Source organism: Rutidosis leptorrhynchoides, chromosome 5 (genome assembly GCF_046630445.1).
Source record: "Rutidosis leptorrhynchoides isolate AG116_Rl617_1_P2 chromosome 5, CSIRO_AGI_Rlap_v1, whole genome shotgun sequence".
NCBI classification, from domain to species: domain Eukaryota; kingdom Viridiplantae; phylum Streptophyta; class Magnoliopsida; order Asterales; family Asteraceae; genus Rutidosis; species Rutidosis leptorrhynchoides.
The window spans coordinates 196,866,938-196,939,026 of NC_092337.1; the positions used below are offsets into that span (position 1 = coordinate 196,866,938).

The 72,089-nt window shown below is 33.1% G+C and overlaps 4 protein-coding genes and 1 non-coding gene across 5 annotated transcripts; 4 read left to right on the forward strand and 1 right to left on the reverse strand.

Annotated features, from left to right (window-relative positions):
• The first annotated feature begins 20,183 nt into the window (after positions 1-20,183).
• On the forward strand, positions 20,184-24,706 carry LOC139850554 (alpha-mannosidase-like). The gene is made up of 14 exons (XM_071840120.1): positions 20,184-20,742; positions 20,864-20,947; positions 21,544-21,632; positions 21,729-21,903; positions 22,484-22,687; positions 22,789-22,860; positions 22,935-23,048; positions 23,183-23,283; positions 23,500-23,593; positions 23,729-23,896; positions 24,005-24,091; positions 24,217-24,279; positions 24,357-24,413; positions 24,493-24,706. The coding sequence occupies exons 1-14, from the start codon at positions 20,530-20,532 to the stop codon at positions 24,568-24,570; spliced, it is 1,599 nt and encodes a 532-aa protein (XP_071696221.1). The 5' UTR covers positions 20,184-20,529; the 3' UTR covers positions 24,571-24,706.
• A 14,026-nt stretch (positions 24,707-38,732) lies between these two features.
• LOC139850555 (alpha-mannosidase-like) lies at positions 38,733-43,585 on the forward strand. Its single transcript, XM_071840121.1, has 10 exons — positions 38,733-38,841; positions 38,946-39,065; positions 39,153-39,218; positions 39,436-39,548; positions 39,648-39,732; positions 39,847-39,957; positions 42,714-42,809; positions 42,879-42,926; positions 43,125-43,193; positions 43,274-43,585. The coding sequence occupies exons 4-10, from the start codon at positions 39,448-39,450 to the stop codon at positions 43,439-43,441; spliced, it is 678 nt and encodes a 225-aa protein (XP_071696222.1). The 5' UTR covers positions 38,733-38,841; positions 38,946-39,065; positions 39,153-39,218; positions 39,436-39,447; the 3' UTR covers positions 43,442-43,585.
• Positions 43,586-46,318: 2,733 nt separating this feature from the next.
• On the forward strand, positions 46,319-53,486 carry LOC139849216 (histidine kinase 1-like). The gene is made up of 13 exons (XM_071838878.1): positions 46,319-46,468; positions 46,597-46,839; positions 46,943-47,734; positions 48,293-48,540; positions 48,644-48,803; positions 48,896-49,022; positions 49,322-49,411; positions 49,493-49,675; positions 49,982-50,051; positions 50,134-50,176; positions 50,258-50,398; positions 50,757-51,695; positions 53,268-53,486. The coding sequence occupies exons 1-13, from the start codon at positions 46,319-46,321 to the stop codon at positions 53,484-53,486; spliced, it is 3,405 nt and encodes a 1,134-aa protein (XP_071694979.1).
• A 1,016-nt stretch (positions 53,487-54,502) lies between these two features.
• Positions 54,503-56,968, forward strand: LOC139847357 (proteasome subunit alpha type-7-like). The gene is made up of 3 exons (XM_071837020.1): positions 54,503-54,770; positions 55,418-55,832; positions 56,645-56,968. The coding sequence occupies exons 1-3, from the start codon at positions 54,598-54,600 to the stop codon at positions 56,801-56,803; spliced, it is 747 nt and encodes a 248-aa protein (XP_071693121.1). The 5' UTR covers positions 54,503-54,597; the 3' UTR covers positions 56,804-56,968.
• Positions 56,969-57,691: 723 nt separating this feature from the next.
• On the reverse strand, positions 57,692-57,766 carry TRNAI-AAU (transfer RNA isoleucine (anticodon AAU)). Its single transcript has one exon. It is a non-coding gene; the product is annotated as a tRNA-Ile (tRNA).
• Between the last annotated feature and the right edge of the window lie 14,323 nt (positions 57,767-72,089).

A 72,089-nucleotide genomic window follows, 5' to 3' on the forward strand; every position in this document is an offset into this window, starting at 1 on the left:
AAGGTGAGTTTCATTACTCCCTTTTTATATATATTTTTGGGCTGAGAATACATGCATTGTTTTATAAATGTTTTACGAAATAGGCACAAGTACTAAAACTAATTCTATGTGGGTTTAAACGAGAAATATACCCTTAGCTTGGTAACATTAAACTACCTGTCTATGTACGGTAGGCGCGAATCCTAAAGATAGATCTATTGGGCCTGACAACCCTATCCTGACTATGGGATGCTTTAGTACTTCGAGGTTTATATAACACACCTGATTCGGTGTACTTTCAGAGGGTAAAACATGAACGTTAAGGCTTGTTACCGGGTGCCTACAACTTATAGAATGCTTTTATACACTTGCTAGTGTACGGATATTCATGAAACTGAAATCTTGTGGCCTATTATTATAACGAAAATGATTGATTTTGATAAACTAATGAACTCACCAACCTTTTTGGTTGACACTTTAAGCATGTTTTGTCTCAGGTGACGAATAAGATGATTGCCATGATTGCTACCTGATGAATTGAATGCTGCTACGTGGAGTCTTCATTTCATTACATTTACTTTGCATTAAGACTATTATTATTATTTCAGTTTAAATTTGATGTAAAACTTTTAATGCTTCCGCTATTTTATTAATAAATGTTTTATTCAAAACGTCTCATATAGAGTCGTTCTCGTATATACAACTGTGATTTGATATAATTAGTCACAAATACCCTAGGCCCTATTTTGGGGTGTGACAGATTGGTATCAGAGCAGGTTGTTGTAGAGAACCAGGATTGCATTTTATGTGTGCCTTATACAATTAGGTACCTTAGCAATGTAGGACTACAACTTTCCTTGACCATAGTGCCTTTAATTGTTGCCTTTAATTGATAAATGCTACACTATACCTTAGAAACTATACTTAAATCTTAAGATTATAACATACACGATAATGTGAAATTACTCGAACGTCAACGCTACTTAAGGCCTAGGGTGATCCTTGGTACCACTATGGGACGCTTGTGGATTTCGAATGCCAAACTTAGATTTTGGTCGAGAATTCCTCGGCCAACCGGTAACAATTGATCATTCAAGTGACTCAGCGGTGGCATAGATGTTTGGGTATGGTGCACAATATCAAACCTGACTATAGTGATCATACAACACTTAGTCACTTACGCACTTAATAAGTGGTGAACTTATTAAGAACAACTCACTTAGTCATCTATCCTGGTTTTGTGTATTACATATGTATTACATGAAATATTATCCAAGATTTTTGAAACTCCTATAATTCATACTCAAACTTATATAACTCCCTGTTATATCACGTACCTATATGCCTTATGCCTTTATGCATCAGTTTGCGAACCGGGAAATGTCATTGGGTTATCACAGTATACGAATTGAAAGTCTTTAATCGAAAGATTATTAGATTACATACTTATCATTTTATAATCTCGACACGTCATACTGCCATTATTGGAGTATAGACAAATCATATCTTAGCATATTTATTCCCAATAGACCTTGTCTAACACTTTTCCTAAATTTCCTCCGTAAATTACAGAAATCTTTCTGCTATATATACGTATTCAAGGAGACGAATATATCATTCAATATTCAACACCCATTTCATATCAAACCCTATTCCAAACACATAATATGGATTTCTCACCTGATTCCTCAAGTTCTTCTAGCTCCAAAGATAGCGTGACAGGAGCACACCCACCGATCAATTACCGTGATTCTTTAGAAAATGGGAATGGGTTCGCGAAATACTCACCCTATGGAGAAATGAAGAAGGTACTCCTTATCACGAGCCAAACTTACCACCAAACGTCGGAGTACTCGATCCACTTACCGGCGAACTTGTTCGCAATACCGTTTTCACTCTTTTCGCAAGGATTTTCCATCTCGAAGGTCGACTCGATGTAACCAATGACAATATTCGTCCTCTACTCCCGAATTCTAACCAGAAAGGGTTATTAGAAGAAGTTAGAAGACTTCGAACTAAATATCAAGAATTGACAAACCTTACAGAGGAATGGGTAGAACAAATCCATAGACTCGAGCGTAAAGTAGAAACCCTGGAGGAAATAGTGCGCGATTTGGTAGCTAGGCTCACACTTACTAACCAAGTACCACAAGCAGCACTAACAGCAGCACCAGCACCACCAGTACTATCAGCATCACCACCAACAGCATCAGCTTCACCAACGACAACATCAGCATCCCACGTCTCAACATCATAATCGGTACCTCAAACATCGACATCATACACCCATAGATACTAAGGAATATTAGTAATAATGAGTTAAGATGTATTGACTCATTCTTCCTGAAGAATTATATATGTATACTTTATATATATATATGGTTTGGAACAATAATAAATCTTTTCGTACTAAACTATTACGTGTGAATCTTAACTAGTATGTACTACTTGGTTAATTCATATCACTAATACGCTATGATGTACATCCTTCGTTAATGACTTAACAATCATTAATCACTGCTTCAATACAATAAACTCCATTTCATAATAAACTAAGGGTATTATTCAAATGCATGTGTGATTTTACACTCCTATTTTTGATGTACTCGAAAATTTCTCGAAAACATCATTTGTGCCTTATGAATTTCACAAGAAATCCACGAGCATCAACATCATATACTGAGGTATATTAATAACAATGAACGATGAAGTATTGATTCATAACTTCATTAAAGAAATATTCCGCGACGATTATGTAATCTCTAAAGTTTTGGAGATTATTTATTCTCGTTTCAACCGTAAATCAAATGAGTTTAATATTATATTAACTTATTAAATCCATAATTACATCTGAAGAAAATATATATGTATGTATATTTTCATAAAGATTGTATTTAAAAATTCTTTTGTACAAACTGTTGATTGTGAAAATATTTTAACGGGTAGGTAATACCCAAGAAATATCTAACATTCACATTAATATATTACATTGTACATTCTTCAAAATCCTTGAAAACATATCGGATTGATAATCAATGATTCAGATCAGTTAACCTTGAGAATGCTGATGAAGCAGCAAAAGCTGTAGATGGCCTTAATGATCAGAAGCTTGATAATAAAGAATTGTGTGTTGGAAAAGCTCAAAAGAAAATCTGGTATTGAAAGATGGATTGAGCAAAACATGAAGGAGACCAAGGATAAATCCCAAGGACTAAACCTATAACCAAAGAATCTAGATGATTCGATTTCTGAAGGAAATCACAGAAGATCTTTTTACGCATTCTAAATCCTTACAGAAGAATTTCTTCATTATCCATCGATTTTAGAAATTCTAAAATATCATCGTATCTTTCGTTATAAATATCCTTGATATTTCTAAAGATATCTTCATAACGATTCTTGTCCGCAATTAATTATCTCTTTGCAATATCTTTATTACATCATAAAGGAAAACTGTTTAAGTTTCTATATTCCGTAAAATTTAAATTCAAATTTTGAATGATTTGAAGTAGTGTTGAGAATTGAAGTATGAGTTAGTATAATATAATGACGTCAGGCCAACGTGATTATATTACAGTAAGTCATGCTAAATTTTTAATGGAAGATGATGATTCATAGACTTTATAATCATCATTTGCCATGTTACACGACTCTTACATTCTACTTAATCTCTGAACATATCAAGAAAATATATTTTTGATAGTTCTATCCTCAGTATTTCTGGTAATTTACCAAATCAAATCGTGATATTACGCTTAGAACAGTAGGTCCATTCGAAACTTCATACCTACAAATTCTGGACCATTACTCGCTTTACTTAGAGTCGATAGGAGAATAAAAAGGCAAAGAGCTCCGACATATAAGGGAAAATATATAGCCCGATAACGATACCGAAATTACAAACCTTGTATATCAATACGTATTGCAACGTAAAGACATGGGAGAATTAAAAACACTATAACCCCTAGGTAATAGTAGAAGAAAACAAATTCCTCTGGTGGTAAATGAAAAAGAAGAATGACTGAAATGATAGTCAGAAAAATATCCAGGATAAGAACTGGATGGAGCATTCTCACAATCTTTGGAAGTATGAATTGAGGAAGACATTATAGAAGTGGTGAAGATAATGAAACGGAAGAAGCTAATTTATAGCAAAATTCCAAACACAGCAATTGAAGCAATTCACCTCATTTAATCAAAGAAAATTTCAAATTCCTTAATTACCAGAGAATCAAATCTTATGGATTACGAAGATTTCCTTTAATCCCTTGAATTTCGGAAATCAATCGTGACTACGTCAAAAGTTAAGGCGAACATTTAATTTCTCATTCACTCTTTTACAATAGCTTCGTTTATACGCTTCCTATAATCAAATCGTTTTATCCATATTATTCAGTAGTGATAAAACTTTATTTTTTTTCAACTTATATTCATCATTACAATATTCTTGTTGTAAACAATGATGATCTCTATCAAACTTCATGACTATAATTTTCATGAACTACTCTCTGTTTTTTTTTCTACCCTAATATTATGACATAAACACTCAAAGTTTTAAATAAGCTCAATACTATTCATAACACATTTTATGTGTACAGTTTACTAAAATGCTCGTATAACACCATCATCCCTTTTGAGGATAACCTAGTCAAATGACACTCTTATTAATCCTTTAGATAACCTCCTCATTAATGATAAAATGCACTTTATAGAAGAACCTGTAAGAAATTAGGGTTCGTATTATTTAAATGCATGAAACAGAACAATATTCTATCCGTTGGAATTCACGAAAGGCCCCGAACCTACCTGGGAACGTGAAGACCAGATAAAACGTAAATATCCTCGTCTAGGTACGAACAACGCCGATTGATGGCAAAAACTAAATTTCGGGACAAAATTTCTTTTAACGGGTAGGTACTATAACAACCCTCACTTTTCGATTTCCGATTTTACTAAAATACCTAGAGTTGTTATATACGAATAAATTTAACGTTGACCGAATAAACGTACGCTTAAAATAAATAATATAATTATAAATATTATAAATAAGATTATGATATATAATATAACATAATTACATCAATGAATATATATATAATATTTATATTACTTTTGTTATTTAGTTAATAGAATATATAATTAACTAAATAATAAATAATATTATAACATTTATAAAACTAATAAAAACTATAAATTAATAATCATAAATTTTAATTTTTATAAAAACTAAATATAATAATAATTTTTATATAAAATTCGTATTTAATAATTAAACAAATATAGAAATAAAATGTTTAGAAATATATTAAACAATTTTTTTTTTTAGAATTTTATACAAAATAAAAATAAAAACTATATCTACTTTTAATAAATAAATACAAACTACTTTTTCTTTTAAGATTTACTTTTAATAAAAATACAAACTACTTTTCTTTTAAGATTTACTTTTAATAAAAATACAAACTACTTTTTTTTATTTTAACTTTTAAGATTTACTTTTAATAAAAATACAAACTACTTTTTCTTATTTTAACTTTTAAGATTTACTTTTAATAAAAATACAAACTACTTTTTCTTATTTTAACTTTTAAGATTTACTTTTAATAAAAATACAAACTACTTTTTCTTATTTTAACTTTTAAGATTTTACTTTTAATAAAAATACAAACTAATTTTTCTTATTTTAACTTTTAAGATTTACTTTTACTAAAAATACAAAATACTTTTTCTTATTTTAACTTTTAAGATTTTACTTTTAATAAAAATACAAACTACTTTTTCTTATTTTAACTTTTAAGATTTTACTTTTAATAAAAATATATACTACTTTTTCTTATTTTAACTTTTAAGATTTACTTTTAATAAAAATACAAACTACTTTTTCTTATTTTAACTTTTAAGATTTTACTTTTAATAAAAATACAAACTACTTTTTCTTATTTTAACTTTTAAGATTTTACTTTTAATAAAAATACAAACTACTTTTTCTTATTTTAACTTTTAAGATTTACTTTTAATAAAAATACAAAATATTTTTTCTTATTTTAACTTTTAAGATTTTACTTTTAATAAAAATACAAACTACTTTTTCTTATTTTAACTTTTAAGATTTTACTTTTAATAAAAATACAAACTACTTTTTCCTATTTTAACTTTTAAGATTTACTTTTAATAAAAATACAAAATACTTTTTCTTATTTTAACTTTTAAGATTTACTTATTTTATTTTAATTTTTTTTTTACCTAACATTTTCAACTATAAATACCACATACATTTCTCATTTCAAACTTACACCTTAATCTCTCATTTCTCTCTTAAGAACTACTTCTAGTTGATATCTCGATCACTTACTTGCTTTACTTTCCTTTCTTGCGTGGAATACTTCAACTGCTATTTAAGGTGAGTTTCATTACTCCCTTTTTATATATATTTTTGGGCAGAGAATACATGCGTTGTTTTATAAATGTTTTACGAAATAGGCACAAGTACTAAAACTAATTCTATGTGGGTTTAAACCAGAAATATACCCTTAGCTTGGTAACATTAAACTACCTGTCTATGTACGGTAGGCGCGAATCCTAAAGATAGATCTATTGGGCCTGACAACCCTATCCTGACTATGGGATGCTTTAGTACTTCGAGATTTATATAACACACCTGATTCGGTGTACTTTCAGAGGGTAAAACATGAACGTTAAGGCTTGTTACCGGGTGCCTACAACTTATAGAATGCTTTTATACACTTGCTAGTGTACGGATATTCATGAAACTGAAATCTTGTGGCCTATTATTATAACGAAAATGATTGATTTTGATAAACTAATGAACTCACCAACCTTTTTGGTTGACACTTTAAGCATGTTTTGTCTCAGGTGACGAATAAGATGATTGCCATGATTGCTACCTGATGAATTGAATGCTGCTACGTGGAGTCTTCATTTCATTACATTTACTTTGCATTAAGACTATTATTATTATTTCAGTTTAAATTTGATGTAAAACTTTTAATGCTTCCGCTATTTTATTAATAAATGTTTTATTCAAAATGTCTCATATAGAGTCGTTCTCGTATATACAACTGTGATTTGATATAATTAGTCACAAATACCCTAGGCCCTATTTTGGGGTGTGACATAAACCCTGACAAAAATGGTGCGTGATTTACAAGCTATACTTATTACACCAACATCATCACCAACCTCAGCACCAACAGCACTTGTACCACATACAGCAACATCCACATCACCAACCTCTACATCACCATCTGTACCGTGAGCGTAATCTTCGTTCTACCTATCGTTCCATCTACTTTATCTTATTCTACATATCAATCTACATCGATTATCTTCGTTCTACATGACGATTATGTAATCTCTAAAGTCTTAAAGATTATATATTCTCGTTCTAACGGTAAATCAAATAAGATTAATATCTTATTGACTCATTAAATTCATTATTACATCTGGAGAAAATATATATGCATATATATTTTCAAAAAGATTGTAATTAAAAATTCTTTTGTACAAACTGTTAATGGTGAAAATATTTTAACGGGTAGGTAATACCCGAGGAATATTTAGATTTCACATTAATAAGTACACTGTACATTCTTTCAAATCTAATTCAACAGTCATTTACTATCCTATTTACAACCACCGATATACGTATCCGTTCACCGCAGAATAACCATTTTCATTCAATTTCATATTTGGATTTTGACTTATCAGAATCCAACAAGTGGCATAATGAAGAAAACATTGGACAAAATAAAAATTGTTAGAAACAAACAAATTAACTATGAGAATTTTGTTAAGAATCCACGCTAACTGTTCCTAGCAAACTGATTACATTTTATTTATCGCAATTTATTTATCGTCATTTAATTTTTGTTATTTATTTTACGCACTTTAAATATCGGGACACGTATACAATGTTTTGACATATCATATCGACGCATCTATATATATTATTTGGAATAACCATAGACACTCTATATGCAGTAATGATAGAGTTAGCTATACAGGGTTAAGGTTGATTCTATAATAATATATATACTTTGAGTTGTGATCGAGTCTGAGACATGTACACGGGTCACGATACGTATTAATTAATTCGAATATTATATATTAAACAATATATGAATTATTAAACTGCTAACTGTGAACTATCAACTATGGATATCAATATTGGACAATTAAAATGAATTAAAATGTTGATTATAACATATAAAACTAAACAATTCTTCAAGTTGCCACTTGATTTCATCTTAAACCTCTTTTGTATCTTGACGATTCCAATCTGCGTACAAACCTTTCATGATTTTTGAAAAATACCTCAATCGAGAGGATGAACCAACCGCACTTCATCTATGGAAGAAAAGACTGATGCATATAGTTATGCACCTGAAAAACTCTCAGAACCTGAGTAAACGTTTAACACGTATCTGTGCTATCTCCTTTGGCGTTGTTATTACCGAAAATAACATTGCATATTCTTTTCCAAATTAGCCAATTTTGTCACAGCTCCAACAAATCAACATCGACTTTCATTCGGATTAGTCTTATTATAACCTTGATATATAAGTTTACCTTTCGTCAACGTTACCGGAGAACCGTTTATATTCCACCGCATTAGCAGTAAACTTACCAGCAACTTCTTTGATCATTGGTTTTCTGAAAAACCATTATATTTATCGAAATCCTATCATATATATTCATCCGTATCTTGTAACGAGAATTGCCATACCAATTACCAGGAATTAGCAATCAGTATTTTGAAATCTCGCAGCATGTCTACATCAACAATTGTATGTATACATATAACATTTATCTCTTAGAATTATGATCTTTCATTCTGAAATTCTGAAAAGCACCCAGTCTACAAATCAATACTCCAAATTCTGAAGAAAAAAAAAAGCTGAATACAGCAGCACAAAAAAAAAACTGTACACGACTTTAACAGTCGGAAGTTTGATGATAAAGAATAGTATGTTGGCAAAGCTCAGAAAATTTGGTACTGAAAAAAAAACAGATTGAGCAAACCATAAAGGAGACCAAGGCCAAATACAAGGACCAAACCCTATATTCAAAGGATACAGGTAATTCTGGATCCGATGAAATCTTTAGAGAATATCTCGCTCCGAGGTCATGTTAAAATCTTGCGGAAAATTTTTGTTCATCAACCTTCGAACTTAGAAATTCCAAAATATCATCATAAATATCTTCGATATTTCTGAGGATATTTTCATAAATATTCTCGTCCGAAATTATTTATCTCTTCGTGCTATCTATATTATATCATAAAGGAAACTACTTTAGTTTCTAAATTTCTGGAAAATTCGAAATTGAATTATGAATGATTTTGAAGTAGTGTTGGAAATTGATGCATGAGTTAGTATAATATAATGACACTTGATCAACGTGATTATATTATAGTAAGTCATGCTGAGTTTCTAATAAAACGTGATGATTCACAGACCATAACGCCATCATGTGCCATGTTACACGACTCTTACATTCTATCTAATCTATAAACATATCAATAACATATTTTCCTGATAGTTCTATCTTTTCTCTTGAATTCTGGTAATTTAACCAAGCAAGATCGTGCTATTACCATCTCTCTCTTAGAACATTAGTCATGTTCATTCGAAACTTCATACCTACGAATTCTGGACCATTATTCGGTTGACTTAAAGTCGAGAAGAGAAAACAAAAAGATGAAACTCCATAATATAAAGGAAATAAAGAGGGTGGATTTATAGTGAAATATCTGACAGTTCAATCAAAACAGATTATCGCATTTAACCAAAGATGATCCTAATTTCCGTAACTATCGAAGAACCAAATCTTATTATGAAGATTTTCTCTAAATCCCTGGAATTCCGAAAATTCACCGTGACTACGTCAAAAGTCAAATCCTATCTCAACCTTTTGTGATAGCTTAACTTATACTCTTCGCGTACTCGAATTGTTTTATCCATATTACTCAATGATGATAAAACTCTAATTTTCAACTCATAAAAGTCATGCAAACATTCTTATTGTTATCCATGACGACCTCGATCAAATTTTGGGGACGAAATTTCTTTAACGGGTAGGTACTGTGACAACCCAGAAATTTCTGACCAAATTTAAACTTAATCTATAAATATTTTTGACACGATAAGCACAGTCTGTAAGATTGAGTCTCAAAAAGTTTGAACTGTTTCATATATTCATTTACTTTGACTATTCCCGACGATTCACGAACAATTGTTTGTAAATAATTATATATATATATATATATATAATTATAATAATTTGAAGCTAGAATATATAATTTAAACATTTGAATTAAATATGTAAAATAAGGTACAAAATAATGAATCTATATAAATATATATGACTTCTATGTAAAATCATTATTATATGTATATTGTAATTTATATATAATATATATAATAATAAATATTCAATAAGAATTATTACATATTAAGACTATTGAATATTACAAGCTAAAAATATAACTGTTATAGTTACTTTTAATATTACTATAAATATTAATATCAATATTAGCATTATTAATAGTATTGTTATTATTATTAATGATATAATTATAGGTAAAAGATTATGATCATGAAATAAAAATGTTAACTATAACTATTATTAAGACTAGAATTTTTTATTAATATTAATCCTATTATTGTTATTAATAGTATTAATATTTTTATTACCAATATTATTATTATTATTAACATCACTATGAACAATATTATTAATAATTATTATTATCAGTATTATTATTATTTATTTGTTATTATTATTATTAATTATTATAAGCTTTATTAGAATTAATATTAATATATTATTTAATTATTCATATTATTGGAATATAATCCTTAAAAACAGAAAATTCGTGCAATTTGGTATACATCTCAATCGACCTATATATCCCTGTCTCTAATTTGGATAACACAACAGATTTACGATCCATAACAGATACAAAAAAGTCAATTTCCAATCTATAGAAGCAGCCAAATTCAGTTTGATGTCACGAATCACTTTTTATTTCTTAATTATATTTTTTTCTGAATTATTCTTGCTGTCAAAGATTTTGAATATAAAACTCGATTAATTTAGTTGTAATAGAAACCAAAATGAGTCACAATATCAATCATTAATCACAAACTCCTTTAACAGCTCTCATTTATTCGAATTAAACCCAAAAAATGGAAGAACACAGGTTATTACCTCTGTTCTTGACTTCTTTTACCAATAGCTCGATTTAGAAATTAATTGAAAAATCTATAATTGCAGATGTATTAGGAATCTCACGCTTAAACTATCTGCAAAAGATTATTTTCCAATTCTCCCTGGTTACTCTGAATTTTCAAGTCAATGTTTATAAATAAAAAGTCAACGGATTTGTTCATCCTAAAATTCAAAGTCATGTTTATGTTTTGGATTAAATTGAGGGTCCAGAGAGTTTATAGAATCGATTTAGGATCCTTTTCATGTTTTAAGCATAGGCTAAAACATCCAAAAATTTCGAAATTGATTTAGAGTTCATACGAACTCATCAGAACCTGTTTCCCACTTCTATTTTCTTTCTTTATTGTTTTAAATGATTTCAGAAGTCATGAAAAGTTTCTGTTTAGTTTATGAATACAAAAATCCAACACATTTGGTTATGGTTATAGTTGATTGGGTTTCTGGTCGATTAAGTTAAAGAAGAAGAAGAAACAGTTAGAGAAATTGGGTATATTTTCTATTCTGTGAGATAAATCAGAAAGAAACACATAGAGCGATGGTTTGAGGGGCTGCTGGGTTAATGAAGGGTCGAGGGTTCGATCCTAGGCCGTGGCATTTTTTGTGTTAAAGGTAGTCCTTTCTTATTAATATTATTGACATTTTTATTATTATTATTATCATATCATTATTATTATTATTATTATTATTATTATTATTATTATTATTATTATTATTATTATTATTATTATTATTATTATTATTATTATTATTATTATTATTGTTATTAATATTATTATTGATATAAGTATTATTATTATTATGATTATGATTATTATAATTAGTGTTATTATGAAAATAAAACAAGTTATTATTAGTGTTATTATCGATTTTAATGAACATAAGTTTTATTACTAATATTATCATTATTATTATAAAAATGATTATCATTATTAGTATTATCATCATTAATGTTAATATTGAGATTATTATTAATCTTACCACTAATATAATTATAAGTATTATCATGAATATTACTATTATGTAACTACTAATATCATTTTCATAACTATTATTAACAGTAAAATTAATACTTTTATAGTTATTATCATTAATATCATTATTAGTATTATCACTAATAGAAATATTAACATTATTACCTTTATTAGAAAAACTTAAGTATTATAATTATTATAATTTTACCATATTTAATATTATTTTAGTATTATTATAATTATTATTTTTCAAACAAATGATATATAAATATATATATATACATATAACATAATAAAATTTATATTTTTATATACAAAATGAAAATATGAAGACATATACATATTATTAATATAAATATGACATAACTAATAAATTCATATATATACAATTGTTCGATTTCAAATATGTGTATTAATATATACAAATGATATAGGTTCGTGAATCCGAGGCCAACACTACATTGTTTAATGTCGTAATATGTATTTTTACTACAACATACAGTAGGTATGAAAGAAATCTTCCGCTGTGCATTTGCTCATTTTAGAGATATTACTTGGAGTCATTCATGACATATTTCAAAAGACGTTGCATTCGAGTCGTTGAGTTCATCAAGATTATTATTAAGTCAATTATAGTTGGATATATTATGGAATGGTATGCATGCCGTCAACTTTCGATGAAATGAAAGTTTGTCTTTTAAAAACAAATGCAATGTTTGTAAAATGTATCATATAGAGGTCAAGTACCTCGCGATGTAACCAAATGTAATGTATTCGTCCTGATGGATTAGGACGGGTCATTAAAAATACTCTCAAGACGACCTTTATGGCGAAACCTCGTTTTTTCCCGGAGTATATTGGGAACGATCGGATGTTGATGGAAGATTTCTATCGAACTTTGAATGATGATTTGCAGGGCAAAATTAGCGTTGGTCAAGTGAACTCGTTTGCAGAGTTATTCAACATGGCTAGGGGTTTCGAATCATATTCGCGATCGAAGGTTAGTGAGCCTTCAAGTAAGAGAAGGGTTGATTTGTATGGTGCTCCAAGTAAGAAAACTAAGGGTGCAAGTGCGAGTATGGGTAATATAGAGAAAGGCATGACGAGTTCTCGTGCGCCTAGATGTTTCAATTGTGGTGTTAGGGGCCACAAGTTATGGGAGTGCACAATGCCGAGAAGTGATGATGGAATGTGCTACTATTGTCATAAAGAGGGACATCGCAAGCCGGATTGTCCCGAGTTGGCGAAGGCGAATGCCGCAAGGAGACGTTAAGGTACGTTTCATTTTAATAAATATGTCATTGGATATTTATTATGTGTCGTTGTGTATGAGTTTGTTGAAAGCATTTATGTTGTGCATATTCTGTTATGGGTGACATTCCTAATGGAATTACCCTACGGTGACGTTTTGATTAATGGGCGAAGGGCGTAAGACTTGGTGCAACCAAGCATTCCTTAGTGTTGGGAAATGTTTCTACCAAGCCTTGGGAATGGGCTTTGGTGTTTGGTCGTTAAGCGCATGCTTGCTTTCGTATTGAAGTTGAGGAACCATGAGGTTCGACGGGTGGATAAAACCCTAAAGATCCAGTGTTTGATCTCGATGTATGTTGGTAATGGAGTCTACGCGACGCGGTGTTAGGTGCCTCGTTCATATCTATTAGCGTGGTATTCGACTCTGATGATGTTGCGGTTACATTGTACTTAGGGTACTGGAGAGAAACCCTTAGGTACATGAGTGACTAGGTGGAAAATTGACAAGCTAGAGCAATCGGAGGATTGTAAGATTAAAGTTTGTGTAATTGTGGTGAACTCTTCACTCGAAGTGTTTAAGGATTGGTTAAATTCCTACGTGTGCTCAAGGTTGGAGCAAGGTATCGTGATGTGGTTATGGAATGGAGTTCTAAGTGGGGGAGTTTGAACTCTCAAACGAAGACGTTCTAGTGTATTGATATTGGACGATGCTCGTATGGATTCGGAGCTAGCGTTGAGACCTACGTTGGTCGATTGTAGTAAAAGTACGATTTGGAATAAATTGTACTCATGGTTTTGGATTTAAATTATCACCGAGGCGGTAATGTGATGAATCTCAATTAGAGATAATGGACGTGTTTGACGAGCAAGTGAGATCCCTCGGTTAAGGGATGTGCGTGTCGGATTCTCTTCTAGAGAATTTTTGTTTTGTGCCTATGTGCGGTATGGGCGGTTCTTGCTTGATTGTGGTGGCGTTGTGTAAGAATACGTATGATGCGTGTACGTGTATGATGGATTTTACTTGGGTGGGTTAGTCGCGGTATTAAGACACCACCTGGGAGTTAGTGTTACGCGGTGTTAAGTACACTAATGGATATTCGTTCGGGGTGATGGTTAGTGAATCTCCGTTAGGATTCACTATAGTGTAGCAGTGCGCGATGTTACACTACTCGATGTTTGAGGCCAAAAGAGCGTGTGATGATGGTTAGTGGTATCCGTTAGGATTCACTGTGGTGTAGCAGTGCGTGATGTTACACTACTCGTGGTATGAGGCCTAAAGAGCGTGTGTGATTAGTGGGTTATGGCCATTGACTCGGTCCACTAACTTCGCCATGGGAGTAGAGTTATATCGGTATGGTATAACATTATCGGGAAATGAAAGTACCGATGGGGAATGGGAGTACCATTCCTGTGTTGAGATTTGGGAAGTGGATCACGTGTGGATGTGGATTCATGGTGACGCGTGTAGTTCGGTCATCTTATTGTGGAAGTGAGTCTCGTGTAGTTCGGATTCACAATGACACGTGTGGATGCGCTCATTATATTGAGGAAGTGAGTCTCGCGTAGTTCGGATTCACAATGACACGTGTGGATGCGGTCATTCTTTTGGGATAGTGATTCTCGTGTAGTTCGAATTCACTGGGGCGCGTGTAGTTCGGCCAACCCCGATTGTTGTGCGGTGGAGGTAGTGAGTCGCGTGTGGTACGGATTCACTAAGGCGCGTGTAGTTTTCGGCCAGCCTTCATGTGGTTGTGTTGTGAACTATTGGTTGTTTATACACCAGTGGTGGGGTCGTGAGGACCATGTTGTGTGATTAGTGATGCGACAGCCGTGTTTCGCTCACATGTTGTTGCGGGTGTGACAATAGTCGATTTTGTACACCTTGAGATTTGCGTTGCCATAGTCATTTGGGGCGCTAGCAGATTTAGTCGTTTGCTTACGACTTTATGATAATTGCGTATTGGTCGTGTTGCGCACTACAAGTGATGTTTAGTGTTAAGTGTTATTCGTAAGGATTCTTGTTGATTCGGTCTTCATCGTTCGGGTTGTTGACCTTAGGTTGAGACTTGGTTGCTTTTAGCATTGTCCTTGGTAAGGGTACGCTAAGGGATTAATATCTCGGTAAGAGATTGGTTGAGTTTTTCCCGATGTGAGGGATTGGGCAAGTTTTAGTGCTCGAATTTGCGGATTTAATAAATCGCGGATGAAGATTTAGTGTTAAAGGCGATTCATTGAGGAGAATTGCCTAGAGAAGTTGGAAGGAATCATGACGGTTCCGCGCATGTCAAGCGATCGTGGTAGTTTTCGGATGTTGTGTGCATTGCATGTCCCGAAATGCGTGCACGTATGTAATTGGTAAATGGATTAATCTTCGGGTTTATGATAATTGTGGTAGAAGTCGGTTTGGAACGTATATTCGAGGACCATTGAGTGTGGGTCCGTTTGGTTACGTGACGAGGATCACGAGGACGTGATCGATTCTAAGTGGGGGAGAGTTGTAAGACCCTAATATTTATTGTACATAGAGTATTATTGGTGTACATCAAGTGTGTGAAGCGTGGAACAATTTGTAAACTGGCAGGCTGTTCTGACCACTGTGCGCGCCGCGCAAGGTCAAGGGTGCGCGACGCGCACCCCATCTGGGACAGTTTTCATGTTTCGTTTTAATTAGAGTTTAATGAGGGGCTTTTTGGTCTTTTCACTTGAGGACGGATCTGAGAGCTTATCAGCTGGTTTGGATCCAATTTTGGATCACTTTCACATCCATTCAACACTCTCATCCATTCTTAGAGAGAGAGAGTTCTAGAGAGAGAATTAGGGTTTTGGAGAAGAAGAAGCTCGAATTGATCAAAAGCTCGAGTGTTAAAGTTGTTCACCTCGTTCCTAGCTATGTTTTGGTTGATGTGGTAAGTTCTAACTCCGAATTTCAATGTTTGATTTGATATTCAAAGTTAGGGTTTGAACTTGAATTGTAGAGAAACCCATTTAAACTCTTGAAGTGAGTTCATTGATGCTAGTAATCGGGTTTATTGTTGTTGTTGGTGAGTTTTGGGTTGAAAACCGGCTTGGCCATGATTTAGGACTTGGAATTGGGTTTAATCACTAGGTTTGGTGATTATGGAAGTGTTGGAACCCATTTTAGTGTATTTGAAAGACTAATTTTGAATTGAGTCAAAATTAGGGTTTATGGGTGATTTTGAGAATGATAAGTGTTTAACACTTGTGTTTGAGTTTAATAGGCGTATTAGGACCATTTTCACTTGTGTTAGTGATTATTGGTTAGTTTGGGCGAGTTTTGTGCTTGAAAGTGCAATTGGTCGAAATTGCACTAAGTGTCGTTTTGAGTTGGTTTGTAAATCCACTCTAAGTGTGTTACTTGTATTGTGATATTGGAATAGGTACATTCCATCGACGAGTTGCGGATTATTCGGTAGCATTCATCAAGACGACAAGGTGAGTGTTAATATCCTATGTGCATATGTATGTGTAGGATGGGTGCGGGTCGAGTGAAGTGATTCTCGGCTATAGAGCTCACTTCACATATAGGTGGATTTGATGGACTTGTATATAGGTCCAATTGACACGGTTGTGCGTTTTGGTTGACCACCTTTGGCGAGGTGCACACTTTGTGTGTACGTTATCACATATGCTTGTGATGTGGATTATACAACCCCAATGGCGAAGGGTTGGTATTGAGTTGTGATTGGAGAAGTGGATCACGTGTGGATGCGGATTCACGATGACGCGTGTAGTTTCGGTCATCTTATTGAGGTAGTGATCTCGTGTGGTTGCGGATTCACTAAGGCTCGTGTAGTTCGGCCAACCTCGATGTTGTTGTGGTAATGAAGATAGTAGTCTCGTGTGGATGCGGATTTACTATGGCTCGTGTAGTTCGGCCAATCTTCATTGTGGTAATTGACTTTTGGTATTGGGTTAAGGGGTTAACCTTGGTCGTTGTACGCTTTATTGTTATATATATCGTTGTATCGTTGTGATGTAGCTAACCCTCCGGGTATAGCTTGTTGGAGTGGTTCATATCGTCGTTGGGGAACTTACTTGTTGATTATTAGCTTGTTATATAGCGGTTGAATGGTATGCTTAGTTTGCCTTATACGTGGATGCTCCGGTATGTGTTATTTGATTATTTGTGTGGCGTGTCCATTTTATGCATATATATATGTATGTAGTATATTCTCACTCACTAAGCGTTAGCTTACCCTCTCGTTGTTTACATTTTCTTATAGATTTGCATGGAGGCGGTGGCTCGGGTAAGCGTGGGAACTAGTGGACTCGCATAGTTTGCTTTAGAAGACTTTCTTTTGGATTTGATTAGGATTTGGTAGCGTATCCCCAATCGCCATGCTCGGCTTTTATGTTGTGTTAAAAACATGTAGTCGAAAATTGTATTTCGTACTTAATTCATAAAACGGGACGATGTGGGCCCGGCGTCGTAAAACTTGTTTTATTATAAAAACGTGTGAGTTTTACCTATTATAATGTGTTGCGAAAACCGTTTAGTCTAAAAGCGTCGGGAAGCGATTGATCTTTAACGCAAAAATGTAAAATCCGAACAGAAGCTGAATGGCCTTGTGCGCGCCGCGCACAAGGTGGGTTGCGCGCCGCGCACCCTACTGTTATAAAAAAATAAAAAATTTCTTCCTGCGTTTTCGGTTGGATAACGGTTTGGGTCGTTACACCTTAACAGACAGAAAATCCGATCCCCGGCAACGGCGCCAAAAACTTTGTATTGCTTTATATTGTTTTTCTATTATTTCTCGCAACTTTGTCTCAAACAATTATATCCTCGCTTCCGCTGGTGTGGGTGCGTCAGACAAGTTTTCATAACAGTGCCGTTCGGCACAATAAATGAGGTTGAGAGAAAAAGGGTCCCTCTCCACTAATATATACTGTATTCTCGAGTTCTTTTTTCAGCTTAAAGAAGTAGAAAAGAAAGGGGATGAGAGTGTTTTATTATCCTTCCTAATCCGTCTAAATATGGGCGGAGAGTATTGTTAACAAAATATAACTATACTATCATTTCTAATCCTCTACTCTCTTCTCTTTTGCACTTAAAATAAAAACTCGAAAATCACTGTTATTTTTTAATATGTATGTTTCCTTTCCTTTCCATTAAAAGAAAAACTCGAGAATTCAGCGATAGTGTATTTAGAGTTGTAATCTCTTAAATTCAATAATTTGCTTGAAATCTGACGGACCAATCAGAGCGCGACATGTAGCACGACAATCACATGTGATTGAAAAAAAAAAAATTTGAATTTTTTTTTTTTTTTTCTAAATTTAGCATATCAAATCCAATCAAATGTGATTGTAAAACTCAATCACATGTGATTCTGCATATCAAATTCAATCACATGTGATTGAAAAAAAATCTAAATTTTTTTTTTTTTAAAATTTCCACCGAAAACAGAGTTTAATTCGATGACTTGATCAGGTTTGTTAGCGTTTCGTGATCATATCTTCAAAATTTCAGACTTTAATTCGGTGATTTGATCAAGTTTTGATCAAAAACTTGGTGTTTGAATGTTTTAGCACAAACTTACTGAAATTCGTCATTATCCGTCATTTTACTGAAAAAAAATTTTCCAATCACATGTGATTGGATTTGAAATACAGAATCACATGTGATTGAGTTTTACAATCACATGTGATTGACATGCAGAATTACATGTGATTTACTGTATGTCAAATCTAATCACATGTGATTGAAAAAAAAATTTGGAAATTTTTTTTTTGAAAAAGAATATTTTTTTTCAATTTTTTTTTCCAATCACATGTGATTATCGCGTTACATGTCGCACTCTAATTGGTCCTTTGAATCTCAACTTAAAAATTAGTTTCATGTTAATATTCCTCGGTGTATTTAATTGCAAAATATTTTTATACTCCGCAATGAACAAGGTAAATAGGTATGAATTAGGGATGGCAATAGATCGGATATGGATCGGGTGGTGCCGTATCCATATCCATATCCATTTAGTTTTTGTTCATCCATATCCATATCCATTTAATTTCAGTTCATCCATCCATATCCATATCCACTGGATTAAGCGGGTTAATGGATATCCGTTGGATATTCAAAAACTGTTATAATATTTCCGAATATCTACAAAAAAGTGTACTTTTTGTCGAAAATAGAACACAATTTGTTGAATTTACCATCAAACATAGATTATGACAAATTAAATGTGTAATTTGTATGTTTATCTTGTTAGATATAGGTGTTTTATTATAAAATATCATAGTTAATATATTATATGGTTGCAAGCAAAATGTATGTGTAACAGTAAATGCATTTTTAATATTAGACGTGTATACATATATCTATATTTATGTATTAATATATGTATTTCGGGTTTTAATAGATATATCCATGGATGATACTTTTTCATTCATATCCATATCCATATCTATTTAGGTTCATCCATATCCGTATCCATATCCATTTAAGTTCATCCATATCTATTAAAATCGGGTAGATCGGGTGAATATCCACTGGATCGGGTGATTATTGTCATCCCTAGTATGAATGTTAGGCCTAATTGTATAGGAACTTTTGAAATAAAAAAGGAGCAACAAAGCTTGCTTACCCAAGGATTATTAGGGATTATCGGAGTACTTCTTTTCCTTTAATAACTGAAACTCAAACTCTGCCACTTATAGAAGTTGGTACACAACGTCCCATGAAAAAGCACATGTTATTCCATGTATTTCATACTTCATTCTTCACACATACGCTGACACAATCACCGACCACATGTTACTGTAAATCTTGAAAAGATAAATATTTTTGGATAGGGGTCAAACAATATAAGGACCCACTAAAAGTTTAATATTATCCTAAAATTGTTGTTCCATTCAAAGTTGGAGTAATCAGCCGGCCGAGGGAAAACCAAAGTTTTGATTTTGTTGGTACCCCACTAATTTAATGACAAAATGGCCTTTCAATATAGCATTACTTTATACATATTGCATTATATATGTGTCGGTAGAAGATAAAACAAGTGGAATTGGGTAGATAATATATGAATGGTATTAGGGTTCTTTAATTTTGGGGATGAAGATGGTTAATTTGTTAAAAAGTTTTGACCTTTTATGGTTATTTGTAGCCTGTGTTGTTTTCTCTTGTAAAGTGATTTGTGGGTATGAAACTGGAAGTGGAATTGTTGAGGGGAAATTGAATGTGCATTTGGTTCCACATTCACATGATGATGTGGGTTGGTTAAAGACAGTTGATCAGTACTTTATTGGATCCAATAATAGTATACAGGTTTAAGATGTTCTAAATTAAAGTTGAAGTTTGTTGTGCATTTAAATTGATTTTTATAATTATAATGAGGTCAAATGTGTGATCTGACTTTTGAATGTGTTCTTGATGTATTGATTTTTAGGGTGCTTGTGTTGAAAATGTATTGGATTCGGTTGTCATGTCACTGGTTCGTGACCCGAATAGGAAATTCATATTTGCAGAGATGGTATGAACCTCAATTGATCAGATATATATATATATATTTCAAATTTTATACAAAAATTGATTGAAATCTAGTGTTGAAGATATAGATATTCTAATTAAGCTTGCGTAAACTGACGATTATATTGATAGTCCATGTAATACTTAATTATGTTTATGATTAATTTTTCATGATATGTGTATCCTGTAAGAAATTGGTATGATAAGAGATGCTGATTGAGATAAAAGTAAATTTGTTTACACAAGAAGAAGATAACAGTTAAAAACGGATTTCTGTATGTAATCGTTGCACCTTTGAACGAGTGATCCATGTAAAACTGACCTTCGTTGGATGTTTTAGGGCCTTGGTTGACGTTTTGGCGCCGTTTTAGGGTCAGGTTGTTAGGGGAGTTTCATTTGTTGTTTTATGAGTTTGTTTTCAGTTGGTGTGTATTTGTGCAATGTATTGTGTTGTAACTGGGTTTAGCCTCAATAGTTGAGTCAATTAAATCTTAGGATCTTTCAATCAGACGCTATTGGATCAGAATCAATAGTGCCACTTTTTAGATCTAATTTTAATTAATTTCTGTTTTTTCGCCAAAAAAAAAAAATGTAAAACAGGCCTTTTTCAAAAGATGGTGGCTAGTGCAAAGTGGGGATATCCAGGCAGAGGTGAAAAAGCTGGTTACTGCAGGCCGACTAGAATTCGTGTATGAATGTATATTGTAAAATTGATAATATTTTTTGTTACTTTCCCAATTTGTCTGTTTGTCAGAAACTGATGTCTGAAACAATTGTGGAATCAGAAATGGAGGGTGGTGTATGCATGATGAAGCAGCTACACATTACATAGACATGATTGATCAAACTACTTTGGGTCATAGTTTAATAAAGTCTAATTTTAATGTAACTCCTCGAGTTGGTTGGCAGATAGATCCCTTTGGGCATTCTGCTGTTCAGGCCTATCTTTTAGGAGCCGAGGTAAATCTAGATCTTTGGTTATCTTTGATCGAATAAGTTCGGTTGCAAAATGGGTGGGTTGGGTAATAGTTCAAAACAGGTTTGGTTTAAAATGGGTATTTTTAGTACGGGTTAGGTCGGGTCGGGTCAACCCAAAGATTTCGTTGTCCACTGTAAAAGACATATCTTTCTTACCATTGATCGAATTAGTTCAGTGGCAAAATGGGTGGGTTGGGTAATAGTTTCAAACAGGTTTGGATCAAAATGGGTATTTTCAGTACGGGTTGGGTCGGGTCAACCCAAAATATCTTATAGTCCACATTAAAAGACATTATAGATATATAGTATGTTAAAAATAATTACTAATGCTAAAAGTTTAACAAAATTATTTTTTTTTTTTATAAAATTTTCGAGGACGTTTTATGCTTAAAATACACTATGACCAACTTTTGGCCAGTTTGATTCGTTTGACTTGTTTCTTAGCTATGTTTGTTCTACCCATTTGACCCATTAGGGATTAACCAATATCAAAATCCACTAAATGGGTTAAAATTGACACCTGCTATATTTTGCTAAATGAATGGTTATGTTGTTCATACAGCTCGGGTTTGAATCCTTGCATTTTGCACGGATTGACTACCAAGATAGAGCAAAGCGAAAGGTTGATAAAAGTCTTGAAGTCATATGGCATGGGTCCAAAACATTTGGTTCATCGTCTCAAATATTTACCAATGCATTTCCTAGACACTACAGTGCACCTGATGGTTTTGATTTTGAAGTTAGCGAACAATTTGAGCCCGTTCAGGTTCTGTTACTGTTAACAAAGTGAACTTCCATTAAGTAGTAGTAAATATTTTGTGTTCTCGTTCCAATAACGTCTCATTTTTCATGATGGTGACATCACAGGACAACCCTCTTCTCTTTGACATGAACGTTCAGAAACGAGTTAACGATTTTGTTGATGCTGCATTGACTCAAGTAAGCATTTATCTATTTATTTATTTTCCTATTGAATATTTGATTGATGATATTTTAGAATATGCATCGAATAGGCAAATGTTACAAGGACGAATCATATTATGTGGACAATGGGAGATGATTTTCGATACCAATATGCAGAGTCGTGGTTCAAGGAAATGGACAAGCTAATTCACTATGTTAACATGGTACGTTTTCATTTTTTTTTTTTTTTTCTTTTTGTTTTAAAGGCAGGTACGTTTTCAGTTTTATATTGTAGGTTTATTTATTTATATAAATGTAACTCTACTTGAAGCATTTATAAATCTGCTTACAATTGCAGGATGGTCGAGTGAATGCGTTATATTCCACACCATCTTTATACACCGATGCAAAACTTGCTTCAAATGTGACTTGGCCGCTCAAAACCGATGACTATTTCCCGTGAGCTTTTTTTTCAATTATTTAAAGCTAGGAATAAAGTCATTGAAGTTTTTACCTTTCATGATGATATATCCACTCATGTTTATATAATCCACACTACTATGCAATAAGTACTTGTACCGTACAAGTACTCAATGCATGAAAAAGGTAGATTTATCAAAAACATGAGTGGATATATCACTAGCCTTTCATTAACATGGTTGTTTCTGACGGCAGATATGCGGATGGCAAAGATTCTTACTGGACCGGTTACTTTACAAGTCGTCCTGCTCTCAAAGGATACATACGTTCATTAAGCGGATACTATTTGGTAAATTAAGTATATGGATTTTCAATATCACCATTATTGATCAACATTTTCTGTCGAGTTGTACAATGTTTTTGTATTTTTTCTACAAAAACGTATCCCAACAATTATTCAGAAACTTTTTTGGTTACAAATTAGGCAGCAAGACAACTTGAGTATCTAGCAGGAAGACGAACTGTAGGTCCCACTACTTATAGTCTCGGAGATGCATTAGGAATCACACAACATCATGATGCAGTTACTGGTACCGCTAAACAACATACAACAAATGATTATGAAAAACGGTTAGCAATTGGAGCTCTCGAGGTACAACTTTGATTCATCTTTCAAAAACTACAATTTCCATGCAATTATATATTATATTATGTATCTATTAATTTCTTATAATTATTTGTATTAATTCTTTATCAAAAGGCCGAGAGCGTTGTTAGTTCTGCTTTATCATGCCTAACATCAACTTCCAGTAATTGCAGTACTATATCCACATCCACATTTACTCAGGTGACACTTCGAACTTATCTAACATTTTTAAAAATTCCAATACGTACAAATTTGTTCTTCTGATTTGTGCAAAGATTCATGTGTTGCGTATAATCGAAACTTGACAATTCTTACTTTTGTCGCAGTGTCCGCTACTAAATATCAGCTATTGCCCACCAACAGAAAACATTCCTTCCGGGAAGAGTTTGGTAATACGCCTCCAAAATTTCCACTATTAATAATTAAATATTTATAATAAATTCACTTTATTATTTCCGTTAATTAGGTTGTCGTCGCTTATAACCCTCTTGGATGGAATCGAAAAGATGTCATCAAGATACCTGTGAGTATATAAGTGGCATGAACAAATAGTAGTATTAACATTTTGTGTACTTCTGAAACCTTTTTGTTTGACTTTATAGGTCAAAGATGCTAATGTTGTTGTACAAGACAACGAGGGTAACACATTGAAGCACAATTCATTGAATTCAATAACGTAACGGGCGATTTAAGAAGCTTCTACACTGAGGCTTATTTGGGAATTTCACCCCAAGACGTTCCAAAATATTGGCTTTTGTTTCAAGCAACGGTCCCACCGTTGGGTTGGAACACTTACTTTATAACTGAAACACCTGGAAAAGGTACTTTTATGAGGTTAAACATGAAAGTTGGGAGAAAGTTGAAAGGGAAAAAAAAAAAACCAAACACCCCCTCAACTTTCTCCCAACTTTCAAATCCAACCCCTCTTTCAGGGGTTAAACATGAAACTTAATATTTTAATTAAAAATCTTAATTAAACTTCACCCATTTTTTCAACGGGACATATATTTCCGCTCGCCTCGCGTTAAATTTTTTCGAACACACCGTTCAACTCAAAAAAACCTTATGAACACAACGGGACTAACTATACGCGAAACGGACACTTCTAAAAAAACCGCTAAATATCTCGGATATATTTAATACATATTCACACCTAGGTACTATCTATTCTGTAAATACATAACGCTCCGTTAACTATGAATGCGCAACCCAGAAGCCCCGCAGCATCGCGCGGGCCCATTTTACTAGTATTCTACTATTGGAAGCATGATGAATAGTACTTTTTATTATTTAATTAATCTTTCTTTTATATAATACTAACTTTTTTTTATAATTGACTAAATTACACTCGATATTAGATTATATAGGTAATTTAACACAAATATTAGATTATATAGGTAATTTAACACAATGCCCTCTTACGAAACTTTAAAAGCCCAGTTTTCGATGAATTAAATGATCTATGGTCCAATATTTCAAATCCAACCCCTCTTTCAGGGGTTAAACATGAAACTTAATATTTTAATTAAAAATCTTAATTAAACTTCACCCATTTTTTCAACGGGACATATATTTCCGCTCGCCTCGCGTTAAATTTTTTCGAACACACCGTTCAACTCAAAAAAACCTTATGAACACAACGGGACTAACTATACGCGAAACGGACACTTCTAAAAAAACCGCTAAATATCTCGGATATATTTAATACATACACACACCTAGGTACTATCTATTCTGTAAATACATAACGCTCCGTTAACTATGAATGCGCAACCCAGAAGCCCCGCAGCATCGCGCGGGCCCATTTTACTAGTATTCTACTATTGGAAGCATGATGAATAGTACTTTTTATTATTTAATTAATCTTTCTTTTATATAATACTAACTTTTTTTTATAATTGACTAAATTACACTCGATATTAGATTATATAGGTAATTTAACACAAATATTAGATTATATAGGTAATTTAACACAATGCCCTCTTACGAAACTTTAAAAGCCCAGTTTTCGATGAATTAAATGATCTATGGTCCAATACAATGGTTCATAATTTTTTTTTGTAATTTTATTTTTTGTCCTTTTTACGCAATAATATATAAATGTAGTTTTTGTATCACAAAATTGGCGGTATAAATCTTTTAAATGAAAAGGCAAATATATACTTGATTCATAGAGATATATCGTTGGATTCATAGAGATATACCGATGTCATTCGTATTTTTGTGTTTACCAAATTTATAATTCTACCTCAAGAATCGTTTATCCCTTCATTTTTTTTTATTTATACTCAAAATGTAAAATATTTTAATAGAAAACATATAGTTTTATACTAATAAAATTATCTCCCGCAGCAACGCTGAAAGGACCCGTTCATATACATTATAAACGATTCACAATAGTTGATTACATTGCGAGGTATTTGATCTCTATATGATACATTTTACAAACATTGCATTCGTTTTTAAAAGACAAACTTTCTTTACATCGAAAATTGACAGGCATGCATACCATTTCATAATATCCACTATCCAACTATAAATTGATTTAATAATAATCTTTGATGAACTCAATGACTCGAATGCAACGTTCTTCGAAATATGCTATGAAAGACTCCAAGTAATATCTTTAAAATGAGCAAATGCACAGCGGAAGATTTCTTTAACACCTGAGAATAAACATGCTTTAAAGTGTCAACCAAAAGGTTGGTGAGTTCATTAGTTTATCATAATCATTTATTTCCATCATTTTAATAGACCACAAGAATTTCATTTTCAGTTCTCATAAATATACGTCCCATGCATAGAGACAAAAATAATCATTCATATGGTGAACACCTGGTAACCGACATTAACTAGATACATATAAGAATATCCCCTATCATTCCGGGATCCTCCTTCGGACATGATATAAATTTCGAAGTACTAAAGCATCCGGTACTTTGGATGGGGTTTGTTAGGCCCAATAGATCTATCTTTAGGATTCGCGTCAATTAGGGTGTCTGTTCCCTAATTCTTAGATTACCAGACTTAATAAAAAGGGGCATATTCGATTTCGATAATTCAACCATAGAATGTAGTTTCACGTACTTGTGTCTATTTCGTAAAACATTTATAAAAGTTGCGCATGTATTCTCAGCCCAAAAATATAAAGGGTAAAAAGGCAAATGAAACTCACCATGCTGTATTTCGTAGTAAAAATACATATAACGTCATTGAACAAGTGCGAGGTTGGCCTCGGATTCACGAACCTAAATTAATTATATATATTTATATGTTGGTCAATATTTGTCTAACAAATTAGGTCAAGTCATAGTGTACCACAATCCTAATGCTCGAGACTAATATGCAAAAGTCAACAAAAGTAAATTTGACTCAAAATAATTTCCAAAAATCTATACATGATTAATATATAGTTTAAATATCGTCGTTTTATATTTTTAAATATTTTTAAAAGATTTATTAGAGTAAATAATATAATTTATTTATTAATAAATAAAATTTTATATTAAATTTATATAATAAAATATACTTTTATATATATTAAGTAATAAAATTTATAGGGTTCATTTAATATCATAAAGATAATATGATAGGTATTATTAAAGTAAGTTATTACACGTAGTAAAATATGTTTGTATTACATATTTATTTGATAAAATAATATCTATAATGATAGTAAATAAAAGTTGTATTATTTTGTAATAATAATTATTATTATAAAAATATCAATATTTATAATTACTAAGATGACATTATGATAAAACGATAATTCTAATTATGATAACTTTAATATTTACGATAATTTTTAATATTATCTTTAAAATAATAATTCTATTTAAAATAATAATAATAATGATATTTTATAGTAACAATGACATTTCTATTAAAATGATAATTTTTGTTAAAATGATAGTTTTAAAACTAACGATACTTTTAATAATAATAGTAATGATAAAAATAATAAGAACGATAATTTTATCTAAATTAATATCTTATAATATTTTAATTTCATCATGATACTCTTACTCATTATTTCCTAATCGTTTCGTTTAATAGCTTTTAATCGTCTTTTATATCGTGTTCATAATAATGATAATAATAGTAATCAAAATATTTAGGTGTTACAATTATTTGTTTTAATTACACTAATATTAATAATGATAGTTACTATAATATTATTAACGATAATACTAATAATTATCTTAATGATAATATAGTAATAATAATAATAATAACAATAACAATAACTATTTTTAAATAATGATATATATATATATATATATATTAATAATGATAATAATAATAATAATACTAATAATAATAATGATAATTGGATAATAATAATAATAATAATACTAATTATAACTTTAACGATAATAACGATAGTAATAAAAAAAAACAATTTTTAATGATAAATTCCTTTTATTGATAAAGATAATAATAATGATAATAATAAGATAAAACTAGAACGACGATAAAAACGACGATAATAATAATCATTTTTAATAAAAATATCGAAAATTCAATTGATTATAACTTCTAATCCGTTCATCGAAACCATTCGATATCTAAAGGAAAAGTTCTTAATTTTTCGCTAGCTTTCCAAGAACATGCATATCTTATACCTTATCTCAACCGCAAGTGTAACTAATTCAAGATTCAACCTAACCTGTCTAAGGGCAATATCAAAAGTACAAGCATGCATAATCCTAAATACTCGAGCACTAGTCAGGGATACACTATTAGTATGTAAAAGTTAAATTATGAGTACTCACGTATCAATATTGAGATTCAATATTGCAGGAAAGGTACGTAGACGCAACGGAAATGATAAACACTATATTGACCTCACGAGCATACCCATGAACCATACTCAATCACCTCCATAGCTATAACCCATAATTTCCTTAATCCTATCCTACTCGAAAAACAATTTCGAAATCACTCGGACAACACTCCGTCGTAATATTTTATGTATACTAATAATATCTTGAAATAATACGGAGTAAATATATATATGTAAATCGATTGAGAGAGTTTAGAGAAAAATATTTTCAAGTTTCTATGAAATAATGAAACCTATTGAATTCTATTTATAATAGATTTTTGAATTATTAAAGTGAATTATTAAAGTATGAATTATTAAAGTGAATTATTAAAGTATGAATTATTAAAGTGAATTATTAAAGTATGAATTATTAAAGTGAATTATTAAAGTATAAATTATTAAAGTATGAATTATTAAAGTGAATTATTAAAGTTAAAGTAAAGTAAAAATAAAGTAAAGGTAAAGTTTAAGTATAGTAAAAGTATAAAACTATGTACGTATTATACGCGTATAAATATATATAATATTAATTTAAATCGTTATATATATTTAATAAAATAAAATATAAATATCGTTATCTTTATCATACTAGTTAAGTAATGAGTTGTCAAAAGTGGTTCTAGATATTTATAAAAGTTATATACGTTTTAATAATAAAGTTCTTTTTAAACTGAAAACGTTTTTGTACGTTTGAAACTAAATAGATCAATCGAGTCTTTATGAGATTCAATCTTCCACTATCCTTTGTCTAGTTCTCAATGATTGACAATTTGTTCTTATTTATAAATTACTTTACCATTTTCCGAATATTGTTAAAATGGAAAGATTTCTCAAATCAATGTGGGCCTTTCAACAGAGACTTGTAATCATAATTTAATATATCTGATAATTCAATCATTTGATCTTATCTTCTAATTCCATTGATAAACATTTTGAAACAGATACAATCATATAAAGTATTTAATTTAATATTTTGTTTACGTTTCAAGTTATAATATATATACACATATACATATATAATCATATTCGTTTAATGGTTCGTGAATCGTTGGAACTTGGTCGAGGTTGAATGAATGTATGAACATAGTTTAAAATTCTTGAAATTTAACTTAACAAATATAGCTTATTGTGTCGGAAACATATAAAGATTAAAGTTTAAATTTGGTTGGAAATTTCCGGGTTGTCACAGTACCTACCTGTTAAAGAAATTTCGTCCCGAAATTTAAGTGGAAAGGTCGTGAATGATAATAAGTATGTTTTCATGATACATACGGGCTGAAAATTAGAGTTTTATCATCAGCGAATAATTTGGATAAACAATCCATTTATATGAAGAGTACGAATGAAGCTAACATAGAAGAGTGAAATGAGTAAGTGTAGATTCATCTTATCATTTGACGTAGATATGATTGATTCCCAGATTTCAAGGGATTTGAAGAAAATCTTCTTAATAAGATTTAACTCTCCGGTAATCAAGGAAATTAGGATCCGCTTTAAATGCGATCGTCCATTTTAATTATTCTGTCGGAGATTTTCTTATAAATTCACCTCCTTCGTTTCCTTACAACTCACACCTTATGTTGATGCATTTTATGCAAGTCCCTAGACATCTACCCACGTCCATTGCAGGTACAACAGTTTACAGGCCACCATGATTGCTCATTATTATCCTGTGTTTGTATGTGGTTACAGGAACTGCAGGAACGAGATTTAGATGTTTGACTATGTTAGACTTAGTCAGACGTACGAGTGAAGCCTCACTAGTACGGCTGACAGGCTCATACGCACGGTTGATGCTGAGCTAAGTCACAATTACAACCTAAATGAGAAGACACGAGTGAGTGATCACTCGTACGGCTGATGAAGCCAACTCGTACGTGTGATGAATGAATCGTATGGGTGAGTCAACAGCAGGGGTATATAAAGTCTTATGTTCTTCATTTTAGGTTAAGCCTCTTATTTGTTACACACACTCAGATCTAGTGAGCTCCTCCGATTCTCTCTCAGTCCAAATCACCCATGTGGTGAATAATAGCTCTAGGTGTTGATCTAATCACACTTGATTTAGTTGTGGTTTGACTAAATTAATCAAAAAAAAAAAAAATTAACCTATTCACTAGAGGGTTTGATTCACTTATTCTACCATTGTGTGAGTTAAATCTGTTGATTTCTAAGTTCCTAGTCATGTTTCATCACCTTCTATTCTTTCCCTCTCAACTCATATTTTAAAGTATTCATCAATATGCTCCATCCAGCTCTGATTCTCGATATACTTCTAACTTTCATATCGGTCATTCTTCTTTTTCATCTACCGCCGGAAGAATCTATTTACTTCTACTATACTCTTGGGTTTATAGTGTTTCTAGTTCTCCCGTGTCTTTATATTGCTATATGCATCGATATATGGTTTATAATTTCTGGTTTGTCGTTGGGCTTTATATGTTCCCTTATATTTCAAAGTCTCTGCTTCTGTCTTCTATAATCATTATCATTCACAGTTAATGCTCTCTTTTATTTGATGCAATTTATACCCCAATTTCTATTTCGGAGTTTTGTCCTTTCGTTTCTTCTTCTTGCGATTAAGCACCGCTTGTAATGGTCCAGAATTCACATATATGAATTTTAGAATGAACATTGTTAATGTTCTAGGAAGGAAATTGTGATGGCACGATCTTGACTTGTCAAATTACTAGAATACCTTGGAAAAGGCCGAATCATCAAGAAATATTTTCTTGATATTTTAGAGGTTAAATAGAATACAAGAGTCGTATAACATGGCACATGATGATGTTATGATCTGTGAATCATCATGTTCCATTTAGAAACTCAGCATGACTTACTGTAATATAATCACATTGATCAAGTGTCATTATATTATACTAATTCATGCTTCAGTTCTCAACACTACTTCAAAATATTCCTATTTTAAACTTGAATCTTTCAGAATTTAGAAACTAAAATAGTTTCTTTTATGATGTAATACAGATAGCGCGAAGAGGTAAATGATTTCAAATAAGAAAAATTAAGAAAATATCTTCAGAAATATGGAGGATATTTATAATGAAAGATATGATGATATTTTAGAATTTCTAATATCAGAGGATGATGAAGAATATTGTCCGCAGGGGTTTAGAGTCAGGAGCAAGGTATTCGTTAATGACTTCAGCAGGTACTGAATCATTTGGATCCTTTAAAGTCAGGTTCAGTCTTTGTAATTTGTCCACAGCCTCCTTCCTACTTTGCTCAATCCGTTTTCCAGTTCCAAAACTTCTCTTTTTCTGCACTTTGCCAGCACACTTCATCATTATCATCCAGCTTTTACCATTTAAAGTCGTTTATAGTTTTTGCTGCTTCATCAGCATTTTTTCCATTTTCGGAGAACCAATTCGTAGTTCGGAGTGTTTTTCAGAAACTTCACATTCAAATTAAGTCCAGAAGATAGACGTTATATATACACATATAACTGTTGGCGCAGACATGCTGCAAGATTTCAAAATACTGATTGCTAATTTCCAATGATTCGTATGGAAATTCTCATTACAAGATGCGAATGAGTAAATGATGGGGTTTCAATGAATAATTATGATGACTTTTTGGAGAGGCTAAAGTCAAAGGGTAATGAAGTTGTTGGTACATCTGCTAATAATATGGTGGAATGTAAAAGGTTCCCTGGTAACGATGGTGTATATCTCAAGGTTATAATAAGGTTAGTCTGACTGAAAAGTCGAAGTTGACTTGCTGGAGCTGTGACAAAACTGACTACTTTGAATAGGAGTCGCAAAGTTATTTTTGCTAATAAATGCCAAAGATTCTGACGCGGATACGTTGTTTAAACTTTTACTTTGGTTTCAAGAGTTTTTCGGGTACATAACTGTGGGTAACATGTGGTTGGATCATCATCTCGATTGCTCATCATTCGAAGTGTCTTCAGAAATTTTCGAAGGGTTTGAACACAGATTGTAATCGTTAACATACATTTGATGTTCTAACACAGTTTTGAAGTTAAAATATAGCTTGTGAAAGATGTAAGGATCTAAGAGTGATGATTTTGGTCATATCTCAAGTTAAATTTTGAGATTTCAAAATCAGAATATGTAATTAAATTTTGAATGAGTATGGTTGTTTTGATTTCTATAAAAGAATGTATATTGTTGTGAAAGTAGGGAGTATAATGGATGATTTGCTGAATCAGATTCGAAGAATGTAACATATTAATTGTGAATTTATATATCTCTCGGGTATTACCTACCCGTTAAAAAAAAATTTCACAATTAATATTTTGTACAAAAGAATTTTATTACAGTCTTTATGAAAATATATATATGTATATTTTCTTCAGATGTAACATATATTTAATGAGTTAATGTTAAATTAAACTCATTTGATTTACGGTTGAAACTAGAATTGAATAATCCCTAAAGGCTTTAAAAAGTACATAACTTTTACGCAGTATTTCTTTAATGACATTGAAATTATGAATCAATACTTCGTTATTTGTTGATGTATGGTGTTCGGTTCGTGGAATTCTTGTGAATTTCGCAAAGTAAGAATGATGTTATCTGAAAAGTTTCGGGTACATTGATGATGAAAGTGTAAAATCAAATATATACTTGATTTATTATGAATTGGAATTTGTTGAATTGCGACAGAGATTGTAGTTAACGCTGGTTAAGTTGCGGCCGAAGGACGTACATTATTGCATATTTGTAATATGAATTAACCGAGTAGTTAAGATTCACACACAATAGCTTAGCACTGAAAGATTTATTTCAATATATATATATATATATATATATATATAATATACATATAATTTCTTCAGAGGAAATGAGTTAATTCTTCATAACTCGTTGATACAATATAAACGTTATTGATCCGTAATGATGTCCACAGTGATTCTTGAACTGACGGAGTTTGTGATGTTATCGGTGTTGTTGATTCGGATGTTGACTGTACTGACGATGCTGGTAACGCTGATGGTACTATTGATGTTGTTGGTATAGCAAGTTTAGCTTGTTAATCACACACCATTTTTGTCAGGGTTTCTACTCTTCCTTCCATTATTTTGGTTCGCTTAACTGATTTATGGTTAGGGCTAGATTAGATAATCTCTAAGACTTTAGAGATTACATAATCGCCGCGAAATGTTTCTCCAATGAAGTTATGAATTAATACTTCGTCAGTTATTGTTGTTGGTACTCCTTGGTATCTATGGTGCGTATGACGTTGATGCTCGTGGGACAGATTGTGAAGTTGAGGTTTACGACGCGGTTGTGGTTGGAGGTGGTAATGGTACTGTTGGCGTTGATGATGGTGGTACTGGTTATGCTGCTGATGCTGCTGCTGGTGTTTGTAATCTCTGCACCATATTCTCCAAAGCCACTACCCGAGCGCGAAGCTCGTTGACTTCTTCTATTACACCGGGGTGATTGTTGGTTCGGACGAGCGGATAAATAAAATCTAAAATTTGATGTAATATATAATCGTGACGAGATACTCTGGAAATGAGCGAGAAAATGGTGTTTCGGACAGGTTCGCCGGTAAGTGCTTCAGGTTCTTCATCAAGAGGGCAATGTGGTGGATGGAAGGGATCACCTTCTTCTTGTCTCCAATAATTGAGGAGGCTACGAACCCATCCCCAATTCATCCAGAATAGGTGATGACTGATTGGTTGATCTATTCCGGTCACACTGCTTTCGGAGCTTGAATGGGATTCCATTTCGGAATCTAAGTGACTTGAACTGATGACGAATTCCATTTCGTACGATTGGATAAAGGATTTTTTTTTTCGATATGAAATGATTTTGGCTAACGGATGATATTCTAATTACATAGAATATATATATATATATAGATCAAAAGATTTCGTAGATTACGGAGGACTTTGCGGGATATGTCAGGCAAAGTTTAAAGTAACAGATACAATAAGATATGATTTAGCAGATATGCTAAGATATGAATTTTTGTCTATACACTATTCATGCAATCAATACAGCAAGACGTGTCTTAGACTAAAAATGATAAGCAGGTAATTTCCTGAGGATGATAAGTAGTTAATTTTCGACACAAAATGATAAGCAAAACTTTTGACATGCAGATACGGTCGAAGTCCAGACTCACTAATGCATCCTATCGACTTATCAGTTAGACACACTAATGCAGACCTGGTTCGCTAAGACCACCGCTCTGATACCAACTGAAAGGACCCGTTCATATACATTATAAACGATTCACAATAGTTGATTACATTGCGAGGTATTTGATCTCTATATGATACATTTTACAAACATTGCATTCGTTTTTAAAAGACAAACTTTCTTTACATCGAAAATTGACAGGCATGCATACCATTTCATAATATCCACTATCCAACTATAAATTGATTTAATAATAATCTTTGATGAACTCAATGACTCGAATGCAACGTTCTTCGAAATATGCTATGAAAGACTCCAAGTAATATCTTTAAAATGAGCAAATGCACAGCGGAAGATTTCTTTAACACCTGAGAATAAACATGCTTTAAAGTGTCAACCAAAAGGTTGGTGAGTTCATTAGTTTATCATAATCATTTATTTCCATCATTTTAATAGACCACAAGAATTTCATTTTCAGTTCTCATAAATATACGTCCCATGCATAGAGACAAAAATAATCATTCATATGGTGAACACCTGGTAACCGACATTAACTAGATACATATAAGAATATCCCCTATCATTCCGGGATCCTCCTTCGGACATGATATAAATTTCGAAGTACTAAAGCATCCGGTACTTTGGATGGGGTTTGTTAGGCCTAATAGATCTATCTTTAGGATTCGCGTCAATTAGGGTGTCTGTTCCCTAATTCTTAGATTACCAGACTTAATAAAAAGGGGCATATTCGATTTCGATAATTCAACCATAGAATGTAGTTTCACGTACTTGTGTCTATTTCGTAAAACATTTATAAAAGTTGCGCATGTATTCTCAGCCCAAAAATATAAAGGGTAAAAAGGCAAATGAAACTCACCATACTGTATTTCGTAGTAAAAATACATATAACGTCATTGAACAAGTGCAAGGTTGGCCTCGGATTTACGAACCTAAATTAATTATATATATTTATATGTTAGTCAATATTTGTCTAACAAATTAGGTCAAGTCATAGTGTACCACAATCCTAATGCTCGAGACTAATATGCAAAAGTCAACAAAAGTAAATTTGACTCAAAATAATTTCCAAAAATCTATACATGATTAATATATAGTTTAAATATCGTCGTTTTATATTTTTAAAAGATTTATTAGAGTAAATAATATAATTTATTTATTAATAAATAAAATTTTATATTAAATTTATATAATAAAATATACTTTTATATATATTAAGTAATAAAATTTATAGGGTTCATTTAATATCATAAAGATAATATGATAGGTATTATTAAAGTAAGTTATTACACGTAGTAAAATATGTTTGTATCACATATTTATTTGATAAAATAATATCTATAATGATAGTAAGTAAAAGTTGTATTATTTTGTAATAATAATTATTATTATAAAAATATCAATATTTATAATTACTAAGATGACATTATGATAAAACGATAATTCTAATTATGATAACTTTAATATTTACGATAATTTTTAATATTATCTTTAAAATAATAATTCTATTTAAAATAATAATAATAATGATATTTTATAGTAACAATGACATTTCTATTAAAATGATAATTTTTGTTAAAATGATAGTTTTAAAACTAACGATACTTTTAATAATAATAGTAATGATAAAAATAATAAGAACGATAATTTTATCTAAATTAATATCTTATAATATTTTAATTTCATCATGATACTCTTACTCATTATTTTCTAATCGTTTCGTTTAATAGCTTTTAATCGTCTTTTATATCGTGTTCATAATAATGATAATAATAGTAATCAAAATATTTAGGTGTTACAATTATTTGTTTTAATTACACTAATATTAATAATGATAGTTACTATAATATTATTAACGATAATACTAATAATTATCTTAATGATAATATAGTAATAATAATAATAATAATAACAATAACAATAACCATTTTTAAATACTGATATATATATATATTAATAATGATAATAATAATAATAATACTAATAATAATAATGATAATTGGATAATAATAATAATAATAATAATACTAATTATAACTTTAACGATAATAACGATAGTAAAAAAAAACAATTTTTAATGATAAATCCCTTTTATTGATAAAGATAATAATAATGATAATAATAAGATAAAACTAGAACGACGATAAAAACGACGATAATAATAATCATTTTTAATAAAAATATCGAAAATTCAATTGATTATAACTTCTAATCCGTTCATCGAAACCATTCGATATCTAAAGGAAAAGTTCTTAATTTTTCGCTAGCTTTCCCAGAACATGCATATCTTATACCTTATCTCAACCGCAAGTGTAACTAATTCAAGATTCAACCTAACCTGTCTAAGGGCAATATCAAAAGTACAAGCATGCATAATCCTAAATACTCGAACACTAGTCAGGGATACACTATTAGTATGTAAAAGTTAAATTATGAGTACTCACGTATCAATATTGAGATTCAATATTGCAGGAAAGGTACGTAGACGCAACGGAAATGATAAACACTATATTGACCTCACGAGCATACCCATGAACCATACTCAATCACCTCCATAGCTATAACCCATAATTTCCTTAATCCTATCCTACTCGAAAAACAATTTCGAAATCACTCGGACAACACTCCGTCGTAATATTTTATGTATACTAATAATATCTTGAAATAATACGGAGTAAATATATATATGTAAATCGATTGAGAGAGTTTAGAGAAAAATATTTTTAAGTTTCTATGAAATAATGAAACCTATTGAATTCTATTTATAATAGATTTTTGAATTATTAAAGTGAATTATTAAAGTATGAATTATTAAAGTGAATTATTAAAGTATGAATTATTAAAGTGAATTATTAAAGTATGAATTATTAAAGTGAATTATTAAAGTATAAATTATTAAAGTATGAATTATTAAAGTGAATTATTAAAGTTAAAGTAAAGTAAAAATAAAGTAAAGGTAAAGTTTAAGTATAGTAAAAGTATAAAACTATGTACGTATTATACGCGTATAAATATATATAATATTAATTTAAATCGTTATATATATTTAATAAAATAAAATATAAATATCGTTATCTTTATCATACTAGTTAAGTAATGAGTTGTCAAAAGTGGTTCTAGATATTTATAAAAGTTATATACGTTTTAATAATAAAGTTCTTTTTAAACTGAAAACGTTTTTGTACGTTTGAAACTAAATAGATCAATCGAGTCTTTATGAGATTCAATCTTCCACTATCCTTTGTCTAGTTCTCAATGATTGACAATTTGTTCTTATTTATAAATTACTTTACCATTTTCCGAATATTGTTAAAATGGAAAGATTTCTCAAATCAATGTGGGCCTTTCAACAGAGAATTGTAATCATAATTTAATATATCTGATAATTCAATCATTTGATCTTATCTTCTAATTCCATTGATAAACATTTTGAAACAGATACAATCATATAAAGTATTTAATCTAATATTTTGTTTACGTTTCAAGTTATAATATATATACACATATACATATATAATCATATTCGTTTAATGGTTCGTGAATCGTTGGAACTTGGTCGAGGTTGAATGAATGTATGAACATAGTTTAAAATTCTTGAAATTTAACTTAACAAATATTGCTTATTGTGTCGGAAACATATAAAGATTAAAGTTTAAATTTGGTTGGAAATTTCCGGGTTGTCACAAACGCGTGGGTCTTATCCCCCCTCGTTTGATATAATAATTATACATTTGAGAATTCATTGAATAGGAAGTGAATTAGTTCAACCAACCCCTTACCCCTATCAAAAATACCTGTTTTGACATGTTACCCAACGCTTGTTTTGCAACCTCTAATATGTCCGTATCGATCTAAAAAAAAAACTACTTCAGACAAGTTCTCTAAAATATGACCCAGGTTTTTAATTTTCATTTTTTCAGGTGACTAGAGTTTACAAAGATAAAGAACATGCCGAATTTGAGTTCATAGTAAGTACATCTACAGTTCTTGTTTCATAAAAAAGTTCATTTAATCTATTGGCATGTACAAACACATAGAACACTAAACTCTAAAAAATCAATTTGATATTTAGATTGGTCCGATTCCTACGGATGATGGTGTTGGAAAAGAAGTCATTACAAGAGTTACAGCCGATATAGCCACCGACAAGGTCTTTTATACCGATTCTAACGGACGGGACTTTCTCAAAAGGGTAATATCCCGTTACACGCTAATCTAAATGCTCAACAACTATTCTCGCTAATATTTTAAGAATGATGTAATTTTGATTTATTTTCAGGTACGAGATTATAGAGAAGACTGGCCTCTTCAAGTCACACAACCTGTAGCCGGAAATTATTATCCCGTAAATCTCTCAACCTTTAATATAAATTCATGGTTCTATTATTTTCATAGTCCTAATTAATGACAAGTTAACCTTCACTTGCGTTGCACATCCCATCTTTAACGGACTTTTTTAACGGAAATTAGAAGGAAGGATCACCTACACAACATTTGTAAAATGAAGGGATCACCGTAGCTAAAAAAAAACTCAGGAACGGTTTATAATTTTTTATTTTCAGCTCAATCTTGGAATGTTCACAACTGACAATAAAACTGAATTGTCAATTCTTGTTGACCGTGCTACTGGTGGAGCTAGCATTAAAGATGGTCAAATGGAGATTATGTTTCATCGGTACTCACTCGTTTTCTACAATACGCGGTCTTACGTCTACTTTTTCATGTAGTATTTTTCCATTTAATTAATTTTTATTAATATTATTTTCTTTATAAGGCGGATGTTGTATGATGATAGTAGAGGAGTAGGTGAAGCTTTGGATGAAACTGTGTGTAATAAGACTACTTGTCAAGGACTTGCGGTATGGTACTATCGACATGTATATATCTTTTGTTAGCTGATCTGTGGGTCCCATATAGGTGATTGTGGGACCCAAGAATGAGACTAAGGTTATTGATACAATATATGGTTTCAGATTAAAGGAAATTATTATATAAGTGTGGACAACATTGGTAGCGGATCACGCTGGCGCCGAACAACGGGTCAAGAGATTTATTCACCCCTCCTCTTAGCTTTTACACATGAGGTATGTTTTGCCAACAAATTAGAAATGGATGCTGTGTATCATAATTAGCAACAAAAATACACTAATTTTCAAACGGGTCAAAGATGGTTGACTTTTTTGAGTCAAACGGGTCGGTTTGACCCGTAAAAACTTTTTTGTCAAAATCTTTTAAAGCGTCGACATAATTAGTTTTTCACATATACAAACTACTATCATTTCAATTAAATCCTTTCTAGGAAAATGATTCAAGAGGTTTTATGCTTGAAAATTGTTATGGACTTCCTGAATCTATACAGATTGGAGAAGCCCTAGTAATCAACCTGAAAGCTTTGAAGAAAGAAACGAGCCTTGAAATTGATTACAAAAGATTGAAATCACAATTAAGATGAAATTGTTGTTACAATCTAAAGATTATAGAAAAAGTAGGGAGAATTGTGATTACACACAAATACAAATCTAAGCTAAGAACAAAATACTATGCTGCTGTCCTATTTATAGAATCAACAAGAAGGATGAAGGTTATTCAGTTAGTAACACGTGCTTGGCATGTGAGGTCAAATTAGACTCATGACAATCCACCTTCCTTAAAACATTCTTGACCTCAAGAATGAGATGCCTTGCACAACTAGTACCATGACCATATTGACATCCCAAAAGTCTGATATATTGTAACCATTATCGCATAACATTGCAACAACCACCATTATGTAATACCCTTGCATAATTTGTTCCACATAAATGACTTGCTACGAATGTTGCAGCTGCTGTTCAGCAACTTGCAACTTGTTGTGGACATGCTTCTTGATATCTTCCAACACCACAAAGCATACATGCACCAACCCATGGCACGTCACGCTCCACCATATTTGACGTGTTTCCAAGTTACTAATTGACACAAGCTGGTGAATATAAGTTTGAATTGCCTTTTCACCAAGAAACCATTGACCCACTTTACCTCTACCTTTTCTAAATTTTCCACTCCCCTTTTCCTGTAAAACCAGAATCTCTTTACCCACGTTATAAAAATAACGAGTTGTAATCCCAAACGTGACCAAGTAAAATATTAACTTCTCACACACAAAAACAACCACCAAATTAGTAACATTCAACTGTTTAGACTTCCATTTGGGCCACAAGTGTATCATTGCCTTCCTTTTGAATCGATCCTTATAGTTTAGGATCCAATTAAACTCGTTAGCTAAGTCCCACTCCATATCAGTTAGTTTATGTCTGCACTCAAGGTAATTAGCAAGGTACTCACGCTTTCTTTTCTGAGCAGCTATTATATCTGCATTTTTATTAAAATCAGCTTGAGATCGGTTCACATCAAAGCTTGCAGACTTTAAATCTTCATCAGTCTTCTCAGAGACAACCATTTTTGATAACCCAAATGGTATATTATTAACTGTTATCTCGAGAGTAGCTAGTTTAGTAGCCACAGCCCCTTCTGCTCCATCATTTTGATTCCCAACAACCCTATTATTGGATTCTTTATTACTAACCAAGCCTACATGCTTTATTTCCTCTTCTACTAATGTAGGATTAAACTCGTCTTGATTATCTCTATCAATCTTTTCACAAATATCTGATATATCGTTGCTATTTTCTACGATACTTGAATCTTTAACTTCTAAAGAAGGTATTGATTCCAAAGCAATGTTGCTCGCCCCCTCATTCAGCCTTTCAATATCATCTACAATAATATTGTCATTCTTCACTTCATTACCAACATCAAGATTATGAATATGCAACAACGAAGGATTGATTCGTTTCTTCATGACATTGTTAATATCTTCTTGCAATTTAGCCAAACCATAGGCATCCAAAAGAGTCTTAGGTTGATACATCTCAACCCACTTTTTGATTTCCGGTTGCAAACCCCAAATGAAAAGGCTAACACGATACCATTCATCAAAACCCATATTGTTATACACAGATTGAAAAGCATCATAATACTCTTCAACCGTGTCTTCTTGTTTGAATCCTTTTCTTTTGGGCATTTCATCAAACATCTCATGTGCAAACTTCTTATTTCCAAATTTGTCTACCCTATTACTATCATTTACCCTGAATTCCTTCATTTCAGCAGCAAAATCTGAACTAACTCCTGAATTTTTAGATTCATAACATGAAAAGTGTAAATTTTGATTCTTACCTTGCCTTTTTTCTCTTAGGCTTTGCACTTCACAAATCATGAATTCTTGATTGTTTGCACACATCGCCAATTTCTGAGACAGATTCTCCAAAGAATCACAAACTTCTTGAAGATACTGTTTAACATCTTGATTTGGTTTTGTAATTCGAGCAGTTTCCATTGATGAACCTTAAAACTTCTGTTTTTAAATCCCTGATCCTAAAACTTGGTCCAGAAAAGTGCTCTTGATACCAATTGTTATGGACTTCCTGAATCTATACAGATTGGAGAAGCCCTAGTAATCAACCTGAAAGCTTTGAAGAAAGAAACGAGCCTTGAAATTGATTACAAAAGATTGAAATCACAATTAAGATGAAATTGTTGTTACAATCTAAAGATTATAGAAAAAGTAGGGAGAATTGTGATTACACACAAATACAAATCTAAGCTAAGTACAAAATACTACGCTACTGTCCTATTTATAGCATCAACAAGAAGGATGAAGGTTATTCAGTTAGTAACACGTGCTTGGCATGTGAGGTCAAATTAGACTCATGACAAAAATCAATTTGGGGGCGTTTCAAGCCGAGTCGGGTCATACTTATTTCAGATTTTAATAACCCAATAACCGTTTTTTCAACAGAAACAAGAAGATTATAAAGCTACTCACTCAACAAGATCAACAACAATGGATTCGAACTACAGTTTACCCCCTAATGTCGCATTAATTACACTTCAGGTAACAATTTTGATTCATTACATAAAGACTTACAGGCCTGCATAGCTTTCTCTAACTTCTAAATTTCAGGAACTGGAAGATGGAAGCGTGCTCCTTCGATTAGCCCATCTTTATGAGGTAAAATAAATCAAAGTTTTCGTTGTTTTATGCCAATACACTTTTTTAAAACGTCGATATCTGTTGCTAATGCTGATTGTAACCTCAATACACCATGCGTATTCTTTGCTACAATTTACATAAATATAAATTCGTGTTTTGCAACACTAATTCGTTTGCTTTTTTTTTTTAATGGTTACATGTTATGAATGTTATTAGGCTGGTGAAGATGTCAACTTATCTACATTAGCCAAAGTAGAATTAAAGAAGATGTTTGCAGCCAAAACGGTACAGCGTCATATATGCAAACGTTTTAGAATCAACAGATTTTATCATGTAGTAATCGTATCAAATTATGTTTTGTACAGTTCAAGACGATAAAAGAAACAAGCTTATCAGCCAACCAAGATAAGTCGACAATAAAGAGAATGCCATGGAAGGTTGACAGCGGAAATGGGATTGAACCGCCAATGATTAAAGGTGGGCCCGTTGACCCTTCGGCTCTTGTGGTCGAGCTTGGTCCTATGGAGATTTGAACGTTCATTTTACAAGTTTGATTGGTTTGACATAATACATCTAAAAATAAGGGTCAAGCTCTTGTATTTCAATTCTTTTCCAGAATTTCAAATAACAAGTTACAAATTAGTAAATAAAGAGGTTATTCTGTGTAGCAGGCTAAAGTGGGGTGTTTGAATTTGTTTTCGCTATCAAGACATGAACAAAAAATTTCTAGTTTAATTACTGACCCAGATATAAGTCTATAATTAAGTAAATCAAATCAACCCAATAGAGTAAACAAGTTGGCCCACTTAATTACATTACCTCTAAATGCGTTTGATAAAGCACTATGATTAAGTGGCCATGAATGTTAAATGGTCTGACATTCAACACTAACCATAGGGGTGTTCATCGGTTCGGTTTTCGGTTTGTTCGGTTTATTCGGTTCGGTGTATTCGGTTTTGAATTTTTTTTGGGCAAAACCGAAAACCGAATTCAAAGTTAAAACCGAACCGAAAACCGAATTCGAATTCGGATTCGGTTCGGTTTTCGGTTAAAACCGAATATTATGAAAAAACTGAGAACGATGGTAGTTTGATTGTGGCGTTACTGTTGTCTTGGTTATTTATATCCTAAAACAATGACGTACTATTAAATTATAAAGAATTCGATGATTTATTAATATTTATAGCTTAATTATGACGTTTAATGATTCTGTTATTAAGAAGAAGGACATAATAATTTGAGTAACATAATTATAATGTGAGCTACCATATCGTTATATGGGTGAGAACATATTTTATTGATTGCATCCCAAATTATAATGACATTAAAACATAAATATACAAATTAAATATTAAAAAAAATTTGAATTCGGTTTTCGGTTAAACCGAATTCAGAATTTTCAAAACCGAACCGAAAACCGAATTCAAATTCGGTTTCGGTTTGACTCGATTCGAAAACCGTTTTCCAAATTCGATTTGGTTTTTTTCCGGTTTGATTTCGGTTTGGTTTTCGGGTTCTACGGTTTCAAACCAAATACTGACCACCCCTACTAACCATCTAAAATATTGGTAATTAAGAAAACTTAACCATCAAAATAGAGTTAAAATCTCAAAACCATAACTAATGTGATATTTACACATATATTGTAGTGCATTCATGATGTTATTGCCATGCTAAATTTAAAACTCCTAGCCATCATCTTTTTTTTAATTATAGCCTATAGGAAATAAATATATTGAACTTCTTTAGAAAGTATTTGATGCATATACTGTGTAGCAAGATATGATAATTAGGTATAAGAAATCTTTTGAATCAGATTCCTATCAAGTATGCAACTTTTGGATTTGTTATCCTATTCAAAAAGTTAGGCCAAAAGCTCCTTTGTGTATTCTTGGTTAGCCCCTATGTAAAATTCACTTATTATATCTGCACCTCTACGCCAGTAGTTGGGGCCCTGAGTTTCTTGCAAGAGGTCTCGAATGTAATCATGTTGGGCTGCGTACATGGGTCAGAGTACCCGCCCTCTCGGGTAGCCCAAACACGAAAAACCTTCTACCTTTTACCCTTTTTTTACTCTACGTTCAACAACTTATTTTGATTTCACATATAAGGTCATTTTGTAAAATCCTTATCACTAATAAGTAGAGTTTAGCTAAGCAGATTCAGTTATTAAAGCCATCTCAGTGAGTTACAGGTCATGTTTTCACTCGCTAATCGTCACCATTACATAGATTTGTACACATTTTAATGTTTAAACCTGTGAAGATCTCTTTAACAATCATGTAAAGAATCTAATGATGAAGTAATAATCATACATGATATGTTATTATACTATTTATCAATTGGGACTGCTAAAATTTAGTGGTTTAATAAAAATCAAGTGGATTTGGGATAGAGATTAACCCCATTAAAATATACTTAGTGATTGAATCACTAACTATATCAAGATTCTTAGATTTATATAAGATATATAATGATCTCCATCAACCTTTAACAAGTTTTCACCAAGAATAATTTAGATATAATTTGATACTACATGGGGAAAGAAATCTTTCAAAGTAGTTAGTATATCTTTTGTCAGCAAGCAACGCACCAATGAACTTTCGAGTCTTGATACTTAAAAAGTGAACTAGTTGTGGATGCTTTTACGTTTGAACCTATTGTATCATAATGATTTGTACCATTATAGATGATATCGTACCTTCCTACAGATTCGAGTGATGTTGTTCTTCTGTGGAAAGGGCCTACCATAGAAAAGGAGATTTGCATTAGTTTCCTCTCTGTTTTAATTGCAGATATTAGAACTAGTATTTTTGGTACTTCTATCAATTTATGAATGCAAATAATTCATGCAGTTAACTGTTCAGTAAAAACAAAACTATAGGCTAAACTTATATATATAGTAAACAGATAGCATTTGTGATGTCACAAGTGAGGATTGATCTTGCAGATAACTGCATAGATTTGTCTTATCAATAAATTGGAGCAACAAAACATGTACACTCGTGCCGGGTTGTGAGACTGTTTGTTGGACGTCCGATGGCACATTACTCCAATATATGTTTCTAGTGAGATTTGAACCTTATACCTCTTTGGCTTTCAAGCCCCAACCACTAGGATATACTCGGATCAAAGTGATAGAATGGCACCATAGTCTACCACTATCAGCTTTATAAATTGTATGGTGCTTTCCAAATAACAGAAGCAACAAATTACTAGTGACCAAAAGTAAGTATTAATATAAAAAAGCAATCTTGAACACATGACTAAAAAGCTTTAAAAATATACTATGATCAGAATCACTAACTGATGTCCACGTGTACGAGTTAATCAAGCAATATAACATGTCATATTAAGACCAGCAAGCCAACTACATTAACACTCTATACTCACCAGTTCAAACAACAAGAATGGCTTCAGCTCTAAGACGCATTTTCGATAAACTTTTTGTATATTCATCAGCAAGAAAGCAATCATCTTGCCGAAGAAGTTTAAGTAGCAATGTCAATCAAGAAGAATTTCCTTGCTACAGCGTTTGTGTAGCCCGCCTTGCTATCATGGTAACAAAAAAATACTTTAAACATTAAGAATATAACACCTTAGGTTATTTTCATTTAAACTGTAGTTTTCTTTTCAAAATTTAAAAGGGAAATGTTCGTTTCGTCATTATTTGTGTTTATTTATGCAGGTAATGCTGGCTATTCTTATAGGTTTGCTGACAATACTTACATGGCATTTCACCAAAGTTTACACAAGAACATCATTAAACGCTTTGGCATATGGCCTTCGATATGAACTTTTGCAGCGACCCGTATTGCATATGTGGAAAATATTGAATTCTACAGTCGAAATAACAACATCCCAAGTTAGGCTGTCAGAGTATGTGATCAGAAAATATAGCAAAGCTGAAAATCAGGCACAGCAAGTAGAGGTATGCAACTTCATGTATCAGTTTGTTTTTTTTTTTTTTTTTTTTTTACGAAACTTTATGTAATTTATCGTAGAAGTTAATGATTAATGTCTATATCTACCAGTTGTATGAAGTTATGAGGGATGTGACATGGGCGCTTTTCGCGAGCCACAAGGCTTTAAATTCAATGTCGATAAAATACAGAAATGGGTTCGTTCAAGCGTTTCATCGAGATCTTAGAGACAAAAATATATATTATATATATTCCAATTTAGACAATTACACAATGGTTGAACCTTATGGTATGAACAAATCATTACCTCATGAAGAATGGAACGATCAGATGATACACGGTAATGTTTCAGCAATATGGTACCGAGAACCATTAGATCCCGAAACTGGTAAGAGAATGGGACAACAGACGAAAATACCCCCGGATGAATTATTAAACATTGCAGGTATATCTCAGGTACCTGATGGTGCAGCTTCTTGGCATGTTGCAGTAAGCAAATTTACGAATTCGCCCTTGCTATCGGCTGCTTTACCCGTTTGGGATGAAGATAAGGGAAGTATCGTGGCGGTTGTTGGAGTTACGACAGCTTTGTATAGTGTCGGTCAACTTATGAAAGAGCTGGTCAAACTTCATGGTGGACATATATATTTGACATCTCAAGAGGGGTGGTTGCTTGCTACTTCTTCAAGTACGCCGCTTTTGAAAAATTCGTCGACTGGGCCCACACTTTCAATGGCTGTAGATTCTCAAGATGAGATCATACAATCGGGAGCCAAATGGTTGCGTAAAACGTATGGTGACAAGCCACCACTGAGCCATGAGGTTCATTCGGCTACTGCTACGCTTGGCAACCAAAAATATTACATAGATTCGTTTTTCTTGAACTTAACGAGACTCCCTATGGTACGTTTTACTATATGATATGATATACTTAATAAGTGAACTTACTTATGCGTGGGTCTATTTGGGTTATCATTAAGTCAAACGAAATTTACTAAAAAGGAATTGAAACGGGTTATAATGGTTAAACGGGTTTAAAGTCACCTAAACAGTTTTTGTAAGAAAAATTGAAACACTAACTACTTATGAAAATTATATACTGTATTATATTTCAAGGACAAAATTTCTTCGGTTTGTGCCTCAAACATGAAACTGAAAACCGAAAATAGGTCTCGACCCAACCAGACCCAAAAAAATAGATGAATAATGAGTCTCAACCCAACCAGACTCAACCTGACCTGACCTGGGTCTCGACCCATCCTGGTCGACCCATTTAAAATCTGAGTCGTTTTGACCCATGACCCATTTTGACTCAAACCTATTTGATTCTTGACCCAACCTGACCGGTTTACCAAGTGGAGTTATAACCACAACCCTTTTTGACATGTTACCCAAATCACCCACTGCAAGTTTTTTCCGGCCTATATAAGATTTGATATATACCATGAAGAAATTCTACAGGTGGGAGTTCTTTGCATTCCGAGGAAATACATAATGGGGAAGGTGGATGCAAGGGCATTTAAGACATTAGTAATATTGATATCTGCATCTGTATGCATACTAGTTGTGGGTTGTATTTGTATTTTTATATTAACCAACGGGGTATCGAAAGAAATGAGATTACGTGCAGAACTAATTAGCCATTTAGATGCTCGACGAAAAGCAGAGGCGTCCAGCAATTTTAAAAGCCAATTTTTAGCCAATATGAGGTTACTTTTCATATAATTATATATATAATATCTCTATTTTTCATTTAAGTATTTAACTGCCATTCAGTGTATGTATGAATATGAATGCTTCTATCTGAAACAGTCATGAACTGAGAACACCGATGGCTGCTGTCATAGGATTGTTGGATATTCTTTTATGTGACGATTGTCTTACAAATGAACAATACGCGACAATTAATCAAATTCGTAGATGCTCAACGGCTCTTCTTAGGCTTCTGAACAATATTTTGGATATTAGTAAGGTGAAGTATTAAAGAACTCAATCTTATACAGATATTAAAAATTGTATTTTCTCCTCGAGAGAAATTATAGTAGACATTTTATAAAATTACAGGTTGAATCTGGAAAGCTGGTGCTCGAAGAAGCAGAGTTTGATTTGGGGCGAGAACTTGAAGGACTTGTAGATATGTTTTCTGTGCAGTGCAAGAATCACAATGTGGAAACCGTATTAGATCTCTCTGGTACTAAATTAATAGCATCACTAGATATGGCAATTTGACCCATTCACTTATGAATGGGTGAATTTGGTTTGTGGTTTATACGGAAATGGGTCAAATGGGTTGACATCATCTACTTTAACTTAAATTAAATTCAACTTAATTAATTTATGTGATGATTCAAATTTTAAATTTAATAATATTGTTTCTACTAATACAATTAGCATATCTTCTATAATATGAACATAGAAGAACTGTGGGTCAATGCAATTGTAACAGACACTTAAACATATTATGTTTGGCTGTTTGTTTAATGTGATCAGATGATATGCCAAAAGTATTCCATGGAGACTCGGGTAGAGTTGTTCAAATATTTGCTAATCTGATTAGCAACTCAATCAAGTTTACAACATGTACGTTCAAATTACTCAGTCAAATAGTTTTGAACTATAAAAAGTTATTCTGCAGAGATTGATATAGGAATTGAATTACAGCAGGATACATAATTTTGCGAGGCTGGTGCGAAAACCTGAATTCATTCAGTAATAACGGGAACTTCTTTATCGATCAGAAAGCTCTACGGTCAGCAGCCCAGAAAAAGGCACTCCGTGAGAAAAGATCCTGCAAAAATGACAACACAATGATTCTTTTCTTTGAAGTTGAAGATACGGGCTGCGGTACGAACTTTAAATCTTACAATCACACATGACTTTTAAGAATATAGTAGTTTCAGTTCACGTCATTACTCACTATGCTAATTGTGCACCATGTTGAATTACTACAATGCTCCTGTCAACAGTAACGTCTGCAGTTTATATACACAGGGTGTTTTAGTAACTTGTATTTTCTGAAAAAATTTCCATTTTTTTTTTTTTAAATTTCGTTCGTTTGCGTTTTGCCTCAGTGAAACGGGGCCCACACACCAACCCTCGTTTATTTCTAACGGTCACACTTACATATGTAATGATTATATTTCCATATAGGAATTGATCCGAGCAAATGGGAATCCGTATTTGAAAGCTTTGAACAAGCAGACCCATCAACAACTAGACTGTAAGCAACAAAACATACCTTAATGAAAAGACAGTCATATAACAAGTTCCCGAAACTAAACTAACTGTATGATTACTTACAGCCATGGTGGAACAGGTCTCGGGTTATGTATAGTTCGAACCCTGGTGAGAAACGTACCATGTTGCTACCATGTTAATCGATACTGTGTTCTAAATACAGTATTAAAACAAGAATTTTGCTTACAGGTTAAAAAAATGGGAGGAGAAATTAGAGTAGTGAAGACACATGGATCAGGAACCCTGATGCAACTTTATCTTTTACTAAACACACCTGCAGATGTAACAAGAGAAAACTACCACCTTAAATTCGTAGAGCATAATTTAAAGGTGAGAATAAATTCGGTATGATTAAGGATAAAAGGGCCCTTAGTGTATGCAGGATTTTGGTAACGATACATGTCTCTCAGTGAACCACTCCATTCTTTACCTTCAAATTTCCTGAAAGACACTAACTGAACATAGAATTGGACGTGTCACGACTCTCAGTGCTCCTAGTGCATCAAGATTCCAAATTTGATGCATCGGGACACGTGTCTTCACCAGAATTCTCCATACACATTTCTACATAAGAGACCCATTTACCTTATCTTTCCTTAGCATAACTAAAAACTTGCTGAAAGTTTGTTATTGAAGAGGATTTTTTTAATTATAATTAAGGGTTTTTTTTTTTCAAATTCAATTGCAGGTAGTGCTTGCACTTGGCGGAAGAATGGGTAGAGAAATACTTTCTCGGTGGCTACTCAAACTTGGAATACCCGTATGGGAAGCAAACGAGTGGAACGAACTCACACAGATACTTCAAGATCTCTTTAAATCCCCGACTTACGTGCAAAGCTTGACGCACAAGCATCCAAAAGTTGAGCCACTAAGCAAAAATGAGGTAGAGTTGTCGGTTTTCATCGTAGTCATCGACATTGGCATGCTAAACTTATGCACAGACATATGGAAGGAGCAGCTCAATTTCTTAGATACGTTTAATAAGCGCGCAAAGTTTGTGTGGATTTTAAACCACGATACCTCTAATGCCATTAAGATTGACCTTCGAAGACGCGGGCATCTATTAATGGTAAATGGACCATTATACAAAGCAAAAATGATTCAAATGATTGAAGCCGTTATAAAAGAAACCTGTCTTAAACTGCCAATTTCGAAGACCGATGAGCATGAATGTGTTCAGACTGATCAGCTACATTCGGACACCAAAAGTTCATATGATTCTGAAATATCAGAACTTTCTTCAATTGAAGAAACAAGTCAAAAAAACCTCACAATTTCTGAAGCGGTAAGCAATTGCTTTCCTGAACGAATTAAGTTGTGTACGAATAATATGGTTTCTGTGACAACATTTCCAAATGATGATTCAAACTGTGAGCAAGACGTTAATCAAGCTGAGAACGCCAAGTGTAGTCAAAAGGCGCTTGAAGGTTTACGCATTTTGTTGGCCGAAGACACACCGATACTACAGAGAGTGGCAACTATAATGCTGGAGCAGATGGGTGCTAAGGTCATTGTTGTAGGAGATGGGGTGCAGGCCGTAGAAGCTCTCAATGTTCTGCACAAAGTAGATAACTTTAACGCATCTGGTGACCATCCGCAGTATGACCTGATACTAATGGACTGTCAGGTGAGAATCTCGTGACAATCGGCACTGATAACGATGTTACAAATTTACAAAGTATTAGCTTCTTGTTTTCATGTATTAAACTATTCCAAGATAGTCTAGTTGTCCCTTTCGCCAAAAAAAAAAAAAAAAAAAAAAAAAAAAAAAAAAAATGATAGCCTAGTTGTTGGGAACCCTGATATCCTCACATGATGTTTAACGTTCAAATGTCACTAAAAACATATCTTGTGGTCGGCTAGAGAAAAAGGGTCGGAAATGCTAACTGCATAATCCAGATAGGGTGTATACATCTTATTAAAATATACTCTCCGTCCCCAGTGGCCTAGACTAGGGGTGTTTATCAGTTCGATTTTCAATTTTCTCAGTTTATTCGGTTAGTTTTGTTGGAATTTGAAATATTTGGAGGCAAAACCGAAAACTGAATTTGGTTCAGTTCGGTTAAAACCGGAAATCAAAAAATCATAATTGAACTTAAATGATCGTAAAAATCGATTTTAAATTCGATTTTTGAAATTAAAATTGGTTTTCGCCTATATATATATATATATATATATATATATATATATATATATATATATATATATATATATAGGGGCAGGATCAATGGGGAAGTAACTAATCGGGGGAAGCAGGGGGAAGCAAATTATTTATTTTTTTTCGTTTTTTTTTAAATTTTTTTTTTTCGGGCATCAAGATCACACGAAAATATGAACATTTAGAAGAGACACTTCGTGATGAATGTTATTATTTAGGCGGGAAAACGATCGACAAAAATAACATTCAAGATAATATTGTTCGTGAAGAATATGAACGTTTTTTTTCTTCATGTTTTGTGAAGTAAAATTTAGTCCGGTTTAACCCAAAACACCAAACCCTAAACCCTAAACCCTAAACCCTAAACCCTAAACCCTAAACTCTAAACTCTAAACCGTTCGTGTTAAAAACTAAATCTAAATCCTAAATCTAAACCCTAAATCTAAACCCTAAACCCTAAATTTCTAAACCCTAATATCTAAACCCTATAAACCCTAATATCAAAACCCCAATAGCTAAAACCTCAAAATACGCTCGAAAAACACGATAATTGTTATATATTACTTCTTCGAGCGTTTTCCCGCCAAAATAAAAACATTTATCACAAAGTGTCTCTACTAAATGTTCATATTTTCATCTCATCTATAATGTTCGTGAACACAGTTTTTTCAAAAAACGAAAAAAAAAAAAAAAAGAATTTGCTTCCCCCGCTTCCCCCGAATGGTTACTTTCCTCTTGATCCTACCACTATATATATATATATATATATATATATATATATATATATATATATATATATATTGATAATGTATTTCATTATTGGTTGAATTCAGTTTTTGTATAAACCAAATTTCAGGATAGTAAAACCCTTAACTGAACTGAATAAAGATTTCAGTTTGGAATTTTCTTAGGTTTTCATTCAGTTCAGTTTTGTTCGGTTCATTTTTTGGATTATAATTGATTTGAAATCATATATTGAACACCCCTAGCATAGCCTAAACAGGAAAATCTTATCCATTTGTTTGAGATGTATACCTGCAGATGCCAAAGATGGATGGTTATGAAGCAACAAAAGCGATACGAAGAGCAGAAACGGAATCAGGGTCACACACTCCGATTGTTGCATTGACAGCACATGCCATGTCATCAGATGAAGCTAAATGCTTGGAAGTAGGCATGGATGCATATCTAACAAAACCAATAGACTGCAAGCTTATGGTTTCCACCATTTTGTCATTAACCAAGTGCACTAGGACCTGATCAATTTTCACATTTCTGCAAGAAACATAAAAAATAATCTACAATGCTAGCTAATTATAAGTAGCTAGAAACAGCTCAGTAGGCTTATAGATTGTGCATAAGTTCGACATAAGGTCATAACCATGATTATTGTATGTGCGTTTCTGTATTGAGTGACCTACAATGAAGTATAAATTTGTTATGTGTACTTCTTTACATTTATATTTATGAATTTTAGTATTTTACTGAATGTATCATTTTTGACGATATTTTATAATTTCTTTATTATTATTATTATTATTTTATTTTTTATACTAAATACAGAGTATAAATAGTGTAAATGATCTAGTAATGTTATTGGTCCACGAGGGAGTTGTGCACCGTAGAAACCAGGTTAATATATTTTTTTTTCTTCTTTAAGGACTCAATTATTAAAGGACAAAAATCATCAAGGATCAAAAATGTAAATAATGATTAAGCAATCTAGAAAAATGACCACGCAAGCTTAAATAACGGTTATGTAATTTTGAATAATGGCTATGTCATTTCAATAATAGTTATGCAACTTCGAATAATGGTTACGCAATTTCAAATAATGACTATATAGTTTATTGTACATATTTCTTTAATTCTTTATAATTGCTTTTTATCCACTAATCGCTTAACTAAAACAACACTATTTCGCCGCATCGGGCATATGTTTCTACTAGTTACAAATAGATAGTGTAATGTAAGGTGGAAGCAAGGTCGCAAGAGGCACCTTGCATCCTTGCTTCCACCGGAGAGCAAGGAGCAAAATGTTACCTTGCGACTTTCCTTTCACCTGGTAGAAATCTCGTTTTGACCTATTTATTCTATGGCCCAGGCTCAAGGCACCTTGCTTCTTGTGAAGGCGAATCGTCAAGTTTTTTTTTTCATAGTTACTCGATTTGCAGGGAGTGATTATGTTAATAGACTAAATTTCAGGGGGCAATCAAAACCTTTTTTCTTTTTGTTTGTTAAAGCTGTCTTGCAACCCAAGACAGGAGGATCTCCTTCACTATACCCCCAAACACAAACAATCGCCTCTGCATCTCCAAATCACAAAAATCAAAACTTGAAATTAAACTAACAAACCCTAGAAATCTCATTAATGGCGCGATACGACAGAGCTATAACGGTATTCTCTCCTGATGGTCATCTATTTCAAGTTGAGTACGCACTTGAAGCCGTTCGTAAAGGTAACGCCGCCGTTGGTGTTCGTGGCTCTGATATCGTCGTTCTCGGCGTCGAGAAAAAGTCAACCGTCAAACTTCAGGACTCTAGGTATATAAATCTATCTTGATTTAAGTTGTGCAAATCAATTGATGTGTGACTAGACCTAAAAACCTAATTGTTTGTGTTATTTGTGAATTGAAGATTGTGTTGATCATGATTTGTTATTAGTGAATTAAATTTGTGTTATTTGGTTGATTTGTACGGATCTAGCATCATTTTGACCATCGATTGCAGTTAATAGCTGCAATTTGTTGATTTAAAATATTGTTGCTGATTTTATGTCAAATTTACAGCATGATAGCTACTGTAGTGTTGCATTTCTGTAATTAGATCATTTCATCCCCCATAAGCATTAAGCAGTTGTTAACAATCAACATAATGTGTTAAAAACTAATAATTGACTTTAAAAAAAATCGTGGCTTGTAAAGTTATAACTTGCAATATGGAATCATCAGCCATCACTTTTTTGCTTTCATTTTCGCAACATGCAACTTGAAGGTGACACACATTTGTTACCAGATGGACAGATGGTGATAAACCAATCTGATGAGGACCTTAAGTAACTTTGCATAAATTACAGCTATATGACTGTGAGTCAGCTTTCATAACCTTGCTTAATTTTGCAAATTAAATGTGTAATTTTTCTTTAACTAGTTAATTTAGATTCCTAATTTATATATCATATGTACATACAGATCAGTTAGGAAGATTGTAAACCTAGATGATCACATTGCATTGGCGTGTGCTGGACTTAAAGCAGATGCGCGTGTTCTTATAAACAAAGCACGAATTGAATGCCAGAGCCATAAGCTTACTGTTGAGGATCCAGTGACTGTAGAGTATATCACACGATACATTGCAGGTCTTCAACAGAAATACACACAAAGTGGAGGTGTCAGGCCATTTGGGCTTTCAACTTTAATCGTAGGATTTGATCCTTATACTAGTGTTCCATCACTATATCAGACTGATCCTTCAGGGACTTTTTCTGCATGGAAGGCTAATGCTACGGGGAGAAATTCAAATTCCATGAGGGAATTTTTGGAGAAGAATTACAAAGAAACTTCTGGCCAAGAAACTATCAAACTCGCCATTCGAGCTCTGCTTGAAGTTAGTATTTCTTTTTATTTTTGTTTTCAGTTTTATGTGGTTATTGTGTGTGCATTTATTTTGTTGCCTCATTTTATTTGAGTACATGACTAGAACCAATACCCTTGATAGCTCGTTCATCTGCCAGAAAACATCATCTAATGATTCTTGTGATGACATCCCTTTAACAACGTTAATTGAATATTATCCTGCAGTTGGTCTAGAGTTACTTGTACCAGTTTAAGGACCAAATACCGAGAATATGATTATATATACTCTCTCCGTTCCGTTTTAATACTCCACTTTTCCTTTTTGATGATGTCCCAAATTAATAGTTCACTTTCATAAATAGATAAGATAAGTAAAGTTCTTTTATACCTTTAACTTTATGCATGTAAACATAAATGTAAATAAAAAGTTAGGGGTAAAACTGTAAAGTAAACAAAAAGTACAGTGTGATAATGTAATATTAGGATGATGACATTTCGTAAACTAGTTGATCTAGAGTTACTTGCACATGATTTGAGAAAATAAGTTGACATATCTGCCATTTGTTCCCGCGGATCCTACAGTTGCTTTGCTGATATTATTTTGATTTTAACTATTACTGAATTTGTTATTTACATTTTTTTGTGGATGTTGAATTCTATGTGCTTAGTCTTTAAATCTCTGCATGAACATATACGATGTTTGGGGAACTAACTGTTAAGCCTTTACCTTTCCTTTTATCATCATCACAACCAAACATGCTACAAAAAATGAAGTTCCTATGTGATTGATCAAACATTGTTTTTATTAATAATAATAATAATAATAATAATAATCATATGTAGGTTGTTGAGAGTGGAGGGAAGAACATTGAAGTTGCTGTGATGACAAAGGAGGGGCTACGACAACTTGAGGAGGCTGAGATTGATACGATTGTTGCAGCCATTGAAGCAGAAAAGGCTGCTGCTGAGGCTGCAAAGAAAGCTCCTGCTAAAGATACATAATGCTGCTGCTGTTATCCCTCACCTCAAAATTTCTCTCATGTTTTTAATCATTATTATCTTAGAAATCTCCTTTTAAACCTTTCTATGACTTTTTTTATGAACATAATCTGGATGTGAATGTCCTACGATAATTCGCATCTAGATCCACCATTGCGTGTTTGTGTCTTTCGACTTTGTTTATGTGTTTGTCAGTTACCCCAGAAGAAACTTTTATAAAAGAGGTTAATGATTAATATTGAAATTATATAATATTTCCCCTCTCGTAAACGTAGAAAGAATAAAAAAAAGATTCGGTGAAAATCGGAATTATATATAAAAACGTATACACTTCATCGATACGATAAAGGCTAATGAAACAAACAATTAAGCAAGGGAAGCATAACTTGGGTCAAAACTAAACAAAGAAACCAAACTAAAGGGCCAAGTGAGCCACCCGTGCCAAACCAAACAAGAAATCAAGACTAGAAACAACAAACTAACAAACGGGAACAAAAGAACAATTAGAAGACCCGTTGTTAACGGGTGTATTGTGATTGACTAGATTCTCCTGAAAAATATTGTGATATTGATGTAATGTATTGTGATTGACGCTGTCATAATGTAACATAATCCAATGTAATGTTTCGGCCAGAATATAATGTATCGAAATTGGTTTTCTATTTAAGAGACAAACTATAAAGATCACTTCTTTGGTAACTGAAAATCAGTCAACTAGATACTTGCAGTACACGACGACAGAAACGACGTGAGAAATTCAGACCCGGAAAGGGGAAGGGCCAGTGGTGGGCATTTGGGAAAGTCGGGCAACCAAGAATAATAAGTGAATATATAACTCAAAGGATCACTTCGTTATTAACAACAACAAAAAAAGGTTCAAAAAATAAAAAATGGCCCATGCAGGTCTCGAACCTGCGACCTTCGCGTTATTAGCACGACGCTCTAACCAACTGAGCTTAATAGGCCAATATGTGTTGAATTTTCGTAGTAAAATATATAAACGATTTTATATATCAATTTGTTTCTTAGCATATACTTTAAAAATCTCTACAATTGAATCTATTTAGATCATCTTTAACATATGGATCGAACCTTTTATATAATATTTGACTTTTATAAATATTTCAGGCAAAAAAATTTTAATTTACTCATTTGGTCCAATGTAAATATGTCAGAAAAAACTCACAACCGGAATTGACTAACAAAGTATGACACGAATTTAATTTACTCACGAGTCAACACCATTTCTAGCTTCATGGTTCAAACAATCATCCACAGCATAAACATAAACATAATGATCCAAAAACCATTGATAAAACTTCATGTCATATCTCCAAAACTCAAGAGATAAAAAGTTCATTGGTTAAGTAAATTTTACATTTTTGTGACCTTTCCTTTAAGCCTCCTAAAGCCTGCCAACCTCTATACGCTTGGTACCCTTAAAGTAGGAAGCCCTAAGCTACAATTATGCATGAACTCCTAAAACGAAATCCGCATGCACTTTTTACTAGTAAAAAATCTTGTTTGCCACGAACATGAACAACAGAAGCATCTTTTGTAGACGATGTAAAGGATGTTAGAATCAATCTAACTCGACCTAGAGGCGTAATAACACTAGAACAAGGGCAAAGTCGAATATCTAAGGGTTTTCGGCAGGCCCGGCCCAGAGGGGGTGCAACATGTGCATCTGCACAGGGCCCAACAATTTTAGGGGCCCAATAAATTGGTCTGTCACACAAAAATTTTCAAGCCTAATTGGCAAAGACTTACACAAAAATTTTCAAGCCTAATTGGCAAAGACTTTAAGGAGTGTAGAAATCTCAGGCCCAAAGGAATACATCATATTTTTTTCTTTGTTTATTATGCCCCAATCTATTATATTTATAGAGCATTATTGTTTGATTTTCAACCGATGTGGGATCAATCACAAAAGCTTATCACTTATAGACAACCCCCAAACTTGGCACATTGAAATTATATTTCCACCCATTATTTTTTATAAATCCAGTATTGTAACGATCCAACTTCGTTTTACCAAAAACACGACTTAATTTTTTTTTTTTAACAGACAATCTGGACGGCGTCCAAGCCTCTAGGACGGCGTCCAAATGAACTAAAAGTTTCTGCTCAGTTTTTCAAATTCACGCGGGCGGAAAACCCGCTTCCCAACACTTTTAAACAAAACGGTTTTCACAACACATTAGTATAATTATAATTAAGAGATTTCCACAATAAAATCGAGTTTTACAACACCGAGCCCACATCGACCCAAATTACGAACAAGTGACCATTTCGACCCATTTATATATATATATATATATATATATATATATATATATATATATATATATATATATATATATATATATATATATATATATATATATATATATATATATTGACGGATTAGAACTCTACAACCCAACCCGATACCATGAGCATAATCCCGGGGACTACCAAATCCCCCATCCGCGTTCAATTATCCGAAAGCTACCCCATCAAGCCCAAGCGCTCCAACACATCTAGTCTAACAACTAGCTAGCATCAATAACACAATACCTGTAAAAAGGTAAACAACGAGAGGGGTAAGCCTAGGCTTAGTTAATGCAATAATTATACATATACATATATAATATACCTACTTGCAAACACTTACACAAATACTTCATACACGCTAGCAAGTTATAAGCATACCATCGCAAGTATAACGCTAAATTCTTCAAGACCACACGCTAGCACAACAATAGCATATATAACTCGAATAATATAATATGCTACGCTACAACACTTAACCATGGTTAACCAATAGTAAAAGGGAATGGTACTTTGAATTTCCCACCGGTGTTCATAACAACCGTTAGTGTACAACAAAATATATCACTAACCCCTGGGTGGTACGGACAACGAAATATCCGTTCAAAGCAATCGTTAGTGTACAACGAAATATATCACTAACTCTTGGCGGTTTGGACAACGAAATATCCATTCAAGGCAATCGTTAGTGTACAACGAAATATATCACTAACTCTTGGCGGTTTGGACAATGAAATATCCATTCATAGCAATCGTTAGTGTACAACGAAATATATCACTAACTATTGGGTGGTATAGACAACACACACCCGGCCCCTCCCCCGCCCTAAAAATAGATACATTATATACATACACATATACGTATTCCACTCACCTCGAAACGCCCGCACAAGTTATATATGTAAATCGCCTCCAAACGCAACCGAGCAAGCTTTTACCTATAATACGCATATAGATATACACACAATCAACATACATTCTCTATAAGAGAATTCGACGACAATGCCCTTAACCAAGGGTTTATACCTACCTCCACAAACCGTCCATTTAGACACCTAAAGTGGACTTCACCAACTACCACTACGGGTGGTAATTCAAACCCCACAATAAAGTACAATTTAGCCCAAATCATGCTTTACACCAATTAGACCAAACCTAGGTCTTAACATTAAATTACTACTTAGGTAGTACTCATTTCAAATGCCAAATACATCAAAAACCCCAACACGTGCAATATTGACCCATATTGCTTTTGACTACCATTGACTTATGTTAAAATATCACTTTAACCCAAAATTACTTCTCGCGAGTAATTACATTCAAAAATATCATTTAACACCTAACAAAATCGTTTAACATTCATTAAATCCAAAATTAGTGTCATCATCAATTTTGACCCAAATCAAAGTCAACCCATTTGACATAAGTCTCAAAACACCCAAAATCACTAACGACTAGTGATTCTACTTCCAAAACACCAATTGACACTTAAATCAAGTATTTACATACTTGATTCACCATACTTAACTCAAATCTTAGTTTGACACTAAATCAAAGTCAACACCCATTTTTGACCAACTAACATGTTCTTATGAACATCGATACACTAACACATTTATAAACTAGTGATTTACACCCAAAACCATGACCAAAATCTTCATCAAACCCTAACCCACCAATAACGGGTCAAAACCCATCTACTAACCACAATAAACCCCTTTCACAACCATTAAAGGGTTTCTAACAAAATCAAGCTCAAACCCTAATTTGAATATCAAAATCAAATAATGAAAATCAGAGTTAGAACTTACCAACACTACCAAAACGTAGCCGTTAACGAGATGAACAACATTAAAACTCGGGCTCGGTCAAGATTCCTTCTTCTTATTCCCCAAAGTGAGCTTTCTCTCACTAACACTCTATCTCTCTCTCTAAAATGAATGGGAGTGTTTTGTGTGGGTGAGAATGAGCTCCAAATGAGTTCTAGATCAGTTTTGATGATCCCAAACCAACCCCAAGTGAAAAGACCAAAGTACCCCTTTTAATTTGAGTAAAATACAGCTGCTGGCCCGTCAGGCGTTCTGGACGGCGTCCAGAATTGTTGGACGGCGTCCCAATGAACTGAGTCTGAAACTGAAACTTGTTTTGGTCATAACTTTTCAACCGTAACTCCGTTTTCGACGAATCAAATATCGTTGGAAACATAATAAAATTTACTATCCAATGGTAAGGTTTTAGAACCCTAAATCCAACTTTATTTGGGATTCAAATATACGCTTACATGCCTCGTATTTCGAATGTCGTTCGAAATAACACGTAACTAAAAAACGGGGTGTTACAACTCTCCCCCACTTAAATGGGATCACGTCCCCGTGATCTCCGTCACTTAACAAACCAGACCCACACTCAAAGGCCCTCTGACATACCTTCAAAATCGATGTCCATAGAAGGTTTCCATTAACCCGATGTGACGGCCGGTCAAAATCCCTTTTGACGCAGCACGTTATTCACCGGTTTCATCGCGAGGTTTTGACTTCTATGTGATACGTTTTGTAACATTGCATTCGTTTGAAAAGGTATTTCATAAATGAATATATAAATTTCAGGTTTTTAACATCTGATGATTCCTACGTATAGATAATCACCATTTAAATGGTTTACAATAATACATCTGTTGACAATACAGTCAAAATAAGGTACATGGTGAATGCAAGTTTCTTGTATATAGCATGTATGACTTCAAGCACATATCTTGTATCACGTATAAGCAAACAGCGGAAGACTTCTAGAAACCTGAGAATAAACATGCTTCAAGTGTCAACACAATGGTTGGTGAGTTCATAGTTTTAGTGATTCGCATAATCTGTATATAAAAGTGGATCACAAGATTTCAGTTGTTTCATCCAGAAACGTTTATCAATATATTCTACATAACAGAGCACCCTGGTAACTAAGCTTTAACGTTATAATGATAAATATGTCATAACCCGTCCTTAACCATAAGAACGCGTTAGATAACGTATGATTTCATTGCGAGGTATTGACCTCTATATGAGACATTTTTGAAAGAAAACTGCATATATTATACATTACAAACCATAACCATTATTTTTGTTACAAGCTTAAGACAATAAAAAGAAGATTAACGTTTAGCGATAATCTTCGACTTACAAACTTTACAAATGATGACAACAACACGGTTTCTAGCATATTTTACAATACAACATCTCGGATATGCAGTTTTATTTTTGACACAAATATGAGTACGCATGATCCTGCTTAGATTCAACATAATGCAGCGGAAGCTTTAATTATCACCTGAGAATAAACATGTTTAAAAACGTCAACATAAAGTTGGTGAGATATAGGTTTAGTGCGCAGCAATATATATATATAGACCACAAGATTTCGTATATAAACATTTCAATAAAAACATTCTAAGTGGTTGAGCACTTGGTAACCATACTTAACATTTTCACGTCGCATATTCCCTTTAATATGAAATCTTACTACACCGTACCAAGTGTAGTCACAAAACGAAGTACTGTGCAACCGTTGAATACTGGTCGTCCAGTCCGGTTGGGGTTGTCAGGCCCGATAGATCTACCAACAGGATTCGCGTTTACAATACCGCTGTAAATATTAGTTACCAAGCTACAGGGAAGTATGCCAGTGGTACAACTCAACGTAGAACATATTTTTCAGTTACTTGTGTCCATATCGTAAAACATAAAATACATGTATTCTCATCCCGAAATATTTAGAGTTTAAAAGTGGGACTATATACTCACTCTTGTCTTGATGATATATATATTTTGACTCGGTCTTCCGGTTGATATCACGAACCTATCCATATATAATATATCAATATGTTTTCATTTTAAAACAAACGTTATATATATATATACTTGTTATACTTTTAATATTTTGAATATTTCCTTAGTCCGTAGTTAGCATTCCGATGTTAGTAATTCAATTTTTAATGGTTCATTTTTAGATGTTTAATATACCCGCAATAAACAAAACCCCCAACGAAATAAATAAAACCCCATCGTATATGTATTGGTTGAGATTAATCTTGACCCATGGTACCGGTGTTGTCAAATGACGTGTTGCGTACATAAAGTACCGGTGTTGTCAAATGACGTGTTGCGTACAAACACGGGATCTTATGATTAATCTTCTCGTATTGTTTACGGGTGATCCTGAACCATATAAAATTGAATTATAAGTACATATATATAAAATATCATGTTATCTTAGAAATATGTGATTTATATCATTTTTTCCAATTGATCCCGTAGTTGTAATGATCTAGGATAACCAATTTTGTTTCGGTCATAGTTTCTTCGTTACAAATCCGTTTTCGTTGATTCAAATTGCCATCTTCTTGGATCGAGTTCTTCTTTAAGACTATGAACTGTAAATACCTTGGTTTGTATTCAAAATCATACGGCATAAGTGAAACATTAGTGAAACATATGAAGTTAAACATTTTTGTTACAACAAAATCATTTAATGACCATTTTTCTAAAAATACTTATACTTTGAAAAACCAAGTTTTACCTTGTTAAATTAGCATATACATAAGTTATATTACAGGTCTTGAAGTATTTTAAAAGTTAAGTTAGAAGGATCTATTTAGTTTGCAAACAAGTTTGAAAACATTCAAACTATGTTCTTGTTGTTAAACTTTTGTACCACAAAATAAAATAGCTATATATATATGAATCGAATAAGGTTATGAACATAGATTCTACCTCAAGTTCCTTGGATAAGTTTGCTGTAAAAGAGGAGTAAGAAGCTAGAATCAAAAGGGTGATGGAAGTGGATGAAAGATTGGAAGTAAGTTGGTGTTCTTGGAAGGTTTTCTTGAAGTGTTTTTGTATGGTTTTCTTATGGTGTTTTAGTATGGTTTTTGAAGCTAGATCTTCATGGAACTTTGCTGGATTGTTATGGAGTTTAGAGAGTAAGAAAGAGTGTGTGTTTTTAGTTAAGAGATTGAAGTAAAAATGAATCAAAAATGATGATACATATATACTCCTAAAAATGTGATCTTTAAGGATAACATGACAAAATTCTAATTTGTATTTTGTTAATTAGTCAAGTAATCATCCAAAAGTAATTACCTAGCTCTAAGGGCATGAATAATGGCTGGTTAGGTGGTGATTTTGATGTGTATTTACTATTAGTAAATACGTATAGGAGCTAGGTATGATACGAGTACAAATACTCTAAATATACGTATAGAAATTTTGTGAAAAATGAAATGAGGATTCAAATATAGCTATCTTTTGTGAATACACTTATATGGTTTTATGTATTTAAGTTCTTTAAAAGTAATTAAATACATTACTTATACAATATATGTATAACATTATAAGTCTTAAGTATTTATGTCAAATAACGTTACGTATAGTTATTGTTTTGAAAACTTAAGTTAGTAGTTTCAAAATACACATATAACTTGTTGTTATTAATACAAAATGAGATATTAAAACATTTATTAATCATGTTAAATATGTATATATACATTTATATACACAAACGTATAATTATCATATATTGTATAGTTCGTGATATCATCGGTCAAACTAGACGGTCAAACGTTGTGTAAAACTCTTTTCGGAAATATAAGTCTCGACAATTTGGATTGCTTATCATGTTGGCAAGGTTTAATTTATGTAAATATTAATCTTATAAGTATAGTATGATCGAAAAAGTGCGGGTCGTTACATTACCTCCCCGTTAAATAAATTTCGTCCCGAAATTTTAAAATTGTACCTATTTTGCGTCATCGAGAAACAAATGCGGATACTTTCGTTTCATCTGATCCTCTCGTTCCCAAGTAAACTCGGGACCTCTTCTAGCATTCCAACGAACCTTAACAATCGGTATATTACTCTGTTTGAGCTGTTTAACTTCACGGTCCATGATTTCGATTGGTTCTTCGACGAATTGTAGTTTCTCGTCGACATGAATTTCTTCAAGAGGAATGGTGAGGTCTTCCTTTGCAAGACACTTCTTCAGGTTTGAGACGTGAAAGGTATTATGTACTCCAGCGAGTTGTTGCGGTAACTCGAGTCGATAAGCTACCGGTCCAATGCGTTCGATGATCTTGAACGGGCCTACGTACCTTGGGTTCAGTTTACCCCTTTTGCCGAAACGTATTACACCTTTCCAAGGTGACACCTTTAGCATAACCATGTCTCCGACCTGAAACTCTAATGGTTTCCTTCGGACATCGGCGTAGCTCTTTTGGCGACTACGAGCTGTTTTCAATCTCTCCTTGATTTGTACTATCTTCTCGGTCGTTTCGTGTATGATCTCGGGACCAGTTAAATGTCGATCTCCTACTTCATTCCAACAGATAGGAGATCTACACTTCCTTCCGTACAATGCTTCGAATGGCGCAGCTCCAATGCTCGCATGATAACTATTATTATACGAGAATTCTGCTAACGGTAGATATTTATCCCATCCGTTTCCAAAATCGATCACACATGCCCTGAGCATGTCTTCGAGAGTCTGAATCGTTCTCTCACTCTGTCCATCGGTTTGTGGATGATATGCGGTACTCATATCCAACCGAGTTCCTAGTGCCTCCTGTAGTGATTGCCAGAATTTTGAGGTAAATCTACTATCACGATCGGATATAATGGAAATAGGTATTCCATGCCTTGAAACAACTTCCTTTATATACAATCGTAATAGTTTCTCCATTCTATCTGTTTCCTTTATAGGCAAGAAATGTGCAGACTTGGTGAGACGATCAACAATCACCCAAATGGTGTCGTATCCCCAGGCAGTCTTTGGTAACTTTGTGATGAAATCCATGGTAATACCATCCCATTTCCATTCTGGGATTTCTGGTTGTTGAAGTAACCCTGACGGCTTCTGGTGTTCTGCTTTAACCTTGGAACAAGTTAAACACTCCCCAACATATGTTGCAACGTCTGTTTTTAAATTAGGCCACCAATAATGCGTCTTAAGATCTTGGTACATCTTTCCAACTCCAGGATGTATCGAATATCTTGTCTTATGTGCCTCGTTCAATATCAACTTCCTTAATCCACCCAACTTCGGTACCCAAATACGATTTGCAAAATATCGAATTCCACCTTCCCGCATAACGAGTTGCTTCTCATACTTCTTCATTATTTCATTTCCTATATTTTCTTTAGTAAGTGCTTCTCGTTGAACTTCTTTGATTTGTGAGTTGAGATTCATGCGAATTTTTATGTTCATCGCTCGTACTCGAATTGGTTCTCGTTCCTTTCTGCTTAGAGCGTCGGCCACCACGTTCGCTTTCCCGGGATGATAACGAATTTCACAATCATAGTCGTTTATTAACTCGACCCACCTACGTTGCCTCATGTTCAATTGTTTCTGATCAAAAATATGTTGAAGGCTTTTATGATCAGTAAACACAGTGAATTTAACCCCATACAAGTAATGTCTCCACATCTTCAATGCAAACACGACTGCTCCCAGTTCTAGATCATGCGTCGTATAATTCCGCTCGTGAATCTTCAATTGTCGGGATGCAAATGCAATTACTTTCTTTCGTTGCATAAGAACACAACCAAAACCTTGTCGCGAAGCGTCACAATATATTTCAAAATCATCGTTCCCTTCAGGTAACGATAAAATAGGCGCCGTAGTTAACTTCTTCTTCAGTATTTGAAATGCGTTCTCCTGCTCCGAGGTCCATTCATATTTCTTCCCTTTTTGCGTTAACGCTGTCAACGGCTTAGCTATTCGGGAAAAATCTTGAATAAACCTTCTATAATAACCGGCTAAACCCAAAAATTGGCGTATCTGTGTTGGTGTCTTAGGAGTCTCCCATTTTTCAATGGCTTCAATTTTTGCTGGATCAACCTGAATTCCTTTGCTACTAACAACGTGGCCAAGAAATTGTACTTCTTTCAACCAGAAAGCACACTTAGAAAATTTAGCATAAAGTTGTTCTTTTCTCAACAACTCCAGTATCAACCTTAAATGCTCTTCATGCTCTTGCTCACTCTTGGAATAGATAAGAATATCATCAATGAAAACGATAACAAACTTATCTAAATACGGACTACAAACTCGATTCATGAGGTCCATGAATACAGCTGGCGCATTCGTCAATCCAAACGGCATAACCAAAAATTCGTAGTGACCATAACGTGTCCGAAAAGCAGTTTTCGGAATGTCCTCTTCTTTGACGCGTAGTTGATGATAGCCCGATCTTAAGTCGATTTTTGAATAAACACATGATCCTTGCAATTGATCAAATAAGTCATCAATTCTCGGTAGTGGATACCGATTCTTGATAGTTAACTTATTTAATTCACGATAGTCTATACACATCCTAAAAGATCCATCTTTCTTCTTAACAAACAAAATTGGAGCTCCCCACGGTGAAGTACTCGGTCGTATGAATCCACGGTCCAGTAATTCTTTTAACTGACTTTGAAGTTCTTTTAACTCGGACGGTGCAAGTCTATATGGAGCACGAGCCACTGGTGCAGCTCCTGGTACTAAATCTATTTGAAATTCTACCGATCTAAATGGAGGTAATCCCGGCAATTCTTCCGGAAAAACTTCAGGAAAATCTCTTGCCACAGGCACGTCGTTGATGCACTTTTCTTCCTTTTCGACTTTATTAACATGTGCTAAAATAGCGTAACATCCCTTTTCTAAACACTTTTTGGCTTTCAAACAGCTAATGAGTTTTAGCTTTGAATCACCCTTCTCTCCGTAAATCATCACCGGTATTTTATCCTTACCAGGAATACGAATTGCCTTCTTAGCACAAACAACTTCCGCTCCTATTTTGGACATCCAGTCCATGCCGACTATTACATCAAAACCTCCTAATTCTACGGGTATTAAGTTGATTTTAAACGTTTCTCCGGCTAGATTTATTTCACAACCACGACAAATTTTATCGGCTTTAATTAGTTTACCATTAGCTAACTCAATCAAGTACTTAGCATCTAGAGGTAATGATGAACAATTCAATTTAGTGTAAAAATTTCTACACACATAACTTCTATCGGCACCAGTATCAAATAAAATAGATGCTGATAAGTTATTAATGGTAAACGTACCCGTAACAAGCTCCGGGTCTTCTCGTGCCTCTCTAGCATTAATAACAAATGCTCTTCCACGTGCAGGTCCGCCATTCTGATTCGGGCACTGGCTCTTATAATGACCTTGTTTTCCACACCCAAAACAAGTAATGTTAGCCAAAGCAGTTCTATTTGCGTTGGTGGCAGGAGTCTTGTTGCCATTTGTAACGAGAGCCTTACAATCTTCCGCAAGATGACCTTGTCGATTACACTTGGTGCATAACACACTACAGTAACCAAAGTGATGTTTGTGACAACGGTTGCATAAAGGATTTTGTCCTTTGTAACCAAAGCCTGAACCGCTACCCGCACCTTTCGTGGTTTCTTGTTTCTTATAAGGTTGTTGTTGGTAACCTCGATCATAATTTCCGTTCCACTTCCTTTTGTTACTCGATACCTTCACCTCAGTAGTGAATGCTTTCTTATCCAGAATGACCTGATCCATTAACTCGTTCGCCATGGTTATAGCTTCATGAATTGTCTTAGGTTTCGACGCCGTAACGTTTGCCTTGACCTTTTTGGGCAAACCACCTTTGTACATTTCAATCTTCCGTGCTTCGGTTGGAACCAATTCAGGACATAGTAAAACCAATTCCATGAATCGCTGATTGTAGTTGGTGATTTCAGTACCAACCACCTTCAAACTTCGTAACTCATCTTCTAACTTAATAACCTCATTCCTTGGACAATACTCGGTGATTATCATCGCTTTGAATTCTTCCCATGGAGTATCATAAGCTACATCTCCTCCTACCGCCTTCACATAATTCTTCCACCATGTGAGTGCACTATCTTGTAAAGTGCACGATGCAAACTTGGTCATGTCTTTTTCATCACAACCGCTGATTTTGAACACCGTCTCCATCTTTTCTATCCATCGGGTTAAACCGATAGGTCCTTCCGTTCCACTGAATGATGATGGCTTGCAAGCTTGGAACGTCTTGTAGGAGCATCCTACACGAGGATTTGGATTAACTGCAGCAGCTCTTGCAGCCTCAACCCATAACATTCTGTCGTTCACTCGCTGGTTGATGAGTTCCTCGAGTTCTTGTTCCGTCATTCGATTCAATCGCGCCATTTCCTAATGAAAGAAAATAATTATTCACATGGATTATTATAGATGTAGTGTGTATTTATAGTACATTATAGCTTATTAATAATATGAACTAGGTATTATTATAAAAGCCTTTTCTTCTTATTAGCGTTTTATAATTATATCTTGGGTAGTACCTACCCGTTAATGTTCATACTTAATAGCTTAGTACAGAATCAATTACTACAATCTAAATAATACTTAACCATGGAAAATTATTGCATTTCATACTTCAATATTTTACATATGCTTATCTTACATCGAACATTAAGCAAACCACACTATTAATATTATACAAAACATTATTCGGTTCCATGGTTTGACACAGCAGCGCATCGTTTGATCTATTTTCTAGGACGTTTAGACACAAAGATTTGCTTAACGCTTATCCTAACTGTCTGCCTATATTTTGGCTGTGGGACTGAAGAACTGGATGCCGGGACAGAACGAATAGGAATAGCGGGGATAGGGGTGGTAGTGTTGAGTGGAATTGGTGCCACATCATTCTCATTAAACTCGGGATTTGGATTTTCTAATTCATTAGCCTTTCGTTTCTTTCCTAGTTCGAACTCGTCTTTTGTAATTTCCTGTATTTCTTCCTCGGGTTCACTTTCCTCCTCGGGTTCACTTTCCTCCTCGGGTTCACTTTCCTCCTCGGGTTCACTTTCCGGGTTCTCTATAGTTGGTTCATCCGGAATTTGTGAGTCTTCCCCAAGGATATCATTTTCGTCATCGGACAGGTTAATGACTGGAACGCCATCTGAAGATTCTGATTCGGAGTCGTTGATTGTGATAACAATTTTTGAGCTCGACATCTATCACACAACAACTAACCCATTAGTACTTATATAATATTTACATATAAATTTTAACCAACAGTGATAAGCAATGGTTTTTTTTTTTAAATCAGACCCGGTCAAAGTCCAGACTTACTAATGTATCCTAACGGCTTCTCGGTTAGACACACTAATGCAAACCTGGTTCGCTAAGACCAACGCTCTGATACCACATGTCATAACCCGTCCTTAACCATAAGAACGCGTTAGATAACGTATGATTTCATTGCGAGGTATTGACCTCTATATGAGACATTTTTGAAAGAAAACTGCATATATTATACATTACAAACCATAACCATTATTTTTGTTACAAGCTTAAGACAATAAAAAGAAGATTAACGTTTAGCGATAATCTTCGACTTACAAACTTTACAAATGATGACAACAACACGGTTTCTAGCATATTTTACAATACAACATCTCGGATATGCAGTTTTATTTTTGACACAAATATGAGTACGCATGATCCTGCTTAGATTCAACATAATGCAGCGGAAGCTTTAATTATCACCTGAGAATAAACATGTTTAAAAACGTCAACATAAAGTTGGTGAGATATAGGTTTAGTGCGCAGCAATATATATATATAGACCACAAGATTTCGTATATAAACATTTCAATAAAAACATTCTAAGTGGTTGAGCACTTGGTAACCATACTTAACATTTTCACGTCGCATATTCCCTTTAATATGAAATCTTACTACACCGTACCAAGTGTAGTCACAAAACGAAGTACTGTGCAACCGTTGAATACTGGTCGTCCAGTCCGGTTGGGGTTGTCAGGCCCGATAGATCTACCAACAGGATTCGCGTTTACAATACCGCTGTAAATATTAGTTACCAAGCTACAGGGAAGTATGCCAGTGGTACAACTCAACGTAGAACATATTTTTCAGTTACTTGTGTCCATATCGTAAAACATAAAATACATGTATTCTCATCCCGAAATATTTAGAGTTTAAAAGTGGGACTATATACTCACTCTTGTCTTGATGATATATATATTTTGACTCGGTCTTCCGGTTGATATCACGAACCTATCCATATATAATATATCAATATGTTTTCATTTTAAAACAAACGTTATATATATATATACTTGTTATACTTTTAATATTTTGAATATTTCCTTAGTCCGTAGTTAGCATTCCGATGTTAGTAATTAAATTTTTAATGGTTCATTTTTAGATGTTTAATATACCCGCAATAAACAAAACCCCCAACGAAATAAATAAAACCCCATCGTATATGTATTGGTTGAGATTAATCTTGACCCATGGTACCGGTGTTGTCAAATGACGTGTTGCGTACATAAAGTACCGGTGTTGTCAAATGACGTGTTGCGTACAAACACGGGATCTTATGATTAATCTTCTCGTATTGTTTACGGGTGATCCTGAACCATATAAAATTGAATTATAAGTACATATATATAAAATATCATGTTATCTTAGAAATATGTGATTTATATCATTTTTTCCAATTGATCCCGTAGTTGTAATGATCTAGGATAACCAATTTTGTTTCGGTCATAGTTTCTTCGTTACAAATCCGTTTTCGTTGATTCAAATTGCCATCTTCTTGGATCGAGTTCTTCTTTAAGACTATGAACTGTAAATACCTTGGTTTGTATTCAAAATCATACGGCATAAGTGAAACATTAGTGAAACATATGAAGTTAAACATTTTTGTTACAACAAAATCATTTAATGACCATTTTTCTAAAAATACTTATACTTTGAAAAACCAAGTTTTACCTTGTTAAATTAGCATATACATAAGTTATATTACAGGTCTTGAAGTATTTTAAAAGTTAAGTTAGAAGGATCTATTTAGTTTGCAAACAAGTTTGAAAACATTCAAACTATGTTCTTGTTGTTAAACTTTTGTACCACAAAATAAAATAGCTATATATATATGAAT

Bases quoted from the DNA above. Each gene is read 5' to 3' on its own strand.
- LOC139850554 (XM_071840120.1), top strand. From the start codon at position 20,530: ATGAAGATGGTTAATTTGTTAAAAAGTTTTGACCTTTTATGGTTATTT. The intron at 20,948-21,543 runs GTATGAACCTCA...AATGTAAAACAG, and splicing joins AATTCATATTTGCAGAGATG to GCCTTTTTCAAAAGATGGTG. The intron at 23,049-23,182 runs GTACGTTTTCAT...TTACAATTGCAG, and splicing joins TAATTCACTATGTTAACATG to GATGGTCGAGTGAATGCGTT.
- LOC139850555 (XM_071840121.1), top strand. From the start codon at position 39,448: ATGTTCACAACTGACAATAAAACTGAATTGTCAATTCTTGTTGACCGT. The intron at 42,810-42,878 runs GTAACAATTTTG...TCTAAATTTCAG, and splicing joins TCGCATTAATTACACTTCAG to GAACTGGAAGATGGAAGCGT. The intron at 43,194-43,273 runs GTACAGCGTCAT...TGTTTTGTACAG, and splicing joins AGATGTTTGCAGCCAAAACG to TTCAAGACGATAAAAGAAAC.
- LOC139849216 (XM_071838878.1), top strand. From the start codon at position 46,319: ATGGCTTCAGCTCTAAGACGCATTTTCGATAAACTTTTTGTATATTCA. The intron at 49,023-49,321 runs GTACTAAATTAA...TAATGTGATCAG, and splicing joins AACCGTATTAGATCTCTCTG to ATGATATGCCAAAAGTATTC. The intron at 50,052-50,133 runs GTAAGCAACAAA...GATTACTTACAG, and splicing joins GACCCATCAACAACTAGACT to CCATGGTGGAACAGGTCTCG.
- LOC139847357 (XM_071837020.1), top strand. From the start codon at position 54,598: ATGGCGCGATACGACAGAGCTATAACGGTATTCTCTCCTGATGGTCAT. The intron at 54,771-55,417 runs GTATATAAATCT...ATGTACATACAG, and splicing joins GTCAAACTTCAGGACTCTAG to ATCAGTTAGGAAGATTGTAA. The intron at 55,833-56,644 runs GTTAGTATTTCT...AATCATATGTAG, and splicing joins CCATTCGAGCTCTGCTTGAA to GTTGTTGAGAGTGGAGGGAA.